We start from the raw sequence: 67,610 nt of genomic DNA on the forward strand, positions 1-67,610 counted from the left end.
TTCAGTCTTTGCACTTCTCGGATCATCCTTGGAGGGCTCATCTCTTGAATTGCCTTGATTTTTGCCAGGTTGGCCTCGATACCTCGTATGGAGACCATGAAGCCAAGGAATTTTCTCGAGGTTACACCGAAAGCGCATTTGACGGGGTTCAGCTTCATTTGGTTCTTCCTTAGCACACCGAAGGCTTCTTCCAGGTCAGCCAAGTGATGCTCGGCCTTTAAGCTCTTCACTAACATGTCATCCACCTAGACTTCCATGTTCCTACTGTTTGTTCGCAGAATATGTGGTTCACCAATAGCTGGTACGTTGCTCCGGCGTTCTTCAATCCAAATGGCATAACTTTATAGCAAAATTTTTCTTGGTCAGTTTGAAAGGCCATGTAGGACTCATCCTCCTCATGCATTTGGATTTGGTTGTAACCAGAGTACGCGTCCATGAAGCTCAGCATCTTATGCCCAGCGGTGGCGTCTATCAACAGGTCGATCTGAGGTAGTAGATACTCATCTTTTGGGCATGCCTTGTTGAGGTTGGTATAATTGACACACATTCTCCACTTCCCATTTGGCTTGGGAACCATGACAACATTTGCCAACCACGTCAGGAACTTTTCTTCTCGGATGAACCCTGATCGTTGGAGTTTTTCCACTTCCTCTTTGATCGTGGCTTGTCGATCGAGGGCGTAGTTTCTTCTCTTCTGTTGGATCGACTTTCAGTTCGAGTCCACATGGAGTCGGTGCTCGACTATGTGCCTCGGTATAACGGTCATGTCTGTAGTCGACCAAGCAAAGACATCGGCATTTATCTTCAAGAAGTTTCAGAGCCGATTCCTTTGTTCTTTACTCAGCAGTGATCCGAGCTGTACCATCTTTGTTGGATCTTCATCGCTAAGGGAGAATGGGATGAGTTCTTCCACGGGCCTTTCGTGCCTTTCATCCCGCTGGTCTTCAGGGAGGTGCTCCATGCACATAGCCATTCCTCGGACATTTCCTTTATTTTTCTTGACGAATGTAGCGTAGCACTCTCGGGCCTTCTTTTGGTCGCCTCGAATTTCTCCGATCCCGTTCTCCATGGGGAATTTCATCTTTAAATGCATCGGCGAGATGATAGCTTGGAGGGCGGTGAGTGATGGGTGACCTAGTATTGCATTAAAAGCCATCATCGATCGTACCACCCTGAACTTGACTTGGATCGTCGCTTGACACGGGGCTTGTCCGAACTTAACCAGTAGGTCTATCGACCCTTTGATCATGGCGGCGGCCCCGGAGAATCCATGGAGGGAGGTTCCCTTCGGCTTGAGCGCGTCATCTCCGAAGCCGAACTTTCGATAGGCGTCGAGTGACATAAGATCTACAGACACTCCCGTATCGACCAATACCCGGTGAACAGGTCTCCTTGTAATTTCCACCTGCACCACCAAAGCATCATCATGAGGCAAAGTTATACCTTCAAGGTCGGCCTCGGTAAAGGAAATCGTCACCTCGGACTTTGGCCTTTTGCTCAGCATCTCTGCGACCCCAACGAACAGTGCATTCGCCTTGGCCTCCCATGTGGATTCTTGTCCAGGCCCTCTAAGTATAGTATATATGGGAGCTCCTTTGTCATTGTTCAGCCCGGATCCATCGTCTTTCTTTTTAGCTCGATCCTTAGGGTCATCGTGTTCGGCCCTACAGCTATCTGTCCTCGGCTCGGCCTTTTTTCGGTTGCGGTCCTCTGGCCGCCGACCTCCATATTCTTCCTAGCTTCCTTTGACATACAGCTTTAGGTGCCCCACCTTGATCAGCTCTTTAATTTCTCTTTTCAGCTGATAGCAATCTTCGGTGTCGTCACCGGTGTCCTTGTGGAATAGGCAGTATTTGCTGGGGTTCTGGGATGACCCGGCTTGCATCGATCGAGGTCGACAGATGTACCCGTCGTCCTATATTTGTATCAAAATCTCCTTGTGCGAGGTATTTAAGGGAGTGTACTCGGGGCTCCGAGCTCGGTTCATTTTCTCATCTCAATGGTCAGTCTTGGTCCGCTTTTCATCTTTTCGATCGTCGATTGCCGGCCTCTTCTTCTCAGCCTTGCTTTCACTCGTCTTCCATGCTTGGAGCACCTCCGCCATGTTCGCAAACTCATTGCACCTCTCCAAGAGCTTGGCCATGTTCTTGGTCGGCTTTCGGGCCAAGTCCTTGATAAGGTCCATGTCTGTAAGCCCATTGCTCATTGCCGTATGAGTCGTGGCCTCATCTAAATCCTTGATATCTAAGGATTCTTTGTTGAAGCGAGAGACGAATGTACGAATCGACTCGTCGGGCTGTTGCTTAACGCTAAAGAGATTGACCGTCGTCTTCTTGTGTTTCATGCTACTCTGAAAATGGGTGACAAAGGCTCAGCAGAGCTGAGCGAAGCTTGTTATGGAGTTCGACGATAGCCACGAGAACCATGAGGTCACCGCCCCCTTAAGAGATGAAGGGAAAGCTCGGTAAAAGACAACTTTTGTTCCCCCATACATAGTCATCATCGCATTGAAGTAATTGATGTGATCCATCATACCGGTCGAAGGGGGGCAGCTTGAACCCGGCCGACAATGGCGCGGTCATGATCTCGAGAGGATAAGGATGTCGCCCGACCAGTGAGTAGGCATTCGGGGTCGATTATTTTTTCAGTCCTTCAACCTGTTCGGCCAATTCCCGCAACCTCCTTTCCACCTTAGTTTCGGGTGCCTGGGCATTCAGCTCGTCAGCTTGGTGCAGGTTATCCTACTCATCCAACCGAGGTCGGCCATTTTGCCCCTCGGATAGGGATCGGCTCATGCGATCGTCCCATCAAGGTCAGCCGTTGTGTTTGGCTCGGTTAGCCTCACTCCTTGTTCTTCTCTCCCCCTGGAAGTTGGACCCACGGGGGCTTCTCTGTTGTTCTTCTCTACGAGGTGGGCCTCAGCGCCGAGGGCTACGGCGAGATCTTTCTCCTTCTTTGGCCCTACGTCTCCCGTTGGGCTCCCCCCGTGGTTCTCGACGTCCCCTCTCCTGTCCATCCTCCTCGAGGCAACCAAAAAATACCGATCTTCTAGCGACCGACGCTGCGGGTTCAATTTCTCCTCCCGCCCTCAGACTCTAACAATGTTCTAGCTCGTCTTGCCGAGCACTCCTATGGGCATACGGAAGTAGAGTTTTTTATCTGGGCGGATAAGACGACACTGCTCGGCTCGGCTTAACCCAATGCCGGTCGCCATTCTGCTGCAGGTTTCCCTCAATGAGTATGGGCGCCAAGGGGGGTGCAATCGATGGCTGACCCAGCAACCCTGGGCCATCTGTCCCATGAAAGTTCACAACATCTTATTGGTGTGCAGCAGTTAAAGTCGAAGGTCCATGACTTATCGATTGTTCACCGGGGCTTCTGGATCCAAATTCTCCAACACGAGGGGAGGGGGCGGCAAATTCAACCGTTGCTGGTTTAACTGGGCTCAGGGCTGCCCTTATGTCGCTATGTCTAGTACACTCCCACCGTTTCCACCATCTACAGGGGGAGCCAGGTTGGCAGTGATGCCCGCGCTGCGCTGAGTTCCTCCCTCTCGTGGGGGTCTTCTGGCCATGCCCTGTCGTGATGTTTCAGGGGGCGGCAGACAGTGCCTCGCTTATCTATCAGGTAGCGGCTCATCCCCGTAGAAGGCTGAGCCGTGTTGTCCCAATCTTGTTTGCACAACCATTATCTTTGCTCAATTGATTAGTAAAAACGACGATGACTAGCTAACATCGTTCCCACAGACGGTGCCAAATCTGTTGCGTGTGAAAACCTCTGATGCCCTGTCCGCTCGTAGATGAGCCTGTAAAAACTGAGTGAGCACTAGAGAGCTAGTGTGGCTCCGGCCAAGGACTCTCTGATGCTTAAGTTAGGTCACCGGTGCAACAGCGTAACAGCTTAGTGAAAGTGAGATGAGCATTTGAGCTCTATACCTGGATATTTATAGGATGAGATGAGGCGGTTGGAGGAGTCCTGGGATGGCAAGAGTCCACTATTGGTAGGGCTCTTTCGTACGGAGCGGAATGGAGAGTTATTCTCGGAGTCGGACTCCTAAAGAGGTAAGAGTCCTATGGGAGTGTGACTCGATTCTGTCATGGGGTCGCGGCCTAATTCGTATCCCGTGATTATCGGGACATGCTGATGTGGCTTCGTGATCCTCGGTGAGCCATTATTATTGCTTCTGGAGAGGGCTTGGCCTCGGGAAGCCGTGCCCATGGTGCTCGGCCTCGTTCTAAGTGCAAGTGGCGTGGGAGCTGCCCCCAGGCATATGTGTCAGCTCGGCCGAGCTCAGGTCATCCAGGTGCTCAGCCTATGGCTGATCTGAGCGAGCTCGATTCTGAGCTTGGCGGGCCTAGTGCTCGGCCAAGGAGCTCGGCCAGGCTGGGGGATGGGGTGATCGCCCTCCCTATCGGTGGTTTAGTGCCGCGCAATGGGTGCTCGGCTTGGGCCTCGTTCCTATACCAATCTATCCATGTGTCACGTTCTGAGTGAACGGTGATTTTATGATACATCATTATGAGCATAATAGCATGAGATATAGTGAGAAGGATGTTATGATGATATTCTTCATGATTATGGAAGCATGACAATCCTTTGCATGCTTATGGATGTATGGATGTTTTTTTTTTATTTGAATTGTGATTGAGAAGATGAGCCTGTAGTACGGTACGGGGCATACTTCTTGTCCTCACCTTTGGTGAGTGAGCTGCGCTTATATGGCGCAAGGCAGGTGTTTGTGATTACATTGATGTGCATGTTCATGATTAAAAATTGATATCATGGTTATGCTCTTGGCCAGGTGTAAGCATGGTGTTGGTACTTGATTATGTATATGCGATGTTGTTGTTTTTGTGAAATTTACTATAGGGATGAGTAACCCTAATTTTATGTATATATTTTTCCAACTCTGTTATGGTGCATGTTTTTTTAAAATGTTCGTATGAGGTTTAGATTTTATCTTGCTAAGTTTTTTCCCGAAGCTTACCCCAATTATGTTTCAGATGGAGAGACCATAGATATTGATCAGACCTACGTGGAGAATCATAAGGATGAAGCTTATGATTGTGAAGGAGCTATCATTATGATTGAATCTTGAAGTTGATTTAAATTCTGTTTCAGACTTGAATTTTTTTTAAGGACATGTAACTTGGATAAATTTGAGATTTGAGACTATGTAATAGTTAGTTAAATTTTCGGTGCTATTGGAGACCTAAATTTTTTTTTCATGTTAATTGAATGGATATGGATGGAGACTTCCGCCGCAATTGATGTTTGAGGTTACCAGATGATTTATAATTTGGTTCACATTCCGGTTCCTATTTCACTAAGACTTAGATCTTGTGGATCGTTAACGACCTAAACTCCTGGATGGATTTAGGGCGTTACAGTACAGGCACTCTTGAGGATAATTTGCCGTTGATAGGGCGAGGTGCTCTTGTAAAGGGTCACCGATAGCAAGGCCTTTCGAAGGATAAATTCGCTGCTGGTAGGGCGAGGTACTTTGTAAAGGGGTAGCTTTGCATTTTTACAGGTGACTGTGCAGCCCTGGCCATGGTAAGGGTAATATAGTAATTTTGCCAATGTAAGGGCGTACATGATACGTTAATTGAGATCCCAAGTTGGCAATCGCCGATTGTGCATGCGTGATTAGAGATTGGGAATCTTACCTGGTTGTGAGCGCGGGCCACGTGTAAGGTGGGCATTGGCGTGCTAGGGGTGCCAAGGCATCATGGGGGTGGACCCACTATCTTAAAATCCAAATTTGGTGGCAAAGTATGTTGCTCGACACTTAAAAAGGCTTCTTCGATACTGTGAGCCCGCGTTGACATCGAGATGCTTTACTCAACAGGGCATTGATGTCAAGGGGTACCCTATTCGATGTCGATTTTGGGTGAAATTTGTTGTTATGAATACGAAGAGTCATTCTTTTAATCCATTTCTTAACTCCTTTCCTTTCAGATTTTTAGGGTTTCAAAGGGGTTTTTCCACATATTTAGGCCGTGTGAGCTTCATTGTGGATCAAATCTCACGTATTAGGGCTTGAAACGATCGTGCTCTCTTCCTCTCTGTTCCTATCTGAGTGGAATTGTGAGAAAACCCAAGGTTCCTTGGATTTCTTTTTCGTTTTCTTTGTTTCCTTGTGCTTTCCTTCATGCTTTGCATTGTTATTGTCTTCTTCATCATGTCTGGGAGAGACAAAGGCAAGAGACCGATGGGGTCTGATAGCACAGCTCCTACTCCCAAGAGGCTGAGGAGTTCGAGTATTGTGATTCGGGAGAGGGATGACTCAGCTCGTCGTCCGGTGTACGATCCTGATGAGGATGTCCTTAGTGATTACAAGGAGTCCTCAAGGGCTTCATGGTACGAGGGTCCATTGCTCAGGGATACATCGTCCCACATCTGTAGCAACGCTTGGAAGCCACCGCCTAAGGTAACACTTAAACTCTGTGTTTTGGATTCGAATTTGGAATGCCATGTTGCTTGCTTTGTATGTGAGTGTTGATCTCTGTTAATTCCTTCTTAAGTTATGTTGTGTCTGTATTGACTTGTCCTCTTATAATCCTCTATTGTGTATGATGCCCAATGTTGTATGACCATAATTGAATCCATGTTACTCGTAATTGACCATATTTAGGATTGGTTCTCTAGGGATTAGATGCTTCTGGTAGATTCCTTTTGGGGCTTTGGTATCCACGGGGGAAAGGCGTCTTCATCTTAGGGTTATTACATGGATTCTCGTGTTGTATGATTTATCCATTTTGAAACCTTTTGACCCATTTGGATTTTGAAATGATTATGGTATTACTGTTTGTTCTGTTGTGTAGGAACCCGTGACCTATCATAAGTATAGCCCTCCACTGTCCTAAACTGGTATGGTGAGCTATGTAGTGCTATCCGGTAACGAGTCATGGTAGCCGATTTCGAGGATCTAGCTCTTCTCCAGACTAGGTCCTTCGATACATCCTTGGCGCAGGCCCTGTGTCAAACCTGGCCCTGACTGACTGGAATTTGGGATGAAGGATAGGGACCTCTAACCAGTCACCCAAACACACTATGGAGCATCACTTCAGTGGTTGAATTCAGTCGAGAATCCATAAGGATGTCCTCCTATATACCTGTTAGAAGATGGATTGTAGACCCATGCAGCTGCACTGCCCACAGCATGATGTAGTGCATCAACTCCAGGTACTCTCTCCTATCCATATTTGTGGGGCCCATACCTGTTCAGATGTGTGTCAGACCCTGAATGAGGTGTTGGTGCAATGCCTAAGCCATAAGCACCTGTGTAAGCCCAAGGCCTATACAGCAATACTGCATTCTCTAGGCGATGCATTGGGTGATTGGCCCAAAGGCCCAGAGAATCGCCCAGAGTGGCTGAAATGAGTTTTTTGGACTTCAGACATGTGGGGACCACCCATACAGGCCATGAACACCCTCTAGGGGTAGATGGGAATTTTATTAACCATGACCCACCCCTGGAGCCATGTGGATCCCACCTGTGCAGCCAGAATGGCCTAAAATGTAGTCAAAAATGCATTCTTGGGAAAGGGACCCTGAGGCCAAACAGGCCTTAGTGGGGCCAATTCTATAAATAGGAGGGGGGCAGCCCCTCATTTCGTTTTACTACTCCAGCTGAAAGAGAGATAGAGAAAAAGGGAAGGAAGAGAGAAGGAGAAGGGATACTGGTGCTGCTTCAGAGCACTGATCCAGCCTCACACGACCCCCAGGTAATGATCCAAATCCTTGTGTGCTACTGTTTCCTATGGTTGTATCTTGATCTCTGCTCTGTTGGTGATGTCTCTAGCTAGTAATGCTCAGAGCACCATGGGGTTGCCTTGGGATGCATCAGATCTAAAGTGCAAAGCCATTTCATGTAAGGCAGCCCCTCATTTCGTTTTACTACTCCAGCTGAAAGAGAGATAGAGAAAAAGGGAAGGAAAAGAGAAGGAGAAGGGATACTGGTGCTGCTTTAGAGCACTGATCCAGCCTCACACGACCCCCAGGTAATGATCCAAATCCTTGTGTGCTGCTGTTTCCTATGGCTGTATCTTGATCTCTGCTCTGTTGGTGATGTCTCTAGCTAGTAATGCTCAGAGCACCATGGGGTTGCCTTGGGATGCATCAGATCTAAAAAGCAAAGCCATTTCATGTAAGATCTGACCATAATATATCAGTTTTTACTGTTGTTTTATTGTTGAGACTGAAGTCAGTCTCTGTGCCTGACTGCACAGCACAGTTGCACCCAAAATAGGCAGTCTGGGCTTGGATCTTTGCATGAAAGCGGATCCTTGCTTACCTTAGCATGGGAACAATGTTCTACCATGAAAGCATACGTAGAACAGGCCTTGCATGCAGCCCAAACTGAATCCTTAAGCTCGAGTTCAGCCTGGACAGCTGTTCTCTGTGTTGTCAGAACAACTCCTGGCTTCCAAATGGGAAAACCAAACCCAAAACCATTGGAACCATTGGATTATACTCCAATTATGGTCCACGACCATCCCTCATGCCTCCATGATCGATTCCATGGCAGCCCTTGCTGCAAAATCCAAGAAAAATTGCTCAAACTCGTCTCAAACAGACTCTGGGCGATGCACTGGGCGATTGGCCCAATCACCCAGTGAAATGCCCAAAGATATAATTTGGGCTTATTTTGTGTCCTGGCTTTTTGGACCTTCACCAGTGGCCTATGGACTGTGTGATGAGGTAGTAAATGACCAAAATACCCCTCTCCACATATGTTTGCTGACCTCTATATCTTGGGTACCCAAGTGGGCCCCACAGGGCCAGGTAACCATGTCCAAGGTTGGTTTCAGCTGAACTACTGACCTGGGTACTAGTTTGTATGACTGTTTGGGCCATGTATTGGCTGACTATACTATTAGGTACCAAGTCAGATTGAGTTCCACATCTCTGGATGATGCACCGGGAGAAAGACCCAAAAGCCCACTACAAGGCCCAGAGAATTCCAAGTAACATCAATATAAACACAGAGTCAGACCAGTAAGCTTAGACCAACACTAGGATATTAATACAACTTTAAATATTATATGGCACACATTTGTGATCCGATAAATTAGGTTTTGATCCCATGCTCGAGGTGCACAGCCAGACACCAACCGGAACAGAGCTGATAGCAGAACCAATAGGACCAGGACAAGGTGAGTGGGATTACACTGTGTATGTAAATACGACACGGTTAATATGTCAACACAAATTATAATGGTATTATTACACTATTCACTTAATTCAATTACTGTGAATCCTATTGAATAAGGAATACTTGTCTGGTGAATGCTGTGATTGGACATTGATTGTTGTATGTGAATTGCTAGACTAGATGCCGTAGCCAACTTGGAAATGAGGCCTATGGTAGCCCATAGAATGGGATGCAATTGACACCACCCGACTCATACGATGCCATATAGCTACATTAGGCTAGAGTATCATCACCTGTGCTACGCACCCTTGCCAACAGGGGTTAAGGTGTTGGATGCCTGTGAGAGTGACCATATGAAAGAGAAAAGAAAAGAAAAAAAAAAGGAAAGAAAAGAAAAGAGAAATGTTATGGGCTATAAGCCAAAAAAGAAATGTGATATGTGAAAGAAAGGATGGATGCCTCACAGGTCAATCCCAAAGGGCTAGTCGGGCTGACCTTAGTGACTGATGCGGGAGCTGATCAGTCCTCTCTGACAATGGATATATCGTGGGAAGGGGTTAAAAGCTCGCACCAAGGATACATGTATTGGGGATTGTAATAGCACTAACTGCCTTAGTTGTGATGTTAGGTGGCTAATAAATAAAATGAACTGCACCTCATGTAAGACTCATATGGTTGTGATTGCATGTGCATGCATGGTGATATTTCATTCACGGGCTCAGTGGAGCTCACACTCTATTATATATGTTTTGTTAGATGATCCTACAGCTGGATGTTACTGTGCGGGGAGGCTTATCTGTCGGAGGCGAGCTATATTGGTCATGACGATATTGGTATGGACCCGGACGGAGGTCATACCGCTGGTGCGAGTATTCTCGGTGGTAGCTAAGGATGACCTGTGAGGGGTGTAGCTGACTCTGTTTTGACCTTGGGACTCCTTTTGTTTTTGTTGAAGCTACCCTTTATTTTATAGCTTTGTTTTTGGGGCTCGGGTTACCTTGTCCTGTTTATATTCTTTTGTATAAAGTTGTATCTGGTAGAGTTAGGAGCTGCTGTTACTTTGGGAGTGAGAGAGAGAATGAATAGAACACTGTGTTGTATATATTTTCCTTTCGTTGTTTTATTCTCTCTTTTTTTAAATGTTTAATGTAAATATAGCTTTCCACAGCACTCTGAGTTTTACATTATGTATTATGGTGGATGTGTGTGTCTGTGAATGGATTAACTGCTTCTAGATCCTTGGGGTTTGGCGGATTGCTACAGTGCAATTCGGGTCACATACATAATCCTCCCAGTAGGTGGTTTGGGGTGTAACACCCTAGCTGAGAGGTGGTGGCCCACTATCCATACTTTTCATCTACCCGTGGGTGAGATGACGGCTACGCCTCTCTACTATTTCTTGTACACGGGGCTTTCTTTCGGTGGTGAGGCAGTGACAGTGCACCATGGGGCATGGGAGAGTGATGATGAGGAGTTTAAGAGGCTTTTTGGGTCCCTTCTCTCTGAGTCCAATGTGGCGGTGCAATCGTTCCGTTGCGAGTGGGACAAGAAAATGGTGACCGACTCGTCCAGTAGCAAGAAGCTGAATCAGCAGGCGAGGTGCTTCATCCTCTATCTTCCGGGGACTACTTTGTTCAGTACCAGCGGCATGAGGATCCACATCTCCATGGTGTAGTACCTCAGGAATCTGTCGAAGGTGAAGCACTTCGACTAGGTTGGAGCAAGATATGCCCATATGCTGAGGATGTTGGATTCCTTGGCCATGCGGCGCGCCCAGTGCATCGGCGGCGCTTCGTTCGTACTAGAGGTAATCTATCATTCATTTGTTATACTTTTAATTGAATTGTAATTATTGCTTGTATTGATGTTTGTTGGACTTGATTGCAGTGCTAGGGTTATGATCACTTGGGAGCAAGGTACTAAAACTCGGGTCTCGGTACCAACTCGACTCTTGGAAAAACCGAGAAGAGTTGAGATCTCGCCGAGTTGGTGTATTTTTTTTTTTTCAACTCGAAGCCTCAACTTTGGGTCAACCCGAGATCTGGACCCGAGATCTCACCGAAATCTCGCCGAGATATGTCGAGTTTTGTCCAATCAGGTAAGGTATTTAAGTGGTAGGTGGGTTAAAATAATGGGTCGAAACCAAGATCCAACCGAGATCTAAGATCTCGCCAAGGTATTGCAATTTTGAGACTCATAAGCAGTCTCGTCTCGGCTTTTCCAAAAATCGAGAAGCTCGGCGAGATCTCACGAGTTCTCGAACTATGCTTGGGAGTGCATGCTCCCAGATTGGTATCCAGAGACAACTCCTGCTTTCCTAGGGTAGGGATGTGGTTGTCTGATAACACCCATCCCAAGGACAGGAAGGTTTCGGTGTCGGCGGTGAGGGAGATGCTGGACCAATTCTTGCCACAGGAGGTAAAATCTTGTTCGAATTTGCCTGTGTTGTCTACCTATGTATGTGATTTTGACTCTAATTCTGACTTGGATGTGTTTGTATTGACAGGTTATGTGGCAACCCTTCAAGTTCATAGAGCTGGGGGTACAGGTTCAGTTGGAGGCTGCTAGGAGACTCGTGCCACAACGCATGGTCTTTGCTAGGCCATTGGATACGCCTAGTATCTGGGAGATCGGGCCTATAGGCAATGGCCTGGTGTTGAGAGGCCTTGCATCCCTATGAGGCCTCCGCGCTTCATGCTTAAGCCAGAGAGGTTGTCAAAGAAGGAGATGCATCGGTTCATAAAGGGTGTTGATGCTTGGCCCTTCATCAAGCCTAACTCGTGGGGTCGTTACCGCATGTATAGGGAGAAGGAGCTGATGTGTGTCAGACTCACTCCTTCGGGTCTATTGGTAAGCTTCAAACTTATTTGCTTCTTGTCTTTCCATTTTGTTTCTTGGTTGCTAACTATCTCTCGTGTGCTTAGGCTCCGACTGGCATCGAGCCCTATGAGGCTGGAGAGGCTACTGGTGCTGCCACTACTGGTGTTGATGCCTCGGCTCGTGAGGCCACCTCATTTGAGTTTGCTCCTGGGATAGTACCTCCTCCTACTGGTGATACTGGTGGTCGATCTCCTTCAGGGCCTTTATGTTCGCACAAGGTACTTGATGCTTTCTTCCCAATGTCGAGATGGTCTTTTATCTGTCAGGGCAAGGAGGTGCCTATCTCTCGTCCTTCTTCCTTTGTAGTCGGCTTTCCTTACGGCTTTGACTTTATAAGTACCTTGAATCTATTTTGTAGTTCTTTTCTTGTATGATTAGCTAATCATTGGTGTTGATATAGGACCTAGGTTATAGATATGATTATCTACTGGGGATAGTCGCAGCTTTGAAGGAGTAGGCTGCCTCGTAGAGCGAGAGGATCCTCCAGCTGGTAAGTTGTGGATACATATATGGTTAGTTCATAATAGAAAATTCATGATGCTGATGTTCAATGTGTGGTGTAGGAGAGTGACATCCTAGGGCATGAGGCGACTACCAATTGGCTCCAGAAGGAGAGGGATGAGGCCTTAGTTGTTGCCAAGCCTACTGTGAGGACAATGACATGACAGGGGATCGCCACGTGTCCTCCACCTCATCCCTCTTTGGGGGAGAAGAGAGAGGTGAATTGAATGTTTGGAGTCGCCACCTAGAGGAGGGTCTAGGACCCAAGATTGTAATATAATAACTCTCATAAAATGCCCTTTTGGGGATAAATGGTCTGTTGGTCTAGGTACGGGTTAAGTTATGGTCCAGGGAAGATATTAGGTACCCCAGTCCTCCCGAACTTGTCGGTCTTTCTATTACTAGGCTAGGCAGGGTTATAACATGCTTTGATAGATTGTAAGATGCAGGTAAAATGCAAAAAAGTAAAATACAAGGTAAGTGAAGAGAGCACATACCCGGAGGTTTGGCTGCAAGTGTCACACCCCAAACCACCCCCTGGGAGGATTAGGTAGGTGACCCGAATTGCGTAACAGCAATCCGCCAAATCCCACTGATCTAGAAACAGTTAGTACATTCACGGTCCCACATTCATCACTTTACCATAAGCAAGATCAGAGTGTCGCAGATAAACTACAATTATAACAACAAAGGAGAAAGCGTAGCGATACGGGAATGATGATAATATATACATACATATGTTTGTTCTGATACATTCCCCATACACCCACAACCTGAAAAGTAAAGCTGACAAGAACAAAGCCAAAGAAAATACATACATATATATATACAGGGTGAGATACCTCAACCCTAAAAAGAAAAGAAAACTAAAATTACACCACAACCAAGACGGGGATAAACTCCTAACAAAAATAAAAAGGAGTCCCCAAGACAAAAAGCATCAAGTACACTCCTCACTGGTCTTCATCAATGACCACCGAGAATGCACGCATCATCAACACGACCTCCGTCGGGGTCCACACCTATATCATTATAATAACCAAGGTTCTTCTCCTCGAAATGAGCCTCCATGCCACAGCGGCATCCACCTACAGAATCATCTAGAAGAAAAACATATATAACAGAGTGTGAGCCCCACCGAGCTCGTGAGCAAAACATATCATCATGCATGCATATGCAACCACAATCCACATGATCCTACATGATATGCAAGTCCAGATTATTCATTAGCCACCTAACAATACAACTAAGTCAGGTTAGTGCTACTACAATCCCCAATACATGTATCCCTGGTGTGGGCTTGATTACCCCTCCCGCAATACACCCATTGAGTTGTCGGAGAAGATCAGCCAGTTCCAGCATCTCCCTACCCAGGTCAGCCCGATCGACCCTCTGGATTAACTCCTGTGAGGTAACTGACTCAATATAATCTCACCAAATCGGTGCATAATCTTTGTGTGGCACTCAGCCAAAAAATCACCTTTCGGTGCTTCCCAAGCTTATAGCCCAAGGCTTCCCGACAAATCTGCCCTGGGGCATCCCAGCTGTGCGGAGGCTTCTCGACATAAACGTCTCTAGGGTTTTACGGTAGTCCTCATAGTTATCCAACACCTTAACCCCTGTTAGCAAAGGTGCGTAGCACGGGTGATGAAACTCTAGCCCCATGTCTATATGGCATTGTATGAGTCGGGCGATGTCAACCTTATCCCATACTATGGCCTACCACCGGCCTCATTTCCAAGCCAACTATGGCATCTAGTCTAACATTCACAATCATTAGATAAGAATCACAGTGTTGATCAACAAACAATCAATGTGTAATAATTTGGAGTAATTGAGCAGAATTTAAATAACACAGCATTTATAATTTAAGAATTTAATTGCCGGCATAATAATGCAGTTACACATACATACACAATAATATTTCACTCACCTAGGTCTGGCTCTAAGAACTCAATTGCAAATTCAGTTCCGGCTGCAGTCTGGCTGTAGGCCTCGAGCGCGGGATCAAATCCTAGATATAAATAAAAAATTATCATTTTAATATTTCAAACTATTTTTGAAGGTCCTAGGGTTGATCTAAGCTCACTGGGTTGACCCGATGTACAGTTGGTCTTCACTTGGAATTCTCTAGGCCTTGCACTGGGCCTTAGGCCTATGTCCCGGTGCATCATCCAAAGATGGTGGCCTAGGGGCAAAATGGTCATTTACTGTATTGGTACATGATCCTAGGTCATATTAGCCTTACAGTGCTATCCCCAACTAGACAGTGCTACAGGACCAATCACAGGCAGGGTTTCCAAGTCCTGTAGGGCCCACTTGGGTTCCCAAAGCATTCTCACATATGGACAGATGTGGGGAGGGGCATTTTGGTCATTTCTATCTCCCTACATTTTATCATGGCCAATGGGTGAAGTCCCCCAAGTCAGATCATCAAAATTGCCAAATTCCATTCACCGGGCGATGTCTTTGGGTGATGTCTACATCGCCCAGTGCATCGCCCGGAGATTGCAAAAACGTGAACAGGCTAAGTTTCCAAGGTTGTTGGCCATGGGCAGTGATCAAATCATTCCCCCATTCATGTTAGGTCATCATGGATCCCCAGGGGTGATCTGTATACTGGTCCTTGTGGATTTTCAACTAGGCCCACCACTTGGCTGCAAGAGGCTGCCCAGACAGCCCAGTGAATAGTAACCCACAATTTCTCCGACTTTAAAACTTGGTTTTGGCTGCATGCAAGGCTGGATTCAAGTGTAAAATGGTAATCCAAGGCCATTGCTACCTAGGGTTAGGTTCCATGCAGCCAAGACAAGAAATCAGGACTCTAAACAGCCTGTTTCCAGTGTAACTGGGCAGTGCAGCCATGCACAGCCAGGTTTCGGTTCTAGATTTGTAAAACAAGTATGAATATCACCATTAAACACTCAGATCTTCCATGCATCATGTTTGCATGGCAGATCTGAGGTGGTACTTGGCAATTCCTAGCTGTTCTGGGCTGCCAGTGATCAGAAAACCATCAAAACATATGAATCAAAGAGAGCAGCAGGTATGAGCATATGTATTTATACCTACACAGGTTTGAGAAGGCACGAAATCTGGGCCTTAAAGTGCAGGGCTGCTTCTCCTCTTCTTCCTTCTTCTCTTTCTTCTTCTTCTTCCTCTCTTTTCTCTCTTTTCCTTCCTCTCCCTTTTCCATTGAATTGAACAGTAGCCAAGGGTTGAAATGAACCCAAGGCACTGGTATTTATAGGCACAGACTTGACTAAGGCCTGTTTGGCTGCTAAGGCCCATTTCCAGAATGCATTTTTGACTACATTCTCAGCCATTCTGGGCACTCTGGTGGGCTCCACAATGGTCCAAGGGTATGAGGTGGTCACTCAAACTTCCCTCAACCTATGGAGGGTGCCCATGTCCAATATGGGTGGTGCCCATAATTTAAATCCTTAAAATAATGTTGTTTTGCACTCTGGGCGATGTCTCTGGGTGATGTCTGCATCGCCCAGTACATCGCCCAGAGAATTCAGCAAGGCTGAAACTCTGTGGGCTTGCACAGGGGTTTGACCCAAGGTCAGGGCCTTGTACCCACATGTCACTTAAGGTCTTTTACACACATTTTCAGGAGTGGGACCCACAGTTTTGGAGAGGAGAGCGAATACCTAGAGTCCAGGCAGTACATTATGCTATGAGCAATGCAGTTGCAAAGGTCAGTTGTCCATCTTCTGACAGGTATGTAGGAAGATCTGCACAGGGTTTTTTCATCAATCTCAATCACTGGAGTGATACTCCACAATGTGCTTAGATGCCATATTTGGGGTTCCTGTCCTTCAGTCAAGATTTCAGTCAGTCAGGGGCAGGGTTTGACAGTAAGGCAATGGTTAGTATACACGAATGTAAAGTAAAGGACTCATAAACCTAAATCACCTAAACATGGTTGACCCTAGGCTAAGCATAATGGCATGATACACGCATGTAAACAAATATGTTAATTTAATACATATGCATGGAGAAACATAGGAATGAAGCGAGAAGAAAGAGAAATACGCCAATAGTGCATGAGGGAGTCTTAAATTACAAGGGATTGGGATCATGGAAATGCATGCATGCAAGAGATACAATGCCTATAAAAATGAAAAAGGAAGGAGGAACAGTGGGGTGTGATCACCATCTAGGGAGAGGGGATCACACTCCTCTTAGAGATGCAAATTGCGATAAGATACGAAAAAAATGCAAGTTGAATGAGATGAAAGATCGAAGGCCTACCTAATAAAAGGATATCAAAATAAAGGTGTGGAGGTTTCCCTTTTGTAACTCAAGAGATTCGAACGTTGAGCAAGTATCACCGCTTGTTGTGGCTTCTCTTGTCTCTTGTACTCAAGCACTTCATAGTCAAGCCGAGATTTCCGAATTAGTGTTCTCAAATCTTGATGTTACAAGTAAAATTGTAGTTATAAAGAAAGTGATGGGTTGAAGCTTCAAACTCTTGAATGGAGGCTAAGTATGAATGAAGGGGTGTCTCAATGCAATATGGGCAAAGAATCACCAAGGGAAGGCTGTGCAATGGCTAAGTAAAGCTCATGTCTAGTGTATGTAACCCTCCTCAATGTGAGAGGGGGTGTATTTATAGATGTAGAGGGGTGTGTGCATTCCCAAATTCGTGTAGGGTTGGTGGAGTTAATCGAGATCGTCCAATGGAGTTGTCTTTGCATCGACGATGGGTGTAAAGTCAAGGTAAGGACCAATGGATGAGAGACAAGTGTTTTATTGCCTTAAGGAGTGTTTCTTAAGGCCTAAAGGAGTCAAGATTTAGATCCAAAGTGCCAAAAATAGGCTGGGACGCGAAAGGAATCACAATCAGAGCAAAATATGGAAGGTTTGGACTTCTCGGATCAGCAGTTATTCGACAATGAAAGTGTCCAATTCGACATTGAAGTAGGGTACACTTGACATCGAGTGGGTGTCGATGAACAGGGCTCGACATCGAGGGAAATGGATCGGGTGTCGATTACCATTGACTGAATGTCGAAGTGGGATAGATAGTAAGAGGGTACTATTCGACAGTGAAATGGGATGGCTCAATGTCGATGGAAGGTAGGCTCGGTGTCGACTTAGGGCCTTTGAATGTCGACGTAGGTTTTAGTGTCGATGGGCATGGTTTGGACTAGGCCGATTCCAAGGGGTCTAGGTCAAGGCTAGCCTTTCCAAGGGTTCTTGGAGGGCTTGGAGGCTTTAATTTGGGCTCCAACAAAGGGAATGGGTGATCAGAAAATGGATTCGGACAGTGCAAACTGACGCTACATCCACAGATACACCGGCTCTAGGCCTTGGAGGGTGTTCATCATCGTTACGGGAAACCTCCGAGGAAAAGATAAAATGAGGTATCTACAAAATGCCCCCCTTTGACTGAGACTATGCACAGTTGTAAGTCAAAGAAGTGATTTTGCGCACACTTCGCCTCGTCAGATTGAGCAAAAACTCGTCAGTGCCTTACTCAGGGATGCTGAAGTGTGGGGGATAGAGGCATACCTGCACAAGTGGCTCCATCAGTTGAACTGTAGTAATGCTCAGGCTACCAATAGTTTGGGCTACACTGACTGGGGTGATTGGGTTGGCCGATAGTGTGGGATCCTCTGTCAAGGTTATAAAGTGTAAACAGTATCCGCCATTGATAGGGGCGTACTGGGAAATATTACCGTTGATAGGGTAAGGGTGTAAGTGATGATTGCCAATGGTTCGAGCGCTTTGGTGAGTAATTCGCCGTTGACAGGGCATGGTATACTTGAAGAGGATTGCCGATGGTACCGGCGTGAGGCTTTGTAGAGAATCACAGATGGTTCGGGCGCTTCTGGGGATAAATTCACCGCTGATAGGGCGAGGTGCTTTATATAAGGACTACTGATAAAATAGGCATTTTAGAGGATAAATTCACCGTTGATGGGGCGAGGTACTTTATAAAGGGGTAGTTTTATAATTTTGTAGGTGACTATGCAGCTCTGACCATGTGAGGGTAGACTAGTAATTTTGTCGATGTAGAGGCGTGTGTGATGCGTTGGCTGGGATCCCAAGTTGGTAATCACTGATTGTGCAGGCGTGATTGGAGATTGGGAATCTCGCCTGGTTACATGTGCAGGCCAAGTTTAAGGTGTGCATTGGTGTGCTAGGGGTGCCAAGTCACCATGGGGTGAATCCACTTGCTCAAAATTTGAAATTTGGCGGCAAAATGTATTCTTCGACTGTGAAAGCCCGCATTGGAATCGAAATGCTTTACTCGACAGGTTGTCGATGTCAAAGGGTATCCTGTTCGATGTCGATTCTGCGAGAAAAATCCCTTTTATGAATTCGAAAAGTCTCATTCCAAAATCATTCCAAACTTGATTTTCTCTAAGAGCTTAGGGTTTCCAAAGTGATTTTCCACCATTTTAGGCTGTGTGACCTTGATTGTGGGTGGAGGCATGCAATCGTGGGCTTAAAATGATCACCTTTATCTTGTCTCTGTTTCTATCCAAGTGAATTTGTGAGAAGACCCAAGTTCTCCTTAGATTTCTTCGTTCTTCTTATTCTTTCTTGTGCTCCTTTGCGATGTCTAGGCAAGATCATAGGGTCTGATAGCACACCTCCTTCTCCCAAGAGGCCGAGGAGTTCGGGCATCGTGATACGGGAAGGAGGCGATTCCGCTCGACATGCAGAGACAGGTCCAGACGAGGATGGATTGAAGGATTGTGAGGAGACATCGAGGGCTCCTTGGTACGAGGGCCAATTGCTCAGAGACATGCCCTCTCATATTTATGGCAATGCCTAGAAGCCTCCCAAGGTAAGCCTCTGATTCCTTTGGATAACCATGTAAACTTTACTTGTGATGCTCATGTGTACATATTGCTTGTGATGCTTATGCTAGCCTAGCTTAGGTTATTCTGTGGATTTCCATTGTTGAGGACCAATCCATTTTTTAAACCTTTGCACTTGATGAACTTTAACCCACTAGGGATGTATTGAATCGACTCTTGATTTATTGCTCTATTTGCAGGAGCCCGTGACCTACCACAAGTATGAGTCATGATCTACCATCTTAAACTGGTATGATGAGCTGTGCAGCATTGTTCGGCAGTGGATTGTGGCGGCCTATTTTGAGGATCTAGCTCTCCTTCAGACTAGGTCTTTCGATACGTCTCTGGTGCAGGCCTTGGCTGAGAGGTGGTGGCCTACCACCCATACATTTCATCTGCCTATGGATGAGATGGCGATCACGCCTCTCTGCTACTTCTTATACACGGGCCTATCGTTTGGGGACGAGGGTGTGACGGGGAGCCCTGGTGCTTGGGAGTACAATGAGAGGGAGCTGAAGAGGCAGCTTGGTTCCTTTCCCCCTGAGTCGAATGTAGCGGTGCAGTGGTTTTGTCGTGAGTGGGATAAGAAGACGGTAACGGACTCCTCCAATCGCGAGACGCTGGATCAGCTGGCAATTATCCTATATTTGTTGGGGAATACTTTGTTCAGTACCAGTGGCATGACGATCCACATCTCCATGGTGTGGTACCTCAAGGATTTGTCGAGGGTGAAGTCCGTCGACTGGGTTGGGGTAGGCTATGCCCATATGCTGAGGACACTGGATTCCTTAGCCATGCGGCGCACCCAATGCATTGGCAGCACTTGGTTTGTACCAAAAGTAATCCATTAACTTTGCTTTTTTTTGTATTTGATTTGAATCTGCCTTTGATATATTGCCAATATTGACTTTTTTTGCTTGATCGTAGTGTTGGTGCTATGATCATCTGGGGGTACGGGCCCCTAGATTGAGGACCAAGGACGATACATACTTTCCTTGAGCTGGGATGTGGTTGACTGATAATACCCTTCCTACGGAGAGGAGGGTTCGGGTGCCAGAGGTGAGGAAGATGTTGAACCAGCTCTCACCACAGGAGGTAAAACCTTGGTTTGCTTTGACTATTTTCGTTGCCTTATGTTCAGCTTGATGCTGACATGAATGTGCTTGTGTTGACAAGTGGTGTGGCAGCCCTTTGAGCTCATAGAGCTGGGCGTGTAGGTTCGGTTGGAGGCTACTAGGAGACTTATGACTTGGTGCATGGTCTTTGCTGGGCCTTCTGGGTATGCCTAGTACTTGGGAGATCAGGCCTACAGGCAATGGCCTGGTGTCGAGAGGCTTGGCATCCCTTTGCGACCTGAGTGGCTATCAAGGAAGGAGATGAACCGGTTCCTAAAGGGTGTCGATGCTCGGCCCTTCGTTGAAACTAATTTGTGGGGTACCGTGGGTATAAGGCGAAGGAGCTGATATGTGTCAGACTCACTCCTTCTAGTCTGTGGGTAAGTTTCAAACTTATTTATCTCTCGTCTTTCCTTCTTGCTTCCTGGTTGCTAACTGCCTCTTGTGTGCTTAGGCTCCGACCGACGTCGAACCCCATGAAGCTGGGGAAGCTACTAGAGCTGCCACGACTGGCATCGATGCCACCTCATTCGAATCTGCTCCTCAGGCGGTGCCTTCCCTTGTTGACGATGCTGGGGTTAGATCGTCTTCGGTGTCCTCGTACTCACACAAGGTGTCAGATGCTTTCTTCCCAGTGCCTGGGTGGTCCTTCATCTGCCAGGGCAATGAGGTGTTTATCCCTTGCCCTTCTTCTTCTGTGGCCATCCATGCAACTTTTGTAAGTGTGTCAACTTTACTTTGATTTTGCCTTTTTTCTTCTTTTCGTAAAGACTGACCACCGTTGTTGGTGCAGGTCCCTGGCTATAGGTAGATGACCTATTAGGTATGGTCGCTGGTTTGAAAGAAATGGTTGTCGATTTAAAGGAGTTGACTACCTCGCAGGGTGAGAGGATTCTTCAGTTGGTAAGTAGTTGTTCTTATCGCGCTAGTACCTATATGGTTAGTATGTATATTTGAAATATATGGATGCTGATGCTTGTAATGCAGGAGGGTGTCATTATGGGGTGTGAGGCGACCACTAATCGGCTCCAGAAGGAAAGGGATGAGGCCTTGGCTGCTACCCAGCCTGCCCCAGTCACAAAGGTTCCGATGCCACATCTCTGGTGATCCAGATTGATGATCCAGTCGGTGGTCACGGGGCATGGGTCGAGGATGAGCAGGAGGAGAGTGAGGAGGACAATGATGGCAATGATGATGAGGAGGAGGGCGAAGAGTCCGCGGATGAGGCGGACCAGTATATTTTTTTTAGTTTTTAAAAATGTAGTGGATGAGAAATAGTTTCGGGCCTTTAAGCCCCATGAATAATTTTGGATGATTTTGTTTAATCGATTTTTAATCCATTGTTAGTATTTTAATCAATTGGATGTGTTGGATAGTTGAAATGTGATGTGTGAATGCATGTGTGGTATGAGATGGTCCATGGTGACCCTAGGGTGTAGGATGTCGTGTTGGGACCCACTAGTTCAGTGCGAACTGCTCAAAAATGTGCAAACTTAACACAAGCTGTAAAAACATAGTATCAACATCGAAGTAGTGTCGATCGACATTGAATGGGTTTTCTTCGACATAGAGAGTGGGTTGTGCAACTGTCGAATCGAGTTAGGCAGTAAAAGTGCACAGCTCGATAGTGAACCATCTAAGCTCGACATTGAAGTGGATTCCTCGACAGGGTCTCGATGTCGAGGGTGGCATGGTTCACTATCGAATTGGGGTCTCCCAGTGTCGACTCCGTGTTTTCAATTTTGATTGTTTCCTTTTTGGAATGCCCAGTTGGGAGATTCTTTGAATTCCCTTCCCTTCTTGAGCCCTTGCTCGTCCTTGGGGCTATATTAAGGGGCTTGGGGAGTGTTAAATCCCTCACTCCTATGTTTTTAAGTGTTTCTACTCAAGAAGTTTTCCTTTTTTCTCTATTTTGGAGTTTTTTGTGTTATTCTTCAAGCAATGGACAAGGCTTTGAGTTCATGGATGGATTCCATGTTGAGGGATGATCATGAAGCCTTGGGGAGAGTGCATCTCCAGCCTTTGATGGGTTTAAAGAACATGATGCTTTCCTGGGACTTGCTTAGAGGTGTTTCTCACTATTGGATCCCTGAAGTGCATGTGTTCCAATTCGGTACTACTGAGGTATGTCCAATTTATGAAGAATTCCACGCATGTCTTCTCTCTCCTCGTCATGGTGCTATGATACGTCCCATTCTGAAGGACGACTATTCCAAAGGTATCATGTCCTTTTTTACGTTAGAAAAGGGGCGTCTTCCCCACTTTAGGCATGGTCACCGTATTGATGTTCTGGAGATTATCTGTCTCTTTGCGGGTCAATGTAAGGGTGACAATGGTTTCATAGAGTGGAGGAAGAGGGTCTTTCTATTTTGTGTGATTGCTCAGTTCCTTCTTCGTTTTGGCGCTCATGGTCCTTCTCCCGTGCTGATGGAGGTAGTCAAGCAAATCCAATGAGGGGGTGACATTATCCCTACCGTCTTGGCGGAAACGATGAGGGGGTTAGATATCTTGAGTGGGTGTCATACTCCTCGTAATAAAGATTTTGCTAGTAGCCCGTACTTGTTGCAGGTATTTTCCTCCCTTGTGAAATTCTCTTCTCTCTTCCTTTTTCCTTCACTTTTTTTTTTACCATACGTTTGGTGGCATCCATATCGCCATTTGTATGGCAGGTTTGACTGTGTGAGAGGCTGCAATTTTTTAAGCCGATGAGGGGAGACTTTAAGATCAAATATTATCACTTCCGCTCAAGAGTAATGGAGTATCATCATTGGTACTCTTGGGATCGTGCTCTTTCTCGCATTTCCTCTGCTGATATTCGTTGGCGGTGCTCATGGTGGACTATTGATGCACCGGTGTTGAATTCTATCGGATGTAACTATGTGCACTTAATGGTGCTTGGCCACACTTCTTTCTATATACCCAATTGGCTGCGTCGATAGTTCGGACTAACTCAGGATGTGCCTGAGGACTTGGTGAATTTCCATCCTCTAGAGTAATTGGATAAGGAATTGGTGGGAAGGATTGCGAGTCTATGGTGATCCAATACAATATTAAAGACTATTGGAGCTGTTGGAGATGGTGGGATGATTGTGGAGTATGAGGATTGGGTGAAGGCTCAACTAAAGAAGAAAGGGAAGACTATAAGGAGGTGGTTGACATGGGAGTGAAAGGAGACTTCAATTTCTTTAAGTTCCAAACGTTCCAGAGAAGTGGAAGATGATGACGATGAAGACACAGATGATCCCGTGGTTTTGAAGGCAAAGATTGAAAAGTTGCAGAAGAAGGTGGAAGACCTGAGTTATTAGGATATTTTGATTGCCAAGAATAGCACTTTACTTTGTTTGTCTTGCATTGGCACTTTGTTTTTTTTTTTTTTTTTTTTTGGACATTGACTTGGCTCAGACTTTGAACGTATGATTGAACTTTAGCTTGGCCTGAAAGTTTTGATTTGATTTTTTTTTACGTGACTGGTCCTAATGTTGTCTCACCAAGATGCCTACGTACCCTTAAGTTTTTAAGAGATCAAGTCAAACGTAGTTCCATTGTTTAGGGAACTTAAGACATAGTATGTCTTGAGCTGATCTATGTTTGTTAAGTAGGGGAGCTTGATCCCTTCTAGATCCACTACTCGTACTGCTTGGCCAGGTAGTATCTCCTTGATCATGTAGGGGCCACTCCAATTGGGACTACATTTGCCTCGTTGATCATGTATGGGGGATCGTTGCTCCTTGAGTACCAGATCACCAACTGATAGTTGGCGTGGTACTACCTTCTTGTTGAAGGTTTGTATCACCCTTTGTTGGTATTTCTTCACGTTTTCTATGGCACGTATCATTTTCTCGTTAATGAGGTCCAACTCTTTGAATCTTGTCTTGATCCATTCTGCCTCTGGAATTTCACTATCCATCATGACTCGAAGAGAGGGTATCTCCGATTCGACTAGAAGGACTGCTTCCATCCCATAAACCAATGAGTAGGGGTGTTTCCCCAGTCGTTGTTCGGATGGGTGTTCTGTATGCCCAAAGTTCATAGGGCAGCTTGTCAACCCAATTGTTGTGTTTGTCAGCCATTTTCTGTATTATCCGTTTGATGTTCTTATTGGCGGCTTCCACTACACCATTAGTTTGAGGTTTGTAAGGTAATGATGTATGCCTTTGAATGTTCATCTTATCACATAATTTCTTCACTTCTCCTCTGAAATGTGACCCTTGATCTGATATGAGCTTGTGAGGGACTCCATATCGGCATATAATGTTGTTGCTTATGAATTTAGCGAGCTTGGCTGTAAGAACCATGGATTCCAAAATTTTGAAATTCCCCTGACAAGGGGGTTGGTTCTCGATGTGCGAATCGGATCTCACCGGTAAACCCTAAAGCAATGACCCTGATCCCTCCTAAGAGGGTAAACGGGTCAATAGGAAGCCGCCACCTAGAAAGGGCCTAGGACCCATAAATGTTCTCCACTGGGGAACGACTGATGACTCAATGGATAAGGTCATGGTCTACCCAGATCATTGGGTAAGTGTCAGGTTACGGACTGGAAAGGTGTTAGGCACCCAGTTCGCCCGGCCCAGAGCCGATCGTCCTTCTCTAGACCACTGTTATGCCTAAGCTTGCTTGCAAACCCTAAAGCTAGTTATTCTAGATCTAAGTCATCCTAAAACTGGGCGCCTAAGACTAGGTATCTATGTACAAAGATTTACAACCTAAACCAAGTTTCTAAATTATTCTAGGTAAAGTGTGGGGCATGAAATGCTAAAGAGATCAATCTAATTAAGCATGGCATGGAGAGATTTATACTAAGCATACAAGATTACACTAAACATGAAGCATGGAACATGAAGGATTGTCGGAAAGCATATTAACTAAACATGTATCAAAATGACTAAGCATATGAAGAAAAAGAATCCTGAACATTCACAGGCTAGCCCAACTCCCGTCCTAAAGAGCGTGCATATACTTCCCAAGGGATCCCCACATGCAACGTGTTTCAACTTAGGCCACTAGATGGGTGTTCTCACTCCTTCGCACACATTCTAATTCTACCCAAAATAGATTTTAGAAATTCATTTGGAATCCCTTAAACCCAATTGAATGACATGGGGAGATGTGATCTTTGGATTAAAAGAAAAAAAACCCATAAGCCCAAAACAATGGGCCCAAACTCCCCACACATGACTTATCCTAAGTCAATGGGCCTGAACCCAAGACAAAGTCCAAATACACTTATAGACCCAAGGCATGGGCCCAATCTTGTCATACATGACTCAACCTTGGTTGATGGGTCAAAATCCAAACCGAAACCGAAATCAAATGGGCCCAAACCATTATGGGCCATTCATCAAATAAAATCAATGTCCAATAGACGGAACCCGAATAAGACCAAACAAGCAAAGGAAGCTCAACCCAAACCATGATCGAGCCTGAATAGGTCTAATAATGCGATCCCAAAGACCCACGTTTGATGACCGCGCGTGCTCACAAAACCAAATGATGGGCTATAGCCTCCCCACTTGCGACCTAATCTTGACCAATGGGTCGACACCCGAACCAAAACTAAGGTCAATATAGATCCTACAATCTTAATTTTATCAAGTCCTAAATCTGATTCTATTAAAGCCCAAGCCAAAGCCCAAATGACAAATAAACTTCAAACCAAATTTAAAAGACTAAACAAAAATTGATTATTGTAATCAGAATCTGATTCAATAGGAACCCGGCCAATAACACATTTCGGTTCAAGAATTAATTTATGAAATCCAAGGTCTTAAACCAACAAAACTATTCACAAATCATAACCAGAATCCAAACCGATCAGGGAGAACCGCACCACATCCCATACGAAAGAGATAATCAGAAATAGGAGGTTGTGGTCATGGCTGAAAATGAAGGTGTACATGGCAAGGGCTTATCAGGGGTGGGGGCATAACATACCAGCAAGAACAAATAATAGGAAATAAACCAGAACATCAACATTCAAACAGGAATAACCTTAAATGAAAACATGAAGTGAAATGTACTAAACAGAGACCGAATCATACATAACAAGGAGGGGGTAGGGACATGGTAGCAGAGATATCTTCATTAAGAGGAATCAAATGAAATAAAGGAGAGAAAAATTTACCTGAGACGATTGGCAGCTTGCACTTGCAGCAGCGAGGATCCGCAGCCACGAATCGAACACACGATTAGAACGAGAACAAGATGGGTATGGGGACTTATTACAGACAGGGAGCTAATATGGGGGAAGGGATTTGATTAGACACATAAAAAATAAAGGAGAAAAAAAAAACAAAACAAATGAAATAAAGTGCAATTGTAATATGCAGCACCATCGATGGAAAGCAGGTCTGCTCCGAGTAAAACCTCAGATGACGGTGGAACTTCCTGAAGCTGTTCAAGTCCTTTTCTCCCTTCGATTGAACTGAAGGTAAACCCAAATCGAATCAATCCATGTCAATTATACGTTCCAGAGAACAGAGGTTGAATGATGGAGTTGGGTTTTGATTGAAGGAGAGATAGAGAGGAGGGAATTAGTTTCAGGGATGAAAAAGAGGGTGAGGTAATGGTGAATGGATGATTGAAAAAGAAGATGGGAAGGGAAGTGAGTTTTGAAATGAAATGGGAAATGGATGTTTGGTGGAGATGAGATGGAGTTTGGACAATGGAAGGAGAATGGAGGTGATCCGATGGGCTCTGTTGGGGTTGCGATCATAATGGCCACTGACGGCTGATAACCATGGCTGAAGTAAGGAGCAAAAGAGAAGAAAATAAAAAAAATGAAAACGAGAAGAAGAAGAAGCATTGCACTAGCTGAGCGTCTTCTCCGGCTCAGAGAAGTCTCGGCTTCACTGTCTCAGACGGAGCTCCTCCATTTCTTTCTGTTTCTTTTCTTTTATAATCCTCTCTCCTCTCCATCTCTGCTCTCTATTTTCACTCTCCTTCTTCTCTCTATCTCTGTTCTCTGTTTTCACTCTTTTCTCTCCGTTTTTCATCTCTGCATTTTTTGTTTTGTCCCCTCAAGGACGACGACCCATCTCTCTCCAAATTCTTCTTTCCTTTTCCCCCCTCTGCCTCCCTTCTCTCTCACTGTTCTTCCTGTTTTCTCTGTGTTTTTTCTATTTTATTCTCTCTACCTCCCTAACTCTCCTCACTTTCTGGTTTTTCCCCTTTTGGATAATTACCTCCCTCGAGAATGACGGCTCCTCCAATTTTTAATCCTTTTTGGCCTTTTTATCCATCTCACCCTCCCCTCTTTAGGGTTTTAAAATATTTAATTTTTTTCCCAATTCTGCCCCCACCTTTAGATAGGGTTTGTTAGATTTTTATAGTTTTTCTTTTTAACCCTCCCCCTTTTAGGGTTTTAAAAGTTTAATTCATTTTTCCAATTCTACCCTCAACTTTATTTTCATTTTTCCTATTTTATCCTCTTAAAAAGCTTTCCCATTTTACCCTCTTTCTTTTAGGGTTTGTTCTAGATTTTATTAATCAGCTTCCCAATTTACCCCTCCACTTAGGGTTTGTTTAGATTTTATTAATTTTCCAATTTACCCCCTTTAGGTTTAGATTTTATTATTTCTCAATTTTCCCCCTTATGGACTTGGCACCAATGGGCTTTTCCATGGGCCAAGTCCACACATTCTCTCTTTTTTTGTGTCTGAGACAGAAGTCGCCGGTCCTCTGGTGTCATCATCGCCAAGAAGGGTGACAAAAATCAGGTGTCTACAGAATGCCCCTCTTTGACCGAGACCTGTGTACCAGTCGAGAGGCAAAGACAAGAATCACCATGTTTTGTCACCCGGAGCATGTACTGTCGACATCCTGCTTAGGGATGGCGGAGGTGCAAATGCAAATACAAATTGAGCAATAAAACCAAAATTGGAAAAATCGATCGACAATGCATGCAAAATCAAGTGGTAAGTGGGTGCTACTGTGATCGTCAATCTACCATAGTCAACCAATACTCACTAATATTAACCGAACTAAGGATGCGTGTGCAAAATGAGATGCTTCCGAAAAATCCAAGGGAGTACTCTGGCTTCAAGGGACTTACAGGAGGAATTCTTGTTCTGACTAAGAATTTCAAAACTAAATAACTAAATTCCAAGGGACAAAAATAAATAACTTTTCTTTTTGAGATATTCTGAAAATCCATGGAAGTTTTACCGGCTTCCAAGAATTTCCAAGAGACAAAAATAAATAACTTTTCTTTTTTGAAACTTTCTGAAAATTCATGGAAGTTTTACTGGCTTCCAAGAATTTCCAAAGGACAAACATAAATAACTTTTCTTTCTGAGATCGGAGGAAATCTCACTGCATCTAGCCTAGGAAGACTTTCTTAGGTTGTAATGGGGCTTTAGGTTGTAATGGGGCTTAGGACTTTGCTATAAAGGGAGGTAAAAGGCTCAAAGTACTCTCCCAAAGTTTACTTGGAATTGTGACGCCTTTGCCACCAAAGATTCCCCCTCTCTGTTTTCATTTTTAGTGAGGACTTCCTCTTTTTTGCCTCTGTTTTGGGCTCATAAATTGTCTTTTCCTCTCTTTTTCTCTCTTTTTCTTTTTTCTTTCTTTCTTTCCTTTTTGCTTCTCTTTCTTTTTCTTTTGCCCTTGTTTGGGCTCGGATTGAAATTTTCTTTTTCTCTTTTTTCTATTTCTTTTTCCTTTCTTTCTTCTTTTTGCTTCTTTCTTTTTTTTTGTGCTTCTCTTTCTTTTCCTTTTGCCCCTGTTTGGGCTCGGATTGAAATTTTCTTTTTTTCCTTTTTTCTTTCTTTGTTCTTTTTTTCTTTTTTTGGTTCTCTTTCTTTTTCTTTGCCAGGCAATTTTGGACTTATGGCATGACATTTCCGAATCAAACCCTGGGAGTGGTATCCTAGTGGTGAGCTATGGGTGGGCCATAACAAGGCTTTCCAAAGAAAAGGCTAAGGCTTAAAGAGGTGTAGGGTGACTATTGGAATTCAAATGCTTCTAGGATTTATTCAAAGTAATAAGCGACCAAGGATGGCTTCCCTTAATAGGTGGATGAGGTAAGATTCTCTTTTAAGCTCCTTGCTCGTTTGAAGAGGATCAGATGTATGGAAAGCTCATGATCTTTTACTATCAAGAGACTGACATCAACAATGAACAGATGATCACTGTTGAACTTTTCCTTTTGTTTCTTTCCTTTCATTTATTTTTGGAACAAGCTAGGCCACAAAACATCGCAAGATTCACCATCAGAAGATGGGAAGAAGGAAGAAGAATCTTTTTATATACCCATAAACGCTCATTTCACTGATAAAAGGAGTATTTACATCAGACCTGGTCCAGACTGGGACCGACTCAACATAAAGCAAAACATTTCCAACAGGGGGAGAAACTAAAAAAGAACTTGATGACTAGACTGACTCAAAACTGTAATCACATCAGGCTTGGTCCAGACTGGGACCGACTCAACATAAAACGAAACATCTCCAACAGGAAGAGAAACAAAAGACAACTTGACGACCTAACTGCCTATAACTCTAATAAACTCAAGTCCAAACATGACCATGAAAACTCTGAAATTGCCAGCTCCAAACCTGGGTACCTCAAGCTTTGACTACCACTACACTCCTTCACTCAACATCATTCTGCACTATTACCAGATGCTTGCCCCTGACCAGGATTAAGGCCGGGAATACTAACCTCAAAGCCAAATTGACTTGACATATTGTGAATCGCATCTCCCTGAGCCCCTGGCTCATTCAATCCTCTCATGTTGGTAGTAGCCCTGGTGATCTATGGAGAAGAAAGAGACATATTTGCATCTTGACTGGTAAACGCCACTGGAAGTACTTTGCTTGTAAAAGGAACATCCAAACAAGTTGACTGGCCATAATCTACCAAGTCCTTGTTCAACACAATCTGATCCAATTCCTTCAAGTGTTTTTGGAGAATAGCACCAATTTGATGATGAGGAAGACTTGTAAGAACATCAGGTTATCTAGGCTTGAGCGCGATCTTCTTTGCATCAAGCAAGTCTTGTATTTCATGTTGTAGTCTGGGGTAAATGTCTGTGTCATGTCCTGTTTGTCCATGGAAATGACAATACAAATTTGGATCATACCAATGTGGCTTAGGCTCAGGAACAGGCCTTGGTTCAACGTTTCCAAGTAATCCGACCTTTAGAAGTTGATCATAGACAACACTGCGAGGCACTCTCAAATCAGTAAACTCTCTTGGCTAAGAGCGGGGGCGTGAGACATTTGCAGGCTCTAGCTTATAAGGGGCTTCCGTGGTAACCATGACTGGTGCCGTATGGGAAGAAGCGTTCATTGCAACATTCACTCCTGAATTTTTCCGCTGGAAGGATCTCCTACTATTACCAGCCTCAGGTGCATATCGATATGCCTTAGCGATCAGCTCATTGCAAGCAGTGGTATGTTCAACTCGTTGGCCAACCGCTACGAGGCGTTCAAAAGTATGGATGCCTTGACCAAATAGAACATCTTTATATGGACTCCTTAATCCTCTTATTATCATCCCAACTTGTTCTCTCTCACTCGGTCTATTCTCCATCTATCCGGCTCTTCCTAGGAATCTCCCCAAATAGGAAATGAACTGTTCATCCGGCCATTGCCTTATTGCTTCCAATTCCCTCCTTGTCGACTCGATCTCCATATTGCCGCTATACTCTTGAGTAAATGCTTTGACCATGTCCGGCCAAGTACGGGTATATGACAGGTCCAAAGACATTAACCAGTGATGAGCAGCGCCGGTCAATGAAAAATGAAATGCCTAACCTAACATGTCATTAGAATAGCCTTTGGCCCTTAATTGACCGATGAAAGATCTCAAATGAAAATGAGGGTTCCCTGTGCCATCAAATTTCTTAAACTTCCACTCGAAATCATTCGGTAAACTGACATTAGGGAAAAAGCACGAGCCTTCAGAGTTGAGAATCTGGCCTTTGACTCCTGTATAAAATGGTGCCTCTTTATATCCCTCTGATGGCCATATAATGGGTGCTTGAATTCCTAACATGATTTCTTTTTCGACTTCTTTCCCTTTGGCATCCTTAAAAGCATGTCCCCAACTTTTCGGATCCAATGCTTTTCCCCTTTCAATTTCAAGTGCTTCTGCAGTGTGATCAGAATTCGCCACCTTAACCTCTCCTTTCAAAGTTGGGTCTGAGCAAATAACCTTAAGAGCATGAGGGTGGCTCTGATCTGAAATCTGTACTGACTTATATGAATCCATCAACTTGTGTACCATGACCGTCAGGTTAGACAACATCCATTCTATATTGGCTACTCGGGCTTCCAATGATTCCAAGCGAGTGAGAGGGATATCTTTGTCTGAACTCATGCTTAGGTGCTGAGTTGAAATGGTCCTGACGAAGAGAGGAATGAAAAGAAACTAGATGCGGGTTGGATGCTAGTGGGAGATATGATTCACAGATGGCAAAAAATATTCAATGACTAAAATGATGCCAAATCAAAACTCAACCCATGCACTGGGTCATTCTAAATGGATCTCTCTTGACGCTAATTCAAACTCACTTGGGAGCTACTCCTATGCTCAAGACTTTTGAAGGATGTGGACCAATCCCAAGTCCAAATGGTTTATCTTTCAACCAAAACGAGGAATAACCCGTACATGCAAACATGCAATAATAGGGTTCTAAATGCTTACCCAAAACATATACATGTGACACGATTCAAAGAAGGTTAGTTTAACAAGCTAGTTCATATAGGAACAAAATTAACCCGATTCTATGTCGACCCAACTCATTGAGGACCAAGATGCTTAGCTCGGTTCATCCAAACCGAAAGGAGTGAACCATGCTACATGGGAAAGCTTACGACGACATGGGAAACAATGTTCTAGCCAACGTGGGTTCAAAAATTCCCTATCCAAGACAAAGCCATTGATCGAAAATCATTTGATGCAAAGATCACTCCAACAAAAGCAACTTCTGAAAAAGCTTGACTGGAATTATATTCAATGGAAATTTTGACACAAATTCATTTTGATGGTCTACAATCAATATATCGAGGAAACAACTCAAGGCATTCTCAAATTCAAAAGGCAAGGGTAAAATCCATATACTCTTTAGAAATCCAATGAATAGAATCTGGTTGACTGGAAACCAATGATAAAATCAAATGGCTCTTTGGTCCGAAAATGCTAAGGCCTGAACTTCCTACATTTTGAAAATCAATTTTGTAAATCAAAGATTCAGGTAGATTCTATTTCAAGGACTCTAATTGGCAGCCTCTGGATCAAAGGGGTTTGCCAAAGATCCAAAGATCCTAATGTCTCAACCACCTATTTCAAAATGTGGACAACAAGGCTAACAAATCATGCAAATCAAAGGTCTGGTTTGAAAGAGTCCAATAAGGTGGCCTAAACTAGGCCGAGCTAAAACATCATGGTTGACAACAAGTTGGACCTAATAGAACCAAGCTAAGGCAGTTCCCACATGATAACACGACCACACCAAACGAGTTAGTTCAATCGAGAATAGCATCAACTTAATGCCAAAGTTGAGGGAACTCTCAATTGACGAATCAAACAAGGCGGTTCAAACAAGAACACCCATATAGATGGCATTACATCGAATCAATCACCATACACTGTGTGTTGGAGAAAATCGAGTTCCTCCTCAATATCAAGGTACAAATGTATGATTCCTTATCAGCTGAGACACACTATTTCCGGATCGGTCGTGTAGGCATCACCCCGATCACAACCATCGTGGAGCGGACATAGGAATCACCCTATGATACCACCCCAGCAGTGGAATGAAACACTGGTAGAGGAAACAAACACTCATACTTTAATGAAAAAGGGTAGACACTCAAAATTCTCCGTTGGTGGGTGACCGATCGAAACGGGTAATACTGTCTACAATAGGGGTTCTAACTTGAACCTCAAGCAATACTTACATTAGTTGTGGCGAACCTGAGTATCGGATCTATGTTCCTACATGATGCGTGCAAAAAGATTGGCTTAGCTTAGGATAGGGTCCCCTTGTCAAGGAGCACCATATTGTACCCATCATAGTTGTGACCGTGGATACGTCGGTACATCCTTTTTATACCGCTTTGTGGAAACAACTCGATAAATCAATCTAGGTACTGTCCCATAGTGCTTTCTGAGGCACACCTAAATGTATGGCCTGGAGATCACTAGGTAATACATTGATTGATATGATCAGTTGTAACTTAAAGCAATGCAGGATCAAGGGTTGTGATGCCACCGAGGGAATCCCACAACTGTATGCGGGGCCTTACCAATGACACCACGGGGGTAGAAGCAGACCGTGCAGTGCACAATGCAATGATGTGAGTGCGAATGCATGAGAACAAAAATTAACAAACAAAGCTACATCAACTAAAATTACAAGCAAGCTAAGCAAACAATGGTCAACCAGGAGTCTGACATATGTCCCCAGTGAAGTCACCACTGTAAGAACCATGGATTCCAAAAATTCAAAATTCCCCCGACAAGGGGGTTGGTTCTCGATGTGTGAACCGGATCTCACCGGTGAACCCTAAAGCAATGACCCTGATCCCTCCTAAGAGGGTAAACGGGTCAATAGGAAGCCGCCACCTAGAAAGGGCCTAGGACCCATAAATGTTCTCCACTGGGGAACGACTGATGACTCAATGGATAAGGTCATAGTCTACCCAGATCATTGGGTAAGTGTCAGGTTATGGACTGGGAAGGTGTTAGGCACCCAGTTCGCCCGGCCCAGAGCCGCTCGTCCTTCTCTAGACCACTGTTATGCCTAAGCTTGCTTGCAAACCCTAAAGCTAGTTATTCTAGATCTAAGTCATCCTAAAACTGGGCGCCTAAGACTAGGTATCTATGTACAAAGATTTACAACCTAAACCAAGTTTCTAAATTATTCTAGGCTAAAGTGTGGGGCATGAAATGCTAAAGAGATCAATCTAATTAAGCATGGCATGGAGAGATTTATACTAAGCATACAAGATTACACTAAACATGAAGCAAGGAACATGAAGGATTGTCGGAAAGCATATTAACTAAACATGTATCAAAATGACTAAGCATATGAAGAAAAAGAATCCTGAACATTCACGGGCTAGCCCAAGTCCCGTCCTAAAGAGTGTGCATCTACGTCCCAAGGGATCCCCACATGCAATGTGTTTCAACTCGGGCCACTAGATGGGCGTTCTCACTCCTTCGCACACGTTCTAATTCTACCCAAAATAGGTTTTAGAAATTCATTTGGAATCCCTTAAACCCAATCGAATGACATGGGGAGATGTGAACTTTGGATTAAAAGAAAAAAACCCATAAGCCCAAAACAATGGGCCCAAACTCCCCACACATGACTTATCCTAAGTCAATGGCCTGAACCCAAGACAAAGTCCAAATACACTTATAGGCCCAAGGCATGGGCCCAATCTTGCCGTACATGACTCAACCGTGGCTGATGGGTCAAAGTCCAAACCGAAACCAAAATCAAATGGGCCCAAACCATTATGGGCCATTCATCAAATAAAATCAATGTCCAATAGACGGAACCCGAATAAGACCAAACAAGCAAAGGAAGCTCAACCCAAACCATGATCGAGCTTAAATAGGTCTAATAATGCGATCCCAAAGACCCACGTTTGATGACCGCGCGTGCTCACAAAACCAAATGATGGGCTATAGCCTCCCTACTTGCGACCTAATCTTGACCAATGGGTCGACGCCCGAACCAAAACTAAGGTCAATATAGATCCTACAATCTTAATTTTATCAAGTCCTAAATCTGATTCTATTAAAGCCCAAGCCAAAGCCCAAATGACAAATAAACTTCAAACCAAATTTAAAAGACTATACAAAACTTGATTATTGTAATAGGAATCTAATTCAATAGGAACCCGGCCAATAACACATTTTGGTTCAAGAATTAATTTATGAAATCCAAGGTCTTAAACCAACAAAACTATTCACAAATCATAACCAGAATCCAAACCGATCAGGGAGAACCGCACCAAAGATTGATCAAGGAATGCATTCTTTATGTAGCAACTTGAAGAGAAAAAGGTGAACAAAGGTGAACAAAGCAGGATTTGTTGAATGTTTTAACTCATCTGTACTACGTGAAGTAACTAGAATAAAGCTGGATTTTCAAACAGTTTAAAAAATGCACAAGATAAACAGAGCAAGAGAGAGAGGCGAGAATCAGAGACAGAAATATGCAAAAAAAATATGACTATCCATACAGAGCAAGAGAGAGAGGCGAGAAACAGAGACAGAGATGAACAGATAGGGGTTTAACCCATCATTCTCTCAAACAAGGGTTCATAGCAGCAGTCGAGTCTCTGACCTGGGGTGCTGTAATCTGTACAAGGTTTTAAATTCTTGTTGTTGACATCTAGGGTTTCATAGCAGCAAGTTTTCTCTACAAGAAAACTTGTTCGTTCCACCATGAATGAGAGAGAGAGAGAGAGATTTACCTTGAAATAGGGAGGGACAGCAGCAGAGCTCCCCGAGCTTGAGGTGAGGACGATGATGCCAACTCGAGCAGTGGAGCTTCAGTGTGTGCCAAAGAGAGAGATGAGCGAGAGAGAGAGAGAGTTGGAGCTTGGGGATTTCTAGGGTTTGTTGATCGTGTGCCAAAGAGAGAGGTAGGTTGGAGTAAGAGAGAGAAGGAGATATCAGGTAACACTTTTGAGTTTTATAAAAAAAAGGGTAACAGTTTTGAGTAATTGGTCCAACAAATGTAAAAACAACAAATAGTTGTTATGTCAAAAACGTTATTTTAGGCATAAATTGTTATAAATTTTGATTTTTGTTATCAGAAACAAGTGAAACAAAACGGATTTATCAAACGGTTTTTCTGTTCCATTTGTGTGCTGGTAACATTACTGGCAAAGAAACAGTAGAAACAAAACGTTGTCAAACGGTCCCTTTATGTTTCTATTTCTGTTTATAAATAAAAACAAAAACAAAACCAAATCAAATTCTTTTTTTCTTTTTTTTTGTAGATTCTGTTTTTTATGAACCGAACCAGGCATACCAAAACCAACCCAATCAAGCATGAACCAGAACCAAAATCGGGTGAACCAAACCGAACCCGGTCAAATCGGGCAAACCACCGATAAACGATCAACGCATTGACCCGTCAACCTGGTTAGGTTGGGTAAAAAATTTGGATCGGGTTGCCGGGTCGACTCGACCCGGGTGCACATTAGCAAACCCTTGATTTTTTTATTGCATTATAGCATAACCCATTTACCTTTAACTTTTTTACCTTTGACTTGTTATTTTATTTTATTTTTTATTTCTAAATGGGGGAATCAGATGGGGAATATTCTCCCATCTTCTTCCTCAAAATGAAACAGAATGCAAAAACAGGGTTTTTTTTGAAAAACGATTGCAGGTCCACCAACGGCCAACCAAAGATCGACGGGCACACAGAACACCGACGAAGAACCCCTTTATTCAGGTGACCATAAGCCCGACGTTATTTGCCGATAAAACATAATGGCCACCATGATTTTGCGAAAACTCTTATAAGGTTTCAAAAATAAAAAAAACCTCACACTCGCCTCGGATGGTGGTCGGACCAGCAATCGATGGCCACAGATGACACCAACGAAGGACCCCTTCCCTCCGACGACCTTAATCCAGGTGTGGATTGGCCGAAAAAACTTAAAACCCCCTTAATATTAACAAAAACGATGAAACAACCACCACTGTTCAGTGATCAATATACATACAAAAAAGATTTATTACTACAAGTTGCAGCCATGGTTCCGGCCATGGCTGTGGCAGCTTTTTTTTGTATGGCTGCTGATAAACCCAGATTCATGAAGACCAATTGGAGGCGGCCACGTGTCTGGTCCAAAGAGGTGGACAGTAACGGGATCGAAGGAGGAACTAGCATGGGCGAGGACCACCCGCACCCTTAGGGTGTGGCCTCCCTTAGGCGCCAACCCCTTGGGGGATGACCTCCCTTGGGGGACAACCTCCCTTGGGATGCAAACTTTTATGTACACGCCGACGTGGACTTCAGACACACGTGGATACAGGCGCAGACGTGGATCCTGATAGGAGACCAACACCATCGTCACAGTTCGTTGTCAACTGGATGTACGCCGCCTCAAGAACTCTAGAACACCGCTTATCAACTATACAATCCCAGATGGACATAAACACTAAGCACCATATTTGACAACGTATCAACATCTATCCACTAAGAACGACAACCCAACTGGGACACTACATCCCACGGGAAGACAACCAATTAAGGAGGAACCCTGCTACCCAGGGACTCTATCAACTACGAAGGCCACTCTACATCAACCGGGACTCTCCACACCGCCATGCTCTACTATAAAAGGGAAGGTACTCTACCCCCAAATACCCATCTTGAATTCTATTTATCATCTGTTTGCTCAAAGGGATCTAACTTAGGCATCGGAGAGTCCTAGGCCGAAACCACACCGGTTCTCCTTTGTCACCTTGATCATTTTGTAGGTTATGACACTCGAGAGACCGCTGAACAATTTCTTGACGCAACAGATTGGTGCCGTCTATGGGAACGATGCTAGCCATCGTACCTACTAGCTTGTTTCCATAACTATTCAACAATGGCACCACGAGGCAAGAAGACCGTTCCCTCTACCAACAATGCTGTGAGGGAGGGAAATGGATCACCTCCTCCGGAGAGCTCACGTCACAGAGCCATTGACCATGTCTCTCAGGATAGGGGGGTCCCCGAGAACCAACAAGTTGGGGTAGTCAACCTCAACCCTGAAGTAGCCAGAGAAGCCGCCACCGCGAAACTAGTTCCTGATCCCAATGCACCAGCAACTGTAGGCCAGATCAATGACTTATAGCAACAAATCCTCCATGACCAACAACTCTTCCACGACTACCTGAGGCAGTGTGCAACATCCCACCGTCGTAGGATGGATCCCTGGTGGGAGCAAAGCCTTAGGAGGTTACCTCTCAGGGGTGATAGGTCGAGAGGCGCACTGCATAAACAGGGGATCCTCCCAAAGATTCTAAGAGAATAATAGACCTCCCAAAGAAGGTCGATCGTGGGAGAACACCATCGTACCGATCTGTGGTTGGTGTTCCAAAGTCGACTTGGGGGAAGTTATGCACCAGGGCGGAGTCCATCCTATAGAGAAGAAGAAAGCCCCTCGCATTCACGTCAAGGTTCATCGTGATGTGACCCTATACCATCCCTCCAACATTCAAGACGAGAGGGGACTTCCAGGAGAGAACGAGAACGAGGTCGCAGCGAATGGCGAGCCAGACGTGAGGGACAGTCACAGGATGAGGAGCTAGACAAGAGACTCCGAGATTTGGATGAGAAGTTGGAAGGGTTGAAGAAGCAGACCAAGGGTGAGACACACTCGATCCCTGGACAGCATCCATTCTCGATAGAGATCTTGGTAGCCTCACTCCCATCCAGGTTTAGGTTACCCACCTGTGAACTCTACAATGGTACCATGGACCCCAACGACCATATCAACTACTTCAATGGGATGATGACCCTATATGGGGGACCGGACGTGGTCTCCTGCAGAGCATTCCCTGCATCCCTCAAAGGTGCAGCCACTTCATGGTTCTCCAAACTACGATCAAGGTCAATAGGTTCATTTGCAGAGTTATGTGAACAGTTCGTGACCCGTTTCCAGAGCAGTGTCAAACAAAAGAAGACCACGGTCAATCTACTGAATGTGATACAGAACCCTGGGGAGTCCCTAAGGGAGTATGTCACAGGTTCACCAAGGAATCCCGGAGGTCCGAGACTTAGATGATCGACCAAGCATGCAGCCTTGGTCAGGGTATCGTGGACCTTAACTTGATCAAGGACCTGGCATGTCATGAGACTAAGACCATGAAGGAGCTCCCGGAGCGGTGTAACGATCGCCAACATGGCCGAGGTACTACAGGCCCTAAGAAGGGAATTGAAGCCAAGCCACAGGATACCAAGAGGTCGGCATCGGATGACCGCAAAGAAAGCAAGAGGTCGAGGTCCGAGGTCCAAGGTCAAGGATTGGGTAAGGATGTGTCTGTGGCTGAATTGGGTTAGTAAAAAAAAAAAAAAAAGCCACGACCAAGGGCCGTAGACGACAGGCCATGGACATAGACAAAGTTCGAGGTCTAAGGTTGAAGTTCGCGAGGGGTCGAGGTTAAGGTTCGAGTAAGGACGTGTCTATGGATGAAGACCAATTCGACAAAAAAAAAGAAGAAGAGAAGGGCCGTAGGCGATAGGCCATGGACATGGACGAGGTCGGAGTTCACGAGGGTTTGAGGTCTGAGGTCCGAGGTCCAAAGTTGAGGTTCACGAGGGGTCGAGGTTAAGATTCGAGTAAGGACGTGTCTATGGCTGAAGACCAATTCGACAAAAAAAAAAAAGAAAAAGAGAAGGGCCGTAGGCGACAGGCCATGGATATGGACGAGGTTCGAGGTTGGAGTTCGCGAGGGTTCGAGGTCCGAGGTCAGAAGTTGAGGTTCGCGAGGGGTCGAGGTCAAGATTCAAGTAAGGACGTGTCTATGGCCGAAGACCAAATCTACCCAAAAAAAAAATAAATAATAAGAAGAGAAGGGCCGTAGACGATACGCCAGAGACCATGCCTCGGAACTCGAGCATCCGAGGAAGCACCACCAAGAAGAATAGCAGAGCTAGATCGCCGTGAGTAGCAAAGAACTAAGAGTAGCAACAAAGTCACCAGTAGTAGCAGTAACAGTAGTAGCAGTAGCGTAGTCAAATGTCAACCATGGTACATAGTATATCGCATTACAGTTTTCAAGGATAATTTGAAATTTTATTTAAAGTAAATAGTTGATTTTAGATATACCCGTCTACTCCTACTACTCAATGCCACCAAGGCCCGTTGGCCACCAAGGTCCGTAGACCAACCAAGGTCCGTAGACCACCAAGGCCCATTGGCCACCAAGGTTCAGAGACCACCAAGGTCCGTAGACCATCTAAGGTCCATCGACCACCAAGGTCCACCCAAGGTCCGTCGACCAACCAAAGTCTGTAGACCATCCAAGGTCTGTAGACCACCAAGGTCCGGGACCACTAAGGTCCGTAGACCACCCAAGGTCCGTAGACCATCCAAGGTCGGTCGACCACCAAGGTCCACCCAAGGTCCGTCGACCAACTAAGGTCCGTAGACCATCCAAGGTCTCAGAGACCACCAAGGCCCATTGGCCACCAAGGTCCGTCGACCACCAAGGTTCGTAGACCACCCAAGGTCCATCAACCACCAAGGTTCGTAGACCACCAAGATCCATAAGACCACCCAAGGTCCGTAGACCATCTAAGGTCCGTAGACTACCAAGGTCCGTAGAGCAACCCAGGTCCGTAGACCACCAAGGTCCGTAGACAATCCAAGGTCCGTAGACCACCCAAGTCCATAGACCACCAAGGTCCGTAGACCAACCCAGGTCCGTAGACCAATCAAGGTCCATAGACCATCCAAGGTCCGTAGATCACCAAGGCGCAATGCCACCTAAAGACAAACATTTGGGGGGCACCAAAAAAGCAAATGCCAAATGCATACATGGAAGAAGGTTCTAAGGAAGAAAAGTGAAAGTCTAAAAGTAAGAGAGAGAAGAGCAAAAAAGTGAAAGGATGAAAAAGTGAAAAAGGAAGAGAGCGATGGAGAAGATATATCTGCACAAAGAAAAGTAAAAAGAAATGGTGTAAGAGGAGAGGCTTGAACTCACAACCTCTCCCACTTCACCAAGTGATTCGTAGGCATACCCTCCAATGAGCACAAATTTGCAACAAACCCCCTGAGAATACGGGATCTACTCTCTTTGACCCAAGAGAGTGGGGGGCAAATGATAAACCCAGATTCATGAAGACCAATTGGAGGCGGCCACGTGTCTGGTCCAAGGAGGTGGACCGTAACGGGACCAAAGGAGTAACTAGCACGAGCGCGGACCACCCGCACCCTTGGGGTATGGCCTCCCTTGGGCACCAACCCCTTGGGGGGATGACCTCTATTGGGCACCAACCCCTTGGGGGACGACCTCTCTTGGGGGCCAACCTTCCTTGGGATGCAGACTTCCATGCATACGCCGACGTGGACTTCAGACACACGTGGATACAGGCACCGACATGGATCCTGATAGGAGACCAACACCATCGTTACTGTTCGTTGTCAACTGGACGTACGCCTCCTCAAGAACTCTAGAACACCGCCTATCAATCGTATGTGGGTCCCAGATGGACATAAACACTAAGCACCATATCGGCGACATATTAACATCTATCCGCTGAGAACGACAACCCAACCGGGACACTACATCTCACGGAAGACAACCAATCATGGAGGAACCCGCTACCGGGGACTCTATCAACTACGAAGGCCACTCTACATCAACGGGACTCTCCACACCGCCATACTCTTCTATAAAAGAGAAGGTACTCTACCCCCAAAAACCCATCTTGAATTCTATCTATCATCTGTTTGCTCAGAGAGATCTAACTTAGGCATCGGAGAGTCCTAGGCAGAACCACACCGTTCTCCTTTGTCACCTTGGTCCTTTTGTAGGTTACGGCACTCGAGAGAGACCGAACGATTTCTTGACGCAATTGCTAAAAACAAATTTGAAACCAAAGAACATTCGGCCATGGAGCCATGGTTTCGGCCATGGCGATGCCAAAATAGGAAATTTTTTTATCGGCTAAATTGATCCACACACAACAATAATAAAATTAATAATCAGTAACCACATTGATCAATCATGATCGTGCTCGATACCATTGAAAGAATAAAACAAGCGGAATATTCATGGAGATCAATGAACATACAAAAATTACGGGAGGTGTTCTTGGGTACCTGGATCCATGGTTGTGAAAGTGAATTCTTGACGATCCTTATCGCATACCTAACCGTGTTGGTCGGTCACCCTCTTCCACACAACTTTAGGTTTTCTTAGGTTAGTCACTTAATGGGCTAAATCCCAACCATTACCATTAAGGCAGACTCCCATTCTTATTTGTTTTAAAACCAACTGGAAAAGAAAGTATTGGATCTATCGATTCATATTGGTATCAATCTTCCACCGATACATTTGATTCGATATCGATCCAATCCAATGGGTTTTGTCTTGATTCGACTTTATGGGCTGTACCGGGTGACTTATTCCTACCTTTTTAATTAAGATCCATTAATAATGGTCTCTCATTATAAGGTCAAGACCATGACCCCTTTCCTTTTAGTAAATCACCCTAATGTCATATATGAACATTAGGCTTGACACCAACACCTGACCCCTTAATTCTCCCCTCTTGGCCTAAGAAGATCAAGATTGGGATTGGAAGTTGGAACTAAATATCACTTGTATGTATCTTTGCGATTTCTATTCATCTTGGGTTTTAAAACATAGAGTACATAAAAACAATTACTGTATTTGTGCTAATTCATTGAATAAGTCTGCTTTGTAGTTTATACAGATCTGTTTGAATAAGTCTGTTTTAGTTTATACGAATCGTGATGTTATGTCGCATGACCTGGTTCTAGTTAAGTTCAATTCTATCTTAATCTAATGTCAAGATACTAGTCTTTGGATGGTAATCACCTAAGTCTTTGAGCTTAAGCGTGGGAAGGATTGGTAGTTTTACATTTTAACTTTGAGCTTAAGCTGTGAGAAAAATTGGTAGTTTTACATTTTAAGCGATGTGTTTCTTGTCTTGCTAGGGGGTGTCCGTAAGGTTTGAAGGCCTCTCGACTAGAATCCTTCATTGGCTCTTCTTTGTTGGACCTAGCCATCCAAGTCCTAATCTCAACCTAGCTGTTGTTGGTCTTACCCCAGGGTAGGTTGGGCAGTTTATTCATTTGAGTATTTTTTTTTTAAAGGTAATTATGTTGCTTATTGATTCAAAATTGGAGATACAATCAGCACAACAGGTGAGACTGTCTGGTTCTTCCTTAGGAGTGAAAGGTTTTGTTTTTGGCACTAGAGATGTGTTTGGAGAGAGAGATACCTTTGAGTCAAGGGCACTACAAGAATGAAAAAAAGAAAAGAAAAGATTAAATCTAATGCAAAAAAGGAATTTAAAAAAAAGAAAGAAGAATCTCTAAATTTTCCAGTCAATACAGATATGGTAAATGAATTTCATATATAGTAACTAATGCTCTGTTTTTATTTTTCTATTTATTGTGGGTACTGTATTTTATTCACATTTGGTGATTATCAAAAGAAAATTTCTTCCAGATCTATTCTAAAGAAGGGAAAGTGCAAACTCAAATGGCAAATAAACTTGTGGTTTAGCTGAAAATAAACAATTAGATCAATAAGTAAATGAACAAATAGAATGTATAAATAAAAATATAAAATAAAGAAACCAGATCGAATTTAATAAGTGGACCCTCTTTGAGAAGGTAAAATTAGAAGATATTTGGAAAAAATAAAAAAAAATCAAAAAATCAAAACAATGAATATTAGAAACACAAATCCAAGCAAAAATTCAAGGATTTCATTATAAATCTAAAACTTAATGCATTTGAGTGAAGCTATTGATGGTTGGCTTAGTTGGAAGCATGGAGGCTCAAACCCAATCCACCCGAAGGAACAGAGACAGCTTGAAAATTCCATTGAGTCTCAAGAGAGAGTTGCTTCATCTGGCACCTCATGTAGGTTTGATAATTTGCAATGGCCATTAACCATACCTTACTGTTTGAGCAGCTATAGTCTGAGAGCAACCTTCCTATCTCTGCAACCAGATGATCAGTAGCATTATAACTACATACTTCTGCTGAGAATCCTCCCTCTTTCTCACCAACACCACCTTTAACTACCCATTTGAGATCTCCAGCATAGATGATTGCTCCCACCTCCGTTACAAGAGAACCCACCTTCCTTCTCAAGTCGCAACCTTCATCTCCATATCCTCTCTCTTCATGAACCTCAAAGAGACAGAGGATAAGCGGAATTTAATAAAGTGGGCCAATCTTAATTCGTCAGTGTACCTCGCTTCTTTCCACTTTCCCCATGAGCTCTGCAACCAGTCCTTTAGTAGTTGAAACGGAGTCCCCAACAATCACTGTATTCCTTCTTTTCTTCCTCATCAGAACCTCCAAAACCAACCTGAAATCCTCCTTTTCACTGGCTGCATCAGTGAAGATGGAACTTAAAGGCTTCTTTGGAGTAGAAAAGAGAAGTGGGTTTTGCTCAAAATAGCAGTTCAACAAATGGGTCTGCCAGAAACTCCTGTGGTTGCTAATCTCTCTATGAGTTTCAATAGGAGGAGAACAAGTAGAAGAGAGAATCCCCCACTAGAGCTGCTATAGCATTGAAAAACAGAACAAGCTGAAACGTCCTCTAGGTTGTTCTTCACAGTTGTACTGGAGAATCCAGCTTCTCTCATTACCCTACTAACACTAGGGTCATCTAAAATGGATATAATGAGCTGCTCTAGTGCTACCTTAATGGCAAGGAGAGGTTGTTGTTGCTGCTGTTCTATGCAACCCCTCCTCTGGTGTGCTTGAGCTCTCTTCAGTGCTGCAATGAGAGCATTTGAGAGAGAAGGTTGGCCTTGAAGGAAAGGACCAGGTGTTGTTGGAAGTGTATTGAGAGCCACATTGAAGCAAAGTTCAAGATCTCTGCATTGCTTCTGATGAGAAGTTGAATGTGGATGAGACTTTGAGACAAGCCCTCTTTAAGAGACTGCACCTTGGACTCAATAAGGTGGCAGCCTCATTACAGCTTGACACCAGCACCCTACCCCTTAATTCTCCCATCTTGGCCTAAGAAGATCAAGATTGGGATTGGAAGTTGGAACTAAATATCACTTGTATGTATCTTTGCGATTTCTATTCATCTTGGGTTTTAAAGCATAGAGTACAGAGAAACAATTCTGTATTAAATCAATTATATACAAAGAAACACCAAAAACAGATATAGAATCCAGCCACTGGTTCAAACTTTGAAAATTTTCGGGTGCGCAACCTTAAATAAAGAGATTCACTATTTCTTCCCCTATGCTATGTTTCTGCTATATTTTACATACAGTTATTTCTCATTGGGTGTCATTTGTCCATCTGTAGTTCCATAAAACCATCCAAAACAAACAGATAAAAATTGGAACAGAAATCCAAAAATCCCAAACAAACAAACAAAATGAAACCATTTAAGATTTTATGTCTATTTTTTGCACTTGTTTTACGTTCTTAACGTCCACTTGTTTTACGTTCTTAATGTCTTTAATTCTCTTAAAGACAACTTGTTAAAGATTCCAAATCTTTAGAATCTTGTCATCTGGTCTCATTTAGATTTTATATGATACCATTCTCTTGTAATAGGTTTTGTGAGGTGGTTAGGCTACAATCAAATGGATAGGAGTTGGATTCATAGATCACGAGATCGTATATTCCATGCGGGTGATCAATACGAAGCTGGTGTAAATGGTTTCCTGGACTTTGCTTTTACCACAGTACCCATAGGGGAGAAGATTTCATGCCCGTGTATAATTTGCATTAATCGACGACTGGGAACACGAGATGAAGTGTTTAAGCACTTGATAGTTGATGGAATTATGGCTGGCTATACGGTGTGGAGTTCCCATGGGGAAGTTATACCTTCAAATACCACAATAATAGAAAACATTGTGGTTGATGAAGAAGATGAAGAAGATGAAGAGATTGTTAACATAAATGACATACTTTAAGATGTGTTTCCTGGTGAAGCCTTAGAAGGAGCTGGTGGTAGTAGCACAAGTGGACACATAGAGGGAATAGGAAATGAGTCAGAAAAATTGGATAGATTGATGCAAGAAGCAGAAAAGGCATTGTATCCAGAATGCAACGAGTTCACAAAATTATCATTTACTGTTGCACTATATCACATAAAGTGCCTATGCAGTTGGAGTGACAAGTCCTTCTCTATGTTGTTGGATTTATTGAAGAAAGCACTACCACAAAATAATACCTTGTCGAATTCTTTATATGAAGCAAAGAAGATGCTTAAAGATTTGAAACTCAGTTACAACAAGATCGATGCATGCCCCAACGATTGTATGCTATATTGGAAAGATGCATCTAATGAAAAGTCTTGTCTCAAATGTGGGGCATCAAGATATACACCCAAATCCAAAGCTCCAGCAAAAACATTACGCCACTTTCCTCTGATACCAAGGCTTCAAAGATTATATAAGTCATCAGTAACATCATCTGAAATGAGATGGCATAAAGATGGACGTATAGATGATGGAAAAATACGTCATCCTGCAGATGCAGAAGCATGGAAGGATTTTGACAGACTGCATCCAACTTTTAGTGCGGATCCCCAAAATGTTAGGTTGGGGCTTTCAAGTGATGGATTTAATCCTTTTAATGATCTTAAGAATTCATATAGCATTTGGCCTGTTATTGTGGTGCCATATAATCTGCCACCATGGAAGTGCATGAAACAAACATCGTTCATATTGACATTACTAATTCCAGGTAAAAATCAGCCTGGAAATGATATAGATGTTTATTTACAACCTTTAATTGATGAATTAAAATTATTGTGGGATGGTGTTGACACCTATGATTCATTGAAGAAAGAGTCATTCCATTTACGTGCCTGCCTCTTATGGACAATCAACGACTTTCCTGCATATGCCAATCTTTCAGGCTGGAGCACCAAGGGTGCATTGGCGTGCCCTTGTTGCAACAAAGAGACCATGTCAACTTGGTTGAAACACAGCCATAAGCAATGTTACTTAGGCCATCGTCGATTCCTAGAAGGAAATCATAAATTTCAATTGGATAAGAGAGGTTTCAATGGTTGTGTTGAGTTTGGGGTAGCACCACAGCCCCTTTCAGGCATTGCTTCGCTATCTCAAATGGAAGGTGTAGAATTTCCTGCATTTGGTAAGGGATCTGATAAGAATGATACCGGTAAACGAAACAGAGTTGGAGGTCGAACTGAACTACCTTTTAATTGGAAGAAGAGAAGTGTATTCTTTGAGTTGCCATATTGGAAGCATAATCTACTCCGTCATAATCTGGATGTCATGCATATAGAAAAGAATGTGTGTGACAACATCATTGGTACACTGTTGGAATTAAAAGATAGATCAAAGGATAAGTTGGAGGGCCGACTAGATTTGCAAGACATGAACATTAGACCATCTTTGCATCCGTAGAGGATAGAGGGGAGCACTAAAGTGATTATACCTCCAGCAAGCTATACAATGTCTAAGGTAGAAAAAGAACAGTTTTGCAAAGCTTTAGATGGTTTGAAGGTGCCTGATGGGTATTCTGGAAATCTATCACGTTGTGTGAAAGTTACTGAAAGGGGTATGTCTGGAATGAAGAGCCATGATTGTCATGTTTTAATGCAACAACTCCTTCCTCTATCAATACGGGTACATCCAACGAAGAATGTTAAGTTGGTGTTGTTGTCATTGTGCGCTTTCTTTCGATGTGTATGTGCGAAAGTTGCTAAAACCGAAGATTTGAACCAACTTGAAGCCAGTATTGCAGAAACCCTATGCAATCTAGAGAGGATCTTCCCTCCTACATTCTTTGATGTTATGGTTCATCTAATGGTTCATTTACCACGGGAGATATTATTGGGTGGACCCGTCCACTATAGGTGGATGTATCCTTTTGAAAGGTTAGTCATTAATTTCCTTGCTGCAAGTTCACATGTTTGTTTTATCTTTTACATTTTTGTTCCCATGTACTAATTATGCGTATCAATAGGTTCAACAAGACCCTCAAGGATTACATGCGTAATGCAAGACACCCAGAAGGGTCTATTGCAGAGGGATACATTGCAAATGAATGTTTGCAATTTTGTGCTCCGCATATCAAAGGACTCGAGACCCGATTAACTCGTCCAAAGAGGAATGTTGATAACGAACATCTATAGGTAGAGCAACAACATTGGGTATTCTCATGCAAAGGTAGACCATTAGGGTGTGCTGCGATGGTGCGATTAGAGTGGCAAGAGATTGTACAAGCGCATCGATATGTTCTATTGCATTACGAACCCATTAATACATATCGAAAGTAAGTGTCATGATTAATGTTACTTCACTTCAAGTCTTTATTCCAACTTTAATAAGACTTCTCTAATTGTAAGCTCCATTTGGAAGAGCTAAAAGAGAACCTAGGCCATAGGGTTCGACAAGAACAAAGAGATAAGGTGCATGCAGAGCAATTCACAGAATGGTTTAGAAGTCATGTAAGCAGTATTAAATTTTTTTGCTTTAATCTATTTAATATTGAAAAAACATACATTTGATTATCTCCATAACAACTAATGTTGAATCAAATAGGTGGACAAGCTACGCGAAAGTGGAGAAATCATACCTCCCATTATTCAAAGGCTAGCCCAGGGTCCCAATCGGGAAGTAAAAAAGTATAAGGGGTACATATTGAATGGTATACGTTTCCACACCAAGGATTGTGAAGCTAATCGACGAACCCAAAATAGCGGGGTCTTAGTAACCGCAATAACATCAAGCAACCCTCGTCGTAGAGATACTCGACCTTGTGATGGAAATGTGCATTACTATGGTGTGTTAAAGGAAGTTGTTGAGATGGAATATTCAGCGGACCTAAAAGTAATGCTATTCCATTGTGATTGGGTTGAAACAAGCGATAGGGCAGTGTTCAAAGAACCTATTGGCTTTACACGGGTGAACTTCAATCATTTAATGCATATCGGTCGACATTTATCTGATGACCCATTTGTCTTTCCTAGCTAAGCAGAGCAAGTATTTTATGTGTCAGACCCCCTCAACAAAGGCTGGGCTATTGCTCTCAGTGCATCAGTGCGCGATGTGTTTGATACGAATGTTGTTGTGGAAGAATACTTTACTTAAGATTATCAACATATGAACATGCAGTCTAGGGATCTGAGACGAGTAAATATTGGTGGTGTTGATCTTAGTTGGGAAAGGACAGACTTAGAAGGAACAACAGTTGATGCAACTCTCCAATAATTATTTGATAATTATTTTGTGGATTGTATATCTTTTTATTATTATGACTTTTCAAGGCAAGGTGTTTATTGTGCTAAACTTTTATTTATTTATGTAAGTTCACAATTGATATATCTGATATACTTACTGTGATTGTGATCTTGTTCTAATGCAGGTTTAGGAGATGAATGAGCACCAGAGTTCCGGGGGCCCTAATATTAGCTCTGAGGGCCCTAGTATTAATTCTGAGGGCCATAGTTCGTCATCGTTATCTAGAAGTATAACTTTCATTTTCTAATTTTAAAAATATAATAATTATGCTAATTACTAAATGAATACCATTTTGCTTACTAATAATGTCATATTTTTTTTATTGTAGGGCGTAAGAGAGGCCATACAAGAGCCTTCCATGTCTATAATAGGCCAAGTACTGATAAAAAAGATATGCGGATAAATGATTTTGATGTTATAGTTGGTGATTACGAAGCTGAATTTGCCACATTCTGTGGCACTCTTGCTAGGACCCCAACACTACTACCGCTAGATTATCATGATTGGAGAGTGATTCCGAAGCATTACAAAGAAGATACATGGGATAGGATTAAGGTATGGTGATATCACATCTTATATGTATGTATAAAGGAACTAAGAATGCATAGATATATATGTTGTTATTGTTGATGAGTTTATACTTCTATCTACTAATTCAATATGTTTAATACGAAAAGTATAATGTGTTGGACTCAGCTCAACATGTTGTGTTAATGAGAATTGGCCACTCATGGCGGGATTACAAGGGAGAACTGAAAAAAATGACAGAGGAAAAATATCCTAATCTATTGATTGCCCCTCGCCCTATGAATCCTGTAGAAATTCCACAAACTCAGTGGGAGTACCTCCTTGGGAGGTGGACATCTTCACAATGGCAGGTAATATGATTTTTTTTAATGAATGTATTAACATAATTTCATTTGATTGAAATAATTATGATACATATTTTGCTTATGGGTTTTATGTATGATAGGATAAATCTAAAAAGAATAAAGAGAGTAGATCGAAACAAACTATGTCTCATACAGTCGGCGGGAGGAGCTTTGCACGGTGGTGAAGACATGCGGGTTGAAGACCCGGATGGCGAGGGACCTTCAGTACAATTATTTAAGAGAACCCATACAAGGAGAGATGGCAGCATCATAGATCAGTGCGAGAGAAATCATAGTAAGTATTCCAAAGTTGTTGTTTGATAGTAATCTCAACCCCTTTCATTCACTGTTGCTGTATTTTTTTAAAGCAATTCATTATCAAATTTTGGGACCCTATTTTTTTCCTTTTTCTCTTCTCAATTTGTGATGCTTGAGATTTTTCCGAGTGAGTCATCTATGTTCCTTTTTTGTGCATGTTTTTTTTCCTCCCTCTCTCTGTAGGTTCTTCCTTTCAGAGTTCTTTCTTGTCTCATATTTGTATGTCTTCGAGATCAATGAAATTTTTATGATTATTTAATAAAAAGAGAAGGAGAAATAGAGAAAGAGGGAGAGGAATGAGTACTAAGTATGGAATGTATGTTCTTTTCTATTCTGATGTTAACCTATTTTACATTGGTTTGTAGAACAAGATTGATGAGAAATTGGAGGAACAACCCCCAGAAATGAGAGAAATGAAACCTGTCCAAGACAAAGCGTTTGTGGCAGTGGTCGGCCCAGATTCAAGTGGCCGAGTGTTTGGTCAAGGCTTAGGTGTAAAGCCGACTACTTTTGGCACCACACCCATAAATATTGAGGCAAGACGACAGCAAGAAGAAGCGCAAAGAGAATTACGAGAATTGAGGGAAGAGCTTAGAACTGTGAGAGAAGAATTGACAGAAATGGGCACTTTGAAAGAAAAGTTGGTAGAAATGGATACTTTGAAAGAAAGGTTGACAGAAATGGATGCAATGAAGCGCCAAATAGAAATTATCACCCAAGGGCTCTTGGGTAGAGGTAGTTCACAGTGTTCAGTTAACTTATGTAAGTTACAAATTATTAAATTTTATTGGTTTGTTTATCTTAAGTATTATATATATTAATCTTGATCACATATTAATTTGAACAGCTGATAATTGAGGCCGTTGCATAAGCTGGCTTAGATTTTGACAGTCTATCTGTACAGGTAAACTTTCAGGCCCTCTTTCTTACATCCATCAATTCTATGTTAGGTTGAGACTAAAAATATGTCACAAGTAAAGATTGCAGGACAAATCCTTAGGAGCCAGAATAGAGAGATCTGAAATAACTTGAAACTGAGGAATCTGATGGGGTTGTAATCTAGGTTGGAGGACAATATGGAATAGGGAAATAAACCGTCAAAATATGGTTCCAATCCAATGGTTGGATCTGAAGTTGTAGCACTGCCTAGAAAATAGAGACTTTTTCAAAAACAAATTTAGAAACCTTGTAGAAAATAGAAAGTAAGGATCAATATTAGAACATAGGACAATTTTAGTAACAATGAAGGACAAATTAGTTAGTGAGACTGGAAAATAGTAACTAGATAGCAGAAAATAAATTTAGAATAAGTAATACTGCTGCAACAGAACTAATGAATAGGCAGTGTACTGCCAACAAAATGTGAAATCAATGCAAGGAAGTGGTGTCTTCAAGACCATGGCTGCATTGTTTCTGGCGTTATATGTTTCAAACAAATTTAACCTCAAAATTTTTCTTTTCCGGGGTTTTTACTTGGAACAAATGGAGTCTAAATGGAATAAAGGAACTAACAATTTAGGGATAAAGGCAATAAGCAGAAATTTAAGGTATGGTAAGACTCAACCCGGATTGCTTTATTTTCTTCCATTCAGTTTCTGAGAAAATTATTTTTGTATTCGTTTATTGAGATTTAAGCAGATTTATTTGGTCTTATTTTTTGGTTCCATGCTTTAATCCTATTCATTCACTTGAAGAGAGTTTTATATATTTCTGTAACATTATTTTTATTTTTAAATGTTTTCTTTCTTGATTCCCTGGTTCTTCTTTTATGAACTTAATCATTCCTGCTGCGTTTCCAGTTTCGTTTCGGATTTGAGTGTTCTACTTCGTTTTGGAACTGGTTCCTTCTTCTTCCCTGCATATTTCTCTCAGTAATGGGGCTTTGCTTCGTTCCTGCTTTCTTGAGTGTTCTGTTGCGTTTCAGATCTGAATGTCTAGCTTCATTTTTTATCTAAATGTTCTTTTTAGGATCAGAACCCCATCATCGTTCTGGCATTCTTCTCTGTTTGTTTGATCACCGCTGCTCTCCTTCTCGTTGCTTCTGAGTTGACTCTCTGCTGCTAGCTCCTTCCTTCGCTGGTTTCAGACCTGAGCTTCTACTTGTTCAGATATGTTCGGCTGTGTTTTAGTTATATGGTGAAAGCACCATTGTAGGAGATGGTGGTGTTGCGACAGAATCGAGGGCGAGGGAGTCGGGAGTGGGGACCGGATAAAGTTGTGTTTTTTCTTTTGACGGAAGTGTTCATAAACAGTAAAAGCAATAAATTTTTGCCCTGCCAAATGTGCTCACTGAGCAGTTTTTGACCCAGAACTACTCTCTCCGAGTAGAAAAACAGACCAGCTTGCCAAATGCAATTCTGCTCACAATCTGCTTTTGTGAGCTAGAAAACAATAAAATTACTTTCAGTGAGTGTAACCAAACACGGCCTTGGAGTAAGCGAGTGATAAGGGGTATGAGTGGAATGAATTGGCTTGGTTAAGATATTTCTCTCTCAACCACAATAGCTCTCTTCATCCTTTTTGCTCTAAGTTGGTATCTCCCTCTCATTAACTTCTCTATCCCCCTCCTACAGCTATTACTCTTTTCCCCTTCTTTGCTCCTACTATTTCTCTTTAAACTAATCTTCTTTTCTTCTCCATCCTATCCATTGGTTTAAAGCTCAAATCCTATTTCAGGAAAGACTTGTCTCTCTCTCTCTCTCTCTCCAATCAACTTCACCCATCAACTCTCTCCAATCAACTTAATCCATCAATTTCAAATACTTAGTTTTTTTTATGTCTGATTTCTTGTTGTAAGAATTATTTATATCAGACAATTATTGCTTAAATTCTGAACCATTAGATCTAGATTCAGATCTGGCCATATCAACATAAAAAACTGACCGTTAGATTTAAGATCAGCAGTATGTATGGGAAAGAGGTGAGCATCCAAGTGATGTTAATTAGCTTCTTCCTCAAGAAGAAATGTGAGTTGCATGAATCATATTATATTCTCTTCATTTCCTGTGTACAAGAAACCGTAGTTTCATTGGAGGATGAAACAGTATTTGTCAGCTATTGGACTCCTTGATCTCATGAAGAGTAGCTTGTAGCAGAGACTAATAAAAAGCAATCTAGAATGTTGATTGTGAGTGAATTGGTTAATGAGTTGTTTCAAAAAGCCCTTCCTCTGGAGCTTACTAGGGGATGATTGCTAATACAATTGCTATTTATTGCCAAGAGATTCCTTGGTTATGGAAACAATATGGGTTGAATGACAACAATCCACCATCAGATTAAAATGTTTTCTTTTTAATCTGATTGCTTATAGGGGTTATGACTTTAAAATCCTTTCTCATTTTGATTTGATGACATTGAACCCTTCACTATATTATGATGATAATTCACCTGCCATGGTAGGCAATCTATTTCTCTGTCCTTATCCATTCTAAGTCTCTCCAAAACGCAGAGCATGAATGATATGAGACTCTCCAAGATGGCAAAAATTGGAAGTATCAAGTTCTTGTTAATTGGTTCTCTAGATATAGATTCTTTAAATCTGTGCTTTCTGCTCATTTTGTTTATTAGCTTTTTCCTATCATAGTTCAATATGCTTCCGTCCTTCCCCTTCTGAACTTTTTTACCTTGATATTCTCAAGGGTCTTTCTTGGTTGCTTGTTAGTAGCTGAAGATGGGTTTTGATGGCTCGTTTCATACTTCTACTAGAAAACTAGAAATCCTCACCCAAAAACCAAAAGAATGGGATGCTTGACAGTAGATTTTCCATTCTCAACTCAGTTCCCTCCCCCCCCACCCTTCTGTTTATATATTGCCTTTTTTTGCTTTTCTTTATAAGCCATCATGTCTCTTTCATAACCACTCTTGATTCCCATAAGTAGTAGGTGAGAGCTTTGAGAGTCAAAATCTCAACCTTATCTTTGAAGAAGGCAGTGATCGAGGTTGGGTATGTAGTCTGTTCTAAAACTCCTGGATTCGACATATTCTATTCCATAAAGTGGTAGTTACTAGAAATTCAGAATTTGGTATCATTCGACACTTATACAACTCAGACTATATGGTTACCTCTTTCTACACTTCTTAAGTTTCCTATGCTGTGCAACGGGGTTTTGGAAATGTCTGCAGTTTCTGCTTTCCTTATTGTACATCTTGACAAGCTACTATTTATATTCAGTTTAAAGACAACCAGCTGTTATCAAAAAAAGAAGACAGGACCACACGTAGGACTAGGATCTGATTGAAGGATTTGAAGAAAACTGAGAAACTAAATAGATTCAAAAAATTTAATGCAGTTTTTAAAAAAATGGTTTTTCTGTTTTTGCTAAACACTACCCAATGATTGTATTCATGAGGGAATAATTTACTGATTTTAGAAATTAGAGAGGGGAAGAAGAGACGTAAATAAACAGGGGTTCTAAAAGATGTCTCGAACTTAGGAAACTCTAATTAAGTGATCGAACTTCACAATAGAATTGCTTGGGTCTACTTATGATTTGCAGGCCAGAAAATAATATCTTAATAAGGCTAGAGGAGGTATCGTAGGCTGGTTGCTTGTAATTCATATATCTTGAAAAAATATTAGACTATTGTTAGGATTCAAGAGAGATTAGCAACATAAACACCAAATCTAAGAAGAGACCAACCTAATATGAATAAGATATTGTCAAATGATGCAGGTTGGAAATTGATAGAAAAACAAGGTATGTGCTTGGTTTGGAATCAGATAAGCCAAGAAGTAAAGAGGAAGAAGTACGAGAAGAAGGCAAGAAGGAGGACGAGAAGAAATTAGAATGGAGAAGAACGAGCGGAGTTCACACATGTGATGAATAGCTCATACGAGTTGAGCGAGGACATGCACCAGGATACTAAACAAACAATTGATTCAATCCATTCAACTCAAGTATGTTCAATGGGTTACAATTTTATATAAAGAAGAACAAAAAAAAAAGACTCATAATCATATCCTAAAACAGAAGTTAAGAACTACTTGAACTCTATTCCCTTAAAGAGAGGATTTTTATGCCCTTTTCTGCTTGTCCTTTTTCTCCCCCATCTTCAAAGTAGTTGAGTGACCTTGATTGTGGCTCTAACTAGTTTTTAAAATGCATTGAATGGCATTGTAACATCACCTTTCACTAACAGATTGTTTCTTTTGTGTTTCTCTTTTTCTTATGCCATTGCGTAAGATTGACTCAGTGGGCAAGGTCAGAGAGGTGGTTGGTTGCTCCTGCTGTGTCGTTGTAAAGGTGAGTAAAAACTACAATGAAGTTCATGTTAACCCATTTTCTAGTTTAGCATAAATCTGATTTCTTTCTCTTATGGTTTCCCATCTTCCTACTGATGTGCAGGACTATAGGGAAGAATTTGAGGGTCTTAATATCGTCCAGGAGTATGTGAAATCATATTATGTTAATGCACTAAGAATTGAAAGATATATTGTTTGAGGTTTTTGACCTGGAGTCGATCAATGGGAACCTTTCTTTTTATTTTTCCCTTTTGTTATTTGTGGTTGATAATTAGAATGGACTAAATACAGTTATTTTTTGTTGGTGGTTGTGAACCAAGAGGGTTTTATCATTTTTTCTTGTTAAGTTGAGATTGAATTAATACTTTTTTAATGTTTGGTATTTCATATTAGTGGATGTTGGGCATTAGTAAAATTACTGCTTTGTGGATTAATGTGTATTTTTATGGTCTGAAATTAATATATATTATATATGAAACAGGGGGGGTAGGGTGGTCATGCAGGCTGTGCTGCAACACAGAGAACAGATTCTTAAAAAAAAAAAATATTACTTTTGACGGCGTTATCTAACAAACGTCGCAATAAGAAAAGCCACCATATCTGACGGCGTTTAAGAAACGCCGCTGCCATATGTTTTACCGGCGTTTATAAACAACTGCCGCAAACAACATATATTCAGCAACATATACCGGCGTTTAAGACACGCCGCCATAGGGTATTTTCCCGGCGTTTATGTAAACATGCCGCAAATAAATAATATTATACCAACGTTTACCAATCTATAGCGGCGCATCCCAAAACGCCGTGATAAAGTATATATGGTGACATTTACTAACAAACGTCGGCGAAAGTATACCTACACGGGCATATCTCATAAACGCCGTGATACATTTCCGGCGGTACATTTGACGACATATGTGCGGTGTTTATTACAAACGCCGCTGAATCATATAGCGGCATTTTTCTAAGCTATGGCGGCACTTACAAAACGCCGCAAAAGACGCATTTTTTTGTAGTGGGTATAGTTGTATAGTATGACCTTCTTTGACTTTATCTCTTCCTCCCCACCCCCCCCCCCCCCCAAAAAAAATAAAAAATGGAAGTAGTGAAATAGAAATTATACCTTTTTAATGCCAACCATTGTTAGTTTTTAGTATATGTTGATAATTATTATTATTATTGTCCAATAGATAAGAAAAAGTTAACTTTATGAATTTGGTTATTACTAATATATGGTGAACAAACTAGTTGCAATTAAGTATTTGTAACTACGGACTCTTTCAATATTCATCAAATATGAAGCTTTGAAAATTCTGTATGAGCTCATAGTTAGTATTTGAATAACCTAGATCTTATTATCTACCATTTACGTAGTTAGAGATAAGAATATTCAAGACCAAGCATTACAATTGATAATTACTCAAGATTCAAGAAGATTAATTGATTAAATAAGATAAAAAAAATCTGCAGAAGAATTCAAACCACTTTGCAAATTAAAATGTAGTAAGTCACAAGCACATACCAGTAAAAGCTCAATAGTAGAAGATGGTGAATCATTATCAGTCGTCTCACTCCTTAAAATTGACTCTGAACTGCCAATTGAAAGTCGCGATGAACAGTCTGAACTCTGAGAAGAAAATCTAATTGGTTTTTGTATTCCTAAAGCCTCTCCTCTGGAGAAGATGCCTTTTGTTCCCTTCCTGTTGAACTCTCAGTATTTCTTTTATGAGATGAAAAAGCTCGTCGGAATAGGTCCTGAACTGGATTAGTAAGTTTTGTAGGGACTTTAGTAGTGTCACTTATGGTAGATGTACCTCGTTGGATTTGATTCTGAACTGGACTTCTTGGCCAACTACTACCACCAGCACCATGGCTGAATGATTTGGGAAGTTGTATATTTCTCGGTTGATCTAGTTGGCGAATTATCCTCATAGGACTATCCAGGACTGATGGAGCCTTTATTGCAGTTTCCTCTGAAATACCTTCCCTGTTGGGTTTGGTTCCAATTTTAAGTTTTCATGATAGTCAAATTTGAAAAGAGAAAAAAATAAAAAAATAAATAAGAAAAACTATGAAGATAATTATATCCTGCAGGGTCATGAAACAGACAGATTCAAGAAACTAAAAATATAATTAAAAAGTATTATTAATGATGTGATGGCTAATTTGACAGTCTTAAAAAAATGGAAAAACATTAAGGGAAAAAAATAAGAATACCTCTTGTCTCTTGAGGATGAGATGCCGTTTGCAGACAAACCAAATATGGCAGGAAACTAGGGCCTCATTGTAGACAAAGATTGCTTTCTTAGATTCCAGCTTTTCCATTTTCCTGAAATATAATAGAGCTTAATTGGGTAAGTGATTTGTCTCATAACATATATGGGTTAGCAAAGTGACTTATTTTCTTGTAATTCTTGTAAAACACATCTCAGGTACCTGATAGACTTTGATCCATAAATGTGTCAAGTTTATAAAAATTCAACTAATCTTGCAGGTTGGTTGATAGTTCAAATTGGCTCATAATGTTTCTCATGACCCTTGTCTCCCCCCCCCCCCATTCTTTCAAAATCAATGTTGGGGTCTAGAGCAAGAGGGCACAATTTGTCAAGACCATGACCCATCTCAAAACTTGTGGTACTGGTTGCCACATGAATATATTAAGCTTTCATCTTAAAACCGATTGGTTCAAAGTGGGATGGCCTCTTGTGGATCTTATACTTGATAGTTGGAGCACTCACAGTCGATGTGGGATTATTACCTCAGTATTACCCCTTACGTGTAGGCCTCTTCTGGGCTCTGTCTTCGTGGGCAAAGTATGGCCCATTATCGACGGAGGCCCAACATACCCGCTTTGATACCATATTAAGCTTCCATCTTAAAACCAAATAGTTCAAAGTGGGGTGGCTTCTTGTGGCTCTTATACTTGATAGTTGAAGCACCCACAGCCAATGTGGGATTTGATGAGGCATAAAACACCCCACCTATCAGAGGCTACCACGTGGCCGACCCGACCTCAGTCCGAGAATCGAGTTGGGCCGAGCAGGAAATTTGGCCGACCCCATATCCAATAAGTCACCTGACAAAGCTTGTTTTGAGCGAGCTAGCCGGTGGCTGAGGCCGAGATTATACGGGTCAGCCATAGACACCTAGCCGAGCTCATGGCCGAGACCAACCTCCCGAGCTCGACCTCCATTGCCGACCCCATGGGCCGACCTCGTAAGCTGAGCCCTCCTCCATTGAAGCTCTCATAGCCCCCCACCGGGGATCTCCGGGCCACGTCAGCACATCCCGAGAATCACGGGATAAGGACCGAGCCACGATCCCAGCGCGACATGGAATCGCACCACACATGGACTCTTACCTTAATAAGAGTCCGACCCCGAAAATAACTCTCCACTCCGCTCTACGTGAGAGAACCTTCCGAAAGAAGGACTCCTACCATACTAGGACTCTTCCAAACCGTCTCATCTCCTCCTTACCCTATAAATACCGAGGTATGGAGCACTATTCCGCATCTGGCTTTCTACTACACAGTTACGCTGTCGCGATGGAGACCTGACTTGAGCATCGGAGAGTCCTAGGCCGGAGCCACACCAGCCCTCTTGCGCTCATTGCTTGGTTTTTGCAGGTTCATCCACGGGCGAACCAAGCACCGGAGGTTTTCACACGCAATGATTTGGCGCCTGTCTGTGGGAACGACATCAGCAAGCATCGTCGTTTCTGCCAATTCCCAGAGCAATAATAATGGTGCACACGAGGTCAGGACAGCATGGCTCTACTTCCCGTACGGAGGAGCCGCAACCCGTTGTGCAGGCGAGGCGATCACCGCCCGAAGCCTCTCGGCGGGGATAAGCGAAGACCCCTAGGGCAGGTGGTGCGCAGCCCATCACGGGCACCATTCCCCTCCAGAGCGGGAATGGGGAGGTGCGCTAACCACGGCCGCGGCTAGCCGAGTGACAGCCGAGCCAAGTTTGGACGGGAATGGCCTACCAAGACCGCCACCCTTGCCGGAGAGTTTGGACCCGAAGCCCCGGCAAATAATCGACAGGTTATGGATTTGCAGCTGCAGATGCTCCACACCAACGAGATACTGCGCGCCTTCATGAACCAGATGGCCCGAGGCTGGCTGATGGGCCAGCCGTCGGCCGCGCTCTCTCCAGCTCCGGTCCGCGCTGAAAGAAACTTGCAGCAAAATGGTGGCCGGCGTAGGGCCGAGCCGAGTCGGGCTGCGTCCTTGCACCCGTCTCGTCAGAAGACTCCACCTCCGCGCCCCAGTAGAGGCGCTCGGCGGGGTGAACAAGAACATCGCCAAAGCCCGCGAACAGGGCAGGAAATTGAACCGACCGGCTCTGTAGCAAGGAGGTCGGTATTTTTTGGATGGATCGGAGAGGACGAACCGCCGAGGAGATTCCGAGAACAAAGGAAAGACCCGGTTGAAAGGCGCGCGCCGAGACACGGAGAAGGATCGCGTCATACTCCCGGCGTCGAGCTCACCTCCCGAGAAGAACAACAGGGGAGCCCCGAGGGTCCAACTTCCAAGAAGAAAAAGAACAAGGAAGGATGGTGAGGACCGAGCTGACCAGAATGGCCGACTACAGCGGGACGACCGACCCTATCGACCCCGGGCCGAGGAGTCGGTTGGCCGAGCACCTGAAACCGAGCTGGAGAAGCGGCTACGAGATTTGGCCGAGCAAGTGGAGGGGTTGAAGAAACAAGCGACCCCGGATGCCTACTCTTTGGTGGGCGTCACCCGTATCCTCCCGAGATCATGACGCGCCGCTACCCAATGGTTTCAAACCTCCCCGTTCGACCGAACTGACAGACGACCGACCCGGCAGATCACATCAACTACTTTAATGCGATGATGACCATGTACGGGGAACCGAGATCGTCTCTTGCCGAGCCTTCCCTGCATCCCTCAAGGGCGCGGCGACCTCATGGTTCTCCTGGTTGCCGTCGAATTCCATAAAAAGCTTCGCTCAACTCTGCCGAGCCTTTGTCACGCGCTTCCAGAGTAGTATGAAACATAAGAAGACCACGGTCAACCTCCTCAGTGTGAAGCAAAGGCCCGACGAGTCGATCCGAGCATTCGTCTCCCGCTTCAACAAGGAATCCTTGGACATCAAGGATTTGGATGAGGCCACGGCCCATATGGCTATGAGCAACGGATTGGCCGACATGGACCTTATCAAGGACTTGCCCCGGAAGCCGACAAAAAACCTGGCCGAGCTCTTGGAGAGGTGCAACGAGTTCGCAAATATGGCCGAGGTCCTCCAAGCCCGGAAGGGCAACGAGGTCGTATCGACAAGAAAAGGCCGACAATAGACGATAGAAGGGAAGACAAAAGGCCAAAGACGGATCGCCGAGCTGACAGGTCGGATCGAGCACGGAGCCCCGACTACACGCCACTGAATGCGTCTCGCAAGGAGATCCTGATGCAAATATAAGATGGGGGGTACATCCGCCGACCCCGACCGATGCAAGCGAGGTCATCTTGAAATCCCAACAAATATTGCCAATTCCACAAGGACACCGGTCACAACACCGAAGATTGTTATCAGCTGAAAAGAGAAATCGAAGAGCTGATAAAAGCGGGCCACTTGAAGCGATATGTCAAAGGAGGCCGAGAAGATCGTGGAGGTCGGCGGCCTGATGACCGAGATCAAAGAAGAGCCGAGCCTAAGGCCGAAAATAGGCGAGTTGAAAGAGACGATGACAAGGTCCGAGCCGAGAAGAAGGAGGACGGATCCGGGCCGAGCAATGACAAGGGAGCCCCCATATACACTATCCTCGGAGGGCCCGGGCAAGAGAGTACTCGAAAGGCTAAGGCAAACGCTCGCTTCATCGGAGTAGCCGAGATGCCCGCCAAGAAACTCAAGCCGGCGGTGACGATCTCCTTCACCGGCCGACCTCGAAGGTATAAGTTTACCTCATGACGATGCTTTAGTGGTGCAGGTAGAAATTGCGAACAGGCCCGTCCACCGTGTATTGGTCGATACCGGCGCATCCGTGGACCTTATGTCACTAGAAGCGTACCGGCAATTTGGCTTCGGCGACGATGCGCTCAAGCCCGAAGGCACCTCGCTTCACAGGTTCTCGGGAGCGGCCGCGACCATCAAGGGCTCGATCGATCTACTAGTCACAATTGGGCAAGCTCCATGCCAGGCGACGATCCAAGTCAAATTCATGGTGGTACGGTCGGTAGTGGCTTTCAATGCCATACTCGGCCGTCCTTCATTGACCGCCCTCCAAGCCATCATCTCCCCGACTCACTTGAAAATGAAGTTCCCCACCGAGAACGGTGTCGGCGAGGTCCGAGGCGATCAGAAGCAGGCACGAGAGTGTTACGCTACTTTCATCAAGCAAAACAAGGGTAATGTTCGAGGAATGGCCATGTGCGTCGAGCATCTCCCAGAAGATCAGCGGGATGAGCTTATCGAGAGAAGAGGACGACCCGTGGAAGACCTGACCCCACTTCATCTCAGCGAAGATGACCCAGCAAAGGTGGTCCAGCTCGGATCACTACTAAATGAAGATCAAAGGTGGCGGCTCGAAGTTTTCTTAAAAGCGAACGCCGATGTCTTCGCCTGGTCAGCCGCTGACATGTCAGGCATACCCAGACATATAGCCGAGCACCGACTCCATGTGGATCCGGGTCGAAAACCAATCCGGCAGAAGAGAAGGAACTACGCACTTGATCGACAAACTGCAATCAAAGAAGAGGTGGAGAAGCTTCGCCGATCAGGATTCATCCGAGAGGAGAAATTCCCGACCTGGTTGGCTAACGTCGTCATGGTCCCTAAACCGAACGGGAAGTAGAGAATGTGTGTTGACTACACCGACCTCAACAAGGCTTGCCCAAAAGATGAATACCCATTACCTCGGATCGACCTCTTGATCTACGCCACGGCAGGTCACGAGATGCTGAGCTTCATGGACGCGTACTCCGGCTACAACCAAATCATGATGCATGAGGAGGACGAGTCGTACACAGCCTTCCGAACTGACCAAGAGAATTTCTGCTACAAGGTCATGCCGTTCGGACTGAAGAACGCCGGAGCGACATACCAGCGCCTCGTGAACTATATATTCCACGGGTAGATCGGAAAGAGCATGGAAGTCTACGTGGACGACATGTTGGTGAAAAGTTTGAAGGTCGAGCACCACTTGGCCGACCTGGAAGAAGCCTTCGGCGTATTGCGGAAGAACCAGATGAAGCTGAATCCCGCCAAGTGTACATTCGGCGTAACCTCGGGAAAATTCCTCGGCTTCATGGTCTCTATCAGAGGCATCGAAGCCAATCCGGCAAAAATCAGAGCCATCCAAGAGATGAGTCCTCCAAGGACGATCCGAGAAGTACAGAGCCTAAACGGACGTGTGGCGGCGTTGGCGCGATTCATGTCGAGATCGGGCGACAAGTGCCTACCGTTCTTTAAGGCCCTAAAGAATATCCGGAACCCAAAAGACTTTATCTGGTCGTCCGAATGCCAGGAAGCTTTTGAAGAGCTGAAGAAATATTTGGAGAACCCGCCTCTTCTCAGCCGACCTGAACCAAAAGAGGAGCTTCAAATCTACTTAGCCGCCACTCCCGTAGCGGTCAGTGCGGTGTTGATCAGAGAAGAGAGTCGAACTCAAAGGCCGATATACTATATCAGCCACGTTCTTGTTGATGCCGAGACAAGGTATTCCGGGTTCGAGAAGGTAGCATTCGCTCTAGTCATGGCTGCAAGGAAACTAAGGCCGTACTTCCAAGCTCATCCGATCGCGGTACTGACCGACCAGCCACTCAAGAAGATATTGCAAAAACCCGACGTTTCGGGACGGCTGATTTCCTGGGCGGTTGAGCTAAGTGAATACGATATAAGCTATCGACCGAGGACGGCGATAAAAGGACAAGCCCTTGCCGACTTCATCGCCGAATGCACGGGTTCCGAACATGAGGCCGGAGAAGAAAAGACAGTCGAGGAGGTTGGGGCTACGGCCGACCCGATTTGGACCATGAATGTCGACGGCTCAAGCAACTCCGGAGGAAGCGGGGCCGGCCTAATACTTGTAAGCCCCGAAGGCTTTCTGGTCCAATATGCCCTAAGGTTCAAGTTTCCCGCCTCAAACAACGAGGCTGAGTATGAAGCCCTTCTAGCTGGACTTCGAGTCAGCAAAGCTATGGGCATAAAGCGGTTGAAGGTGCGAGGAGACTCCCAACTTGTGGTCAACCAGGTCAACGGAGACTACGAGGCGAAAGACGAAAGGATGATAGCATACCTGGGCCGAGCCCAAGATCTGATCTCCGAGTTCGAGCACTTTGAGATGACTCGAATACCGAGAAAAGAGAATGCCGCGGAGGACTCCTTATCCAGGTTGGCCGAGGCCGACCTCCAATACCTGAGCCGGTCAGTATACATAGAAATATTGGAGAAGCCATCCTTACAAGAAGAAAGCGTAAAGCACATTAAAGAGGACGGGCCGACCTGGTTGGACCCCATTGTCAACTACTTGGAGAATGACCTGCTCCCAGGGAACCGAGACGAAGCAAGGAAGGTCAAGATCCGAGCTTCCAAGTACTCGATGATCGACGGAGTACTCTACAAAAGGGCAATCTCGGCCCCTCTTCTCCGATGTTTGGGACCGAAGGGGGCCGAGTATGCACTAGCCGAGGTGCATGAGGGAATATGCGGGAGTCACATGGGCGGCCGAGCTCTTGCATACAAGATACTTCGGCAAGGATTCTATTGGCCAAAAATGCAAGAAGAGGCCATGAGATACGTGAAGATGTGTGAGAAGTGCCAACTGTTCGCGCCAATCCCAAGCCGACCAGCAACAAAGTTAAGCTCAATGCTGAGCCCAATCCCATTCGCTATGTGGGGAATGGACATTCTCGGAGATTTCACCCCGGCATCGGGAAACAAAAAATACGTAGTAGTAGCGATCGATTACTTCACCAAGTGGGTCGAGGCCGAGCCCCTTGCCACCATCACCGAGAAGAACATGGAGAAATTTTTCCGAGATAAGGTCATCTACCGGTTCGGACTACCGAAAGTTCTCATCACTGATAATGGCGCACAATTCAACAACCCGGCCTCCCGAGAGTTCTGCGAGCACTTCCACATTGACTTCCGACCCATCTCGGTAGCTCATCCGCAAGCAAATGGACAAGTAGAAGTGTCCAACTGAACATTACTCGCCGGCATTAAGAGAAGGTTGGATGAGGCCAAGGGGAGATGGGTGTAAGAACTCCAACCGGGGAGAGTCCATTTCACCTCGCTTATGGGACCGAAGCCCTCGCACCGGTTGAAGTTATGGCCTCATCGTACCGAGTGCTCAACTTCGATGAAAAGACTTATGAAGATGGGCTGAGAGCAAATCTTGACTTCCTCGATGAAGTCCGAGAAAATGCCCTACTCCGGAACGCGGCGTACAAACAGAAGACGGCAAGCTACTATGATTCAAGAGTCAAAGAGCGGCATTTCCGTCAAGGGGACCTTGTTCTCAGAAAACTCAGCGCATCCCAGCCGAAGCAACAAGGAAAATTAGCACCAAATTGGGAAGGCCCGTACATAGTCTCCAAGCAAATTCGCCCTGGCACGTATCGCTTGCAGACTCCGGGGGGCAAGAAGGTACCGAGACCTTGGAACTCGGAAAATTTGAAGAAGTTTTTTCAATAATTGAGCATGCTTGTATTCGGCTTCAGTTCCGACATTTGATTCAATAAAGTCTTTTTCTCCAACACTTAACGTATTGGCAAGCTCCCAAGTTGAAGTCGTAAGACCGGTCCTCATAGACCAGGCCGACATCAAAGACCGACCCTCATAGGTCGGCAGCCAAGTCGTAAGACCGGTCCTCATAAACCTGGCCGACATCAAAGATCGACCCTCATAGGTCGGCAGCCAAGTCGTAAGACCGGTCCTCATAGACCTGGCCGACCTCAAAGACCGACCCTCATAGGTCGGCAGCCAAGTCATAAGACCGGTCCTCATAGACCAGGCCGACATCAATGATCGACCATCATAGGTCAACAGCCAAGTCGTAAGACCAGTCCTCATAGGCCAGGCCGACCTCAAAGACCCGACCCTCGTAGGTCGGTAGCCGAGTCGTAAGACCGGTCCTCATTGACCTGGCCGACCTCTCAAGGGCCGACATCCCTGTTTGGCCGAACCTAACAAAGTACAAAATTAAGCTAAGGCATTAGGCTCGGCCAGGAAGGATACTCGGCCACGAGTCCGCTTATATGATAGCCTCTCCAATCGGACCGAAGGGAAAGGCGAGTTAACCAACCAAAGCGAGGATCACATTGACCTCGGGCGTTGTATGACCGAAACCGCCGACCACATGAGGCATGGATAAAAAAGAGACGAGTTCCTAAGCACGGCTAGTGAAACGACTCAGCAGCTTGGCCACAAACAAAATAGAATACGCAAGAAAAAGAATACTGAGGGCGCCGAGTTCAAATACTTAGACAAATTCTGGCAAAAATAAGTTGTTTTATTCATTGTAAGCCGACTGATCGGCACGGTTACAAAATTGGGCAGTTCGGCCTCACAAAAAAAAAAAAATTTTACATCTCCGTCTCCTCGGCGTGGGACTTGAGGCGACCTCGGAAGCGTCCACGGTATCGGGCTCGGCGCAGGGTCTTGGGGTCCAGCTCCTCGAGGGAGGACGTCGGCCGGAGTAGGTGCCTCAAGGGGCGAGCTTGGGTGACCTCGGCTCCCTCCTCATCTCCCATCTCCCCTGCGAAGGTAGTCGCATCATCATCAAAACGGGAGAGATTGAGATCTGGGTCGCCGCCTTGATCTCGGCCAAAAGTTCAGCTCGGCCTGCCTCAAAACCCTCGGCGAAGGGAGGCTTCCGATCTCATGGCGGATATCGGCGTACTCCTCCGATTGGAGATAGTCGCCGATCGCCGCGCTCCGAGCCGTGGCCAGATCTTCCTTGGCCTTCTCCTTCACCTCGGCGAGCCGAGCCTGCAGAGCCCGGACCTTCTCTCTCTGCCTAGCCACCTCGGCCTGAGAGCTCTCCACTTCGGCCTCAGCAGCGGTGAGCTTCTCTTGGGTCTCCGACGCCTCCGACGGCATCCGGGCGTCCCGATAAGCCTTCTTGCACTTTGGACGCCCAAAGAATAGTTCTCGGTCGGAGCCGCTCAAGCGGAGCATGGTCTCCCATTGCTTTGGCGAACCCCTACAAAAAAGCATGAGAACAAAATTCAAGACAAATTACCCAGATCATATCTAATTACGAAAGCCGACAAGAAAACTTACCATGTTAAAATCTTGGAATAGGGTGGAGAGGAGCTCGGGGTCGGACAGCGCCTCGAGCTTCTCCTTGTCGGCTGAAGCCGACCGGCATCAAGCCATTCCTTGGCGTGAGCGGTCGACGCCTCGGCCGAGTCCCGGAAAGAGGCGCGAGTCGGCCTCACGGGGACATTATTGGCCGAAGCCCTCCCAGGATGTATCGGGAGATGTTGGTGGGAGAGGCCACGGGCGGAAGGCCGCCACTCGTCAGGTTTACCGAGAGCTTTTGACGCTTGATATGCTCTCGGCGGGCTTTTTTTTTTTTTTTTATAAACCAAAACACAAATCAATTTAATAAACATGCTTTATTCGATTCCATCCCTGTATGGGTGGCTCTGATACCAAATGTAGAATCTAAATATGAGTTTTCACATAATCCCTAGTGGTGTCCCATACAAGAACTAGAATACGAATCAAACAATCAACGGTGAATGGAAGCGTACCTTGCACCGTGGTATATTGAAGAAGATTCGATGCAGT

At 44.2% G+C, this 67,610-nt stretch overlaps 2 protein-coding genes across 2 annotated transcripts; one reads left to right on the forward strand and one right to left on the reverse strand.

Moving 5' to 3' along the window:
- Positions 1-43,972: 43,972 nt before the first annotated feature.
- Positions 43,973-45,184, reverse strand: LOC122655197 (protein SMAX1-LIKE 4-like). The gene is given in 5 exon segments (XM_043849412.1): positions 43,973-44,313; positions 44,316-44,409; positions 44,411-44,716; positions 44,719-45,087; positions 45,089-45,184. Coding segments are annotated over 5 exon segments (1,206 nt in total).
- Positions 45,185-46,209: 1,025 nt separating this feature from the next.
- On the forward strand, positions 46,210-47,574 carry LOC122655198. The gene has a single exon (XM_043849413.1). It carries the CDS (start codon positions 46,210-46,212, stop codon positions 47,572-47,574), a length of 1,365 nt encoding a protein of 454 aa, XP_043705348.1.
- Positions 47,575-67,610: the final 20,036 nt, after the last annotated feature.

This window comes from Telopea speciosissima, chromosome 3 (genome assembly GCF_018873765.1).
Source record: "Telopea speciosissima isolate NSW1024214 ecotype Mountain lineage chromosome 3, Tspe_v1, whole genome shotgun sequence".
Taxonomy (NCBI): Eukaryota; Viridiplantae; Streptophyta; class Magnoliopsida; order Proteales; family Proteaceae; genus Telopea; species Telopea speciosissima.

Coding starts and splice junctions, on each gene's coding strand:
- LOC122655198 (XM_043849413.1), top strand. CDS start 46,210: ATGCAAGAAGCAGAAAAGGCATTGTATCCAGAATGCAACGAGTTCACA.